The 59,828-nt window shown below is 40.4% G+C and overlaps 6 protein-coding genes across 6 annotated transcripts; all 6 read left to right on the forward strand.

The window, feature by feature from the left end:
• Positions 1–5,739: 5,739 nt before the first annotated feature.
• Positions 5,740–9,533, forward strand: LOC131352219 (extracellular calcium-sensing receptor-like). The gene is made up of 6 exons (XM_058388172.1): positions 5,740–5,876; positions 6,020–6,308; positions 7,010–7,756; positions 7,843–8,070; positions 8,331–8,454; positions 8,620–9,533. Exons 1-6 carry the CDS (start codon positions 5,740–5,742, stop codon positions 9,531–9,533), a joined length of 2,439 nt encoding a protein of 812 aa, XP_058244155.1.
• A 4,044-nt stretch (positions 9,534–13,577) lies between these two features.
• Positions 13,578–17,389, forward strand: LOC131352203 (extracellular calcium-sensing receptor-like). Its single transcript, XM_058388147.1, has 6 exons — positions 13,578–13,714; positions 13,864–14,152; positions 14,883–15,632; positions 15,719–15,946; positions 16,186–16,309; positions 16,476–17,389. The coding sequence occupies exons 1-6, from the start codon at positions 13,581–13,583 to the stop codon at positions 17,387–17,389; spliced, it is 2,439 nt and encodes an 812-aa protein (XP_058244130.1). The 5' UTR covers positions 13,578–13,580.
• A 3,026-nt stretch (positions 17,390–20,415) lies between these two features.
• Positions 20,416–24,211, forward strand: LOC131352213 (extracellular calcium-sensing receptor-like). The gene is made up of 6 exons (XM_058388160.1): positions 20,416–20,552; positions 20,700–20,988; positions 21,703–22,449; positions 22,536–22,763; positions 23,008–23,131; positions 23,298–24,211. Exons 1-6 carry the CDS (start codon positions 20,419–20,421, stop codon positions 24,209–24,211), a joined length of 2,436 nt encoding a protein of 811 aa, XP_058244143.1. The 5' UTR covers positions 20,416–20,418.
• A 7,854-nt stretch (positions 24,212–32,065) lies between these two features.
• Positions 32,066–35,846, forward strand: LOC131352204 (extracellular calcium-sensing receptor-like). The gene is made up of 6 exons (XM_058388148.1): positions 32,066–32,202; positions 32,352–32,640; positions 33,351–34,100; positions 34,187–34,414; positions 34,644–34,767; positions 34,933–35,846. Exons 1-6 carry the CDS (start codon positions 32,069–32,071, stop codon positions 35,844–35,846), a joined length of 2,439 nt encoding a protein of 812 aa, XP_058244131.1. The 5' UTR covers positions 32,066–32,068.
• A 4,815-nt stretch (positions 35,847–40,661) lies between these two features.
• On the forward strand, positions 40,662–44,430 carry LOC131352202 (extracellular calcium-sensing receptor-like). Its single transcript, XM_058388146.1, has 6 exons — positions 40,662–40,798; positions 40,948–41,236; positions 41,925–42,674; positions 42,761–42,988; positions 43,223–43,346; positions 43,517–44,430. The coding sequence occupies exons 1-6, from the start codon at positions 40,665–40,667 to the stop codon at positions 44,428–44,430; spliced, it is 2,439 nt and encodes an 812-aa protein (XP_058244129.1). The 5' UTR covers positions 40,662–40,664.
• An 11,139-nt stretch (positions 44,431–55,569) lies between these two features.
• LOC131352225 (extracellular calcium-sensing receptor-like) lies at positions 55,570–58,859 on the forward strand. The gene is made up of 6 exons (XM_058388181.1): positions 55,570–55,703; positions 55,858–56,146; positions 56,346–57,095; positions 57,182–57,409; positions 57,657–57,780; positions 57,946–58,859. The coding sequence occupies exons 1-6, from the start codon at positions 55,570–55,572 to the stop codon at positions 58,857–58,859; spliced, it is 2,439 nt and encodes an 812-aa protein (XP_058244164.1).
• The last annotated feature ends 969 nt before the right edge of the window (positions 58,860–59,828 follow it).

The raw sequence follows: 59,828 nt of genomic DNA on the forward strand, positions 1-59,828 counted from the left end.
TGCTGGGGCAAGTTGGTCCTCTCCGCACAACCTTATCACAACCTCCTGGACAGACATCTCCCTGCATGTGGCAGCATTGGTATTAGTGTTCCCATAGCACGTCAGCCATGAAGCAGCATCGAGTTCCCTCAGAAGGGAACTACACTAGCTTACATATGTAACCTGGACAATTGGAATGGGGTGGCGCAAAATACACATAATAAAGCAGGCTTCCAAGGTTGACCTGCCAGTGCCCTCTCCAGGTCTGGCAGGGAACTGTCCAGCTGTTCCTGACATAACACCCCCTCTAATGCGCGGCTCCTGAGCACCCACATTAAAACTGGAAGGTGCCCCAGGGGTAAGCAGGAGATGTAGTCCAAGATAGAGGAGAGATGCAAGGTGCAATGTATTTCATGAATGCAGTCTATGGTGATGCCCCAGGTCCCAGGGGCAAGTTGACATCCGGCCCTGGCAAGAGACCTGAGGGAAGCGTCTTTCACCCGTTGTGCCGAGTGACCTCTTCAATGGAAACTCCATCATGGGGCGGTGTCCCCGGCTGGCAAGGTGGTGGACCACGTTTCCATTGGGTCCGATAAAAAGGGGGTGCCCCCAAGACATGGGATCGAGTGGCGTCCTCCACGGAACTCCATCGCGAAGCGGCATCCTCGACCTAAACAAGGATGGAGGCATCTCCCTCTGGAATCAGGGAAAGGAATCCGCCGGATGGCTCTAGCCAGCAGACTGCAAATCCTTGCCGGAGACAGGAACTAGCTGGGAATCCCTCTGGGTCTTAGAACACAGCCGATCATTCTGTGTCGTCCGGATGCCCCTGCCCCCAGGGCGTCAACCCGGACCTCCGTGGTGGTGTGTGCGCCTGCACACAATAGAGACAGACCCATTTCCGGTATTCAGACAAGCGCTGCTTTATTAACATAAACACAAGACATGGGGAAGACGAACCTAATAAATAAGACATGCAAACAGAACTCTGACCTGAACATAGAACAATGACTGGCAAAGACAGGTACAAAAGGATCCCTATTCATAGGGCACATTATTAGGACTAATGGGGAACAGGTGACACGGCAGGAACGAGATCAATAGGAAAGGCATGGCACAAAATACACACAATAAAGCAGGCTTCCAAGGTTCACCTGCCAGCACCCTCTCTGGGCCTGGCAGTGAACTGTCCAGCTGTTCCTGACAGTAGAAATATAAAGAAACAAGAGCAGAGTTTGTGCTTTGGGTGAGGACTTACGGTGGAGGTTATTAATGACCTTAAATGAAGCATTTCTGATGGGACAAAGAAATAGGACCCACTGATTGAACAAATAATAAGGGTGTGAAAGGTGTGGCCCTGAAATGGCTTAGAAACTTACTAATGGCAAAGGCAAGCACTTATGATTACAGTACCCCATCCATCATGCACCCCACCCAAAGTAAACATACATATGCATGAGGATTACTGACAAGGTCACGACAGGCCAGGTCCTTATCATAAAATATGCCAGAAATCAAGGTGTCAAATCAAATTCAAATTCAAATTTTTATTGGTCACATATGAAATCATACACAGTACAACATGTAGTGAAATGCTTTTTATGATTGTTTGACATAAAAAAGAAAGAGTAAAAAAGAAAAATTTAAAGTATGGACATGAAAAATAGGGGATATAGTTAAGAATATATAGGGAAAAGTATATATATATATATATAGCAGTAATATTATAAATAATGAAAAATAAAATAAAAATAGTAACAAAAATAGTAATGTAATATATAATGTATACAAATATAAAACTGCTTTATAAAACTTAATATAAAAAGACAAATATAAAAACAAAAATATAATACACTAATATAATACAGTACAAGATAGTATATATATAGTATATGTAAAAAATTAAACAATATAAATAAATATATATGTATAGACTCTATAATATATAGAAGATACAGTATATGCATATATGTAGATAAAATGGTCAACTTTGAAATGGTGTCGCAAATGAATACAGTATGTACAGTGTGCATATGTAAGATAAATATATAAATATATATGTAGATGTATATATTAGGCAAATATAAATGTCCAATTGAACAGGGAGTAAAGTGTCAGTGCAGTGTGCACACAAGATGTACAAAAAAGATGTACAGTGAGAGTGTTATTGTGTGTACAGAGTAGTGCAGAGTAAAAGTAGTGCAATTGTTGCACGTGCAACAATCAGCTGAGGTAGAATGTCATGTCATGAGGGGGTAAGTCCAGAAAGTCCAGATTCTAGGTGTACTGGTTGAGGGCCCGAATGGCCTACGGGAAGAAGCTCCTCCTCATTCTCTCTGTGTTCGCCTTCAAGGAACTGAAATGTTTCCCTGACCTCAACAGAGAGAAGAGTCCATTGTTGGGACGGCTGAGTTCCTTCATAATCTTCCTGGCTTGGTCCAGCACCACTTGCTGTATATGGTGTCCAGGTCAGGAAGCTTGGTGGAGATGGTATGCTCTGCTGATCGCACCACCTTCTGAAGAGCTTGCCTGTCCTGTTTGGTGCTGTTCCCAAACCAGGCAGTGATACTTCCCATCAGGATGCTCTCAATGGTGCAGGTGTAGAATGTCTTTAGCACCTTTGAGGGCAGTTTAAAGTCCTTCAGGCATCTGAGATGATAAAGACGCTGCCAGGCCTTCTTCACCAGGGTGTTAACGTGACAGGACCATGTCAAGTCCTGCGTGATGTAAACACCTAAGTACTGGAAACTGTCCACTCTCTCCACTGGGGTCCCGTCGATAGTGAGGGGCTGGTAATTCCTCTCCTGCTTTGTGCTAAAGTCCACTATCAGCTGACATTTAGGAGAAGATTGGTGACCTGGCACCATGTCTCCAGGTTTTTAATCTCCTCTAGGTAGGCCGTCTTGTCGTTATTGGAGATCACGCCCACCACCACAGTATCTTCCGCAAACTTCACGATGTTGGTGGAGCTGGAAGTGGCCACACAGTCAAAGGTGTACAGTGATTACAGCAGAGGGCTCAGAACACAACCCTGGGGGGCTCCAGTGCTGAGGGTGAGACATGGTTGCCCACCTGTACTGCCTGTACTGTACTGTACTGAGGTCTGTCTTGCAGGAAGTTGGAGATCCACTGACACAGGGATGGGCTATTCCATAAACATGCTGACATCATCAGAGCTGCATCGGAACATGTCCCAGTCTGCATCCTCCAGAGCGTCCTGCAGAGCGGCCACCGATTGGTCCGTCCAGCGTAAGACCTCCCTCCGAGCCGGAACTTCCTGCTTGAGCCTTTGTTTATATTTTGGCATGAGGAAGATGGCGGCGTGGTTGGATTTCCCAAATAGTGGGCGAGATTGTGCCTTGTAGCCATCTCTGACTGTTGTGTAGCAGTGGTCCAGGGTCCTTTCACCCCTGGTGGGGCAGCTGATGTGCTGGTAAAAGTTCGGCGCTGTGCGTTTGAGGTTGGCACTGTTAAAGTACCCCACCACAATAAGCACAGTGTCCCGGTGTTGAGTCTGTTGTTGCATGAGTGCTTCATGCAGCTTGCATAAAGCAGTGTACGTGTTCGCCTGAGGCGGAATATAAACGACACTGACTATGACTGATGTAAACTCCAGAGGAACATAAAAAGGATGACATTTGGTAGTCAGTAGTTCCTGGTTGGGTGTGTAGGAGCATGTGAGAGGAACAATGCTCGCGCAAAGACAATATTGAAAACGTGCTGAGAGAAAAGGGCAGGAACAAAATTTATTGAAGACAAAAAATATAATGAACATGGCTCAGAACTCACATGAATAGTTTGCAAACTGTGAGGTTTCAGACTGAAGTTTAAATGCTTGTGATTTAATTTGCAAAGATGCAAAACTCAGGTGAGGGCTTCCTCTTGTGTTCTGGAAAGGATATGCCAATGTTAAATGCTACACTATCTTTGGGGGAAAACTGTGTTTCCACCAAGATACACTATATTGCCAAAAGTATTCGCTCACCCATCCAAATAATCAGAATCAGGTGTTCCAATCACTTCCATGGCCACAGGTGTATAAAATCAAGCACCTAGGCATGCAGACTGTTTTTACAAACATTTGTGAAAGAATGGGTCGCTCTCAGGAGCTCAGTGAATTCCAGTGTGGAACTGTGATAGGATGCCACCTGTGCAACAAATCCAGTCGTGAAATTTCCTCGCTCCTAAATATTCCACAGTCAACTATCAGCTGTATTATAAGAACGTGGAAGTGTTTGGGAACGACAGCAACTCAGCCACGAAGTGGTAGGCCACGTAAACTGACGGAGCGGGGTCAGCGGATGCTGAGGCACATAGTGCGAAGAGGTCGCCAACTTTCTGCAGAGTCAATCGCTACAGACCTCCAAACTTCATGTGGCCTTCAGATTAGCTCAAGAACAGTGCGCAGAGAGCTTCATGGAATGGGTTTCCATGGCCGAGCAGCTGCATCCAAGCCATACATCACCAAGTGCAATGCAAAGCGTCGGATGCAGTGGTGTAAAGCACGCCGCCACTGGACTCTAGAGCAGTGGAGACGCGTTCTCTGGAGTGACGAATCGCGCTTCTCCATCTGGCAATATGATGGACGAGTCTGGGTTTGGCGGTTGCCAGGACAACGGTACTTGTCTGACTGCATTGTGCCAAGTGTAAAGTTTGGTGGAGGGGGGATTATGGTGTGGGGTTGTTTTTTCAGGAGCTGGGCTTGGCCCCTTAGTTCCAGTGAAAGGAACTCTGAATGCTTCAGCATACCAAGACATTTTGGACAATTCCATGCTCCCAACTTTGTGGGAACAGTTTGGAGCTGGCCCCTTCCTCTTCCAACATGACTGTGCACCAGTGCACAAAGCAAGGTCCATAAAGACATGGATGACAGAGTCTGGTGTGGAGGAACTTGACTGGCCTGCACAGAGTCCTGACCTCAACCCGATAGAACACCTTTGGGATGAATTAGAGCGGAGACTGAGAGCCAGGCCTTCTCGTCCAACATCAGTGTGTGACCTCACAAATGCGCTTCTGGAAGAATGGTCCAAAATTCCCATAAACACACTCCTAAACCTTGTGGACAGCCTTCCCAGAAGAGTTGAAGCTGTTATAGCTGCAAAGGGTGGACCGACGTCATATTGAACCCTATGGATTAGGAATGGGATGTCACTTAAGTTCATATGAGGGTCAAGGCAGGTGAGCGAATACTTTTGGCAATATAGTGTATATATGTACTACCTGTTGAAGTGTTAAAATGTCTATAGATAGTGTAGTGATAGTGTAGATAGTGTACAGAAGTAAAATCAGATTTTTCTGAAAGTGAATACTTATATATTAATATACAGTATATAGGCTTCTAGATTTTACCAAAGTGGCCTAGGAGCAATATGGCAGGAACTCACCTACAGGTCAGTGAACACACAAATGATTGAATGAACACACAGACTGACCACACTGTTTGACAGCTCATGTAGGCCCAGCATATAAAAACCAACCACTGTGTCTGAATATAATTTGTGGTCTTCACTGAATTAATTACAACAGAAATAAATGAGAGTTGCAGGTAGCATCCTGTCCCTCGATGACATCACAAATCTCACCACCTCTCTGATTTGTCCAAACCAAACTGTCATACCCAGAAGACCCAGAGCATGTCAATAAATATATCATGAAGATATTGTTTTGAAGGTAATGCAGCAAAAGCAGTGGATGCACTTTGTGATGTTATTTCTTGTACTACTCTTTTCTCTTGGCCTGGCAAAGGGAGAATATTGCCATATGATGGAAAACCCAGAAAATCCTCTGCTGTCTAAAGATGGAGATGTAAAAATTGGAGCTATCTTTACAATACATAGTGGTATACAGATTCAGTCGTTGACATATACTGAAAAACCTCCACCTTTAATCTGCATTAGGTCTGTTGTAGTGGATATTTTAACATGATTGTGATTTTTGGGAATCAAAAATTTTCTGCTTCATAATAATTTGCATTTTTATTAACTTCACTTTTTATTTTTATCAAAAAAATTTCATATAATTTTTGTTTGTATATTTGTAGCATTGATCTACGTCAATTACGCCTTGCTCAGACTATGATTTTTGCAATTGATGAAATCAACAGAAGCAATCACTTGCTCCCAAATATCACAATTGGTTACAAGATTTATGACAGCTGTCGCTCAGGTTTGTTATCTATGAAAGCATATATGGCTTTGATGAATGGTCAGGAAACAACAGCAGATGGTGCCTGCTCTGGACAAGCAGAAGTACAAGCCATCATAGGAGAGCAAGAGTCTACTCCTACTATAGCACTCACACAAACTACAGGACCATTCAATATCCCAGTGGTAAGAGGCAATTAATTTAATTATTGTTCAATAACAATGAATTTTATACACTTAAAATATGCATATGAGATCATCTTAATTCACAAAGCAATTTAACAATGAAGTTATTACTATTTATTTTTAATCTATTTGCAACTTAACAATCTGAGGATCATTGAATTAGAATTGAAAAGCAATTCTCACAAGCAGGTAAATTATAGGAATTATGTTCAATATTCTATCATATATGCTAGATATATATTTGTTTTTGAACAATGTACAATATTCTTATACAATTAAAATGGGTGCACCAAAAACACATATTTGTCTCTGTGTAGAGTTTCGATTGTTTTAACCTGTTTTTTTGGGGGTGGGGGGATCTCCTTGGTTCTCTTTTTTTCACCCTCTGTTTATAAACATTCTGAAAGGAAAAATCCCTACATCAAATTGTCCCTATGTGTTAAACATTCAGTACATTGTGTCACATGGTGTTTGCATTATGCCCAGTGTTTCCTGGATTTACTTAAACCAGACCAGGATTGAGTGTAAAGCATAAAGAATAAATGTTATACTTCATACATAAGTTTTTGCCTTATAACATTTGCTTTTGTGTTTTTCTGCTTGCATGTCAGAATTGGCTTGTGAATAATTTTTTCTTGGTAGAGAACTTTCGGTCTAAGATGCACACAAACACAAACAGGCCTTAATCTTTCTATCTTCAGGTAGGCCATTCTGCCAAATGTGAATGTCTGAACAACAAACAGTACCCCTCTTACTTCAGGACCATTCCGAGTGACTACTACCAGGGTAGAGGTCTGGCATCTCTGGTCAAGCACTTTGGCTGGTCTTGGATGGGAACTGTGAACAGTGATAATGACTATGGAAACAGTGTAATCACTTTTTTTCTGAAAGCAGCCAAAGAGGAGGGAATATGTGTAGAGTACTCTGAGAAGTTTGATCCGTCAAATTCTGAGAAAATAATGAAAGTGGTTGATATTATTAAGAAAGGCACAGCCAAAGTAATCATTTTATTTCTTGGCTACTTTGATATGAAAATTCTAGTGGAACAACTTGTTCTAAATAATCTCACTGGCTACCAGATCATCGGTGTTGCTTGGATTTCTAGTAGTGGCCTAGCAACACCAGCAAATTTTAATGTGCTTGCTGGATCTATAGGATTTGATGTGGGAAATTTGAAAATTGATGGGTTTGCTGACTATGCTGCCAATGGATTTTGGCAAAAGGATTTCCCCTGCTTGCCAACAGATGGAAAGATTTCTCAAACTGAAATCGACTGCAGCAAATATGAAGATATGATTCAATTTATAAACTATAGTAAAGATATATCTGAACTGAGATATGCAAATAATGTCTACAATGCAGTTTATGCTGTGGCACATTCTCTACACAGCCTGTTGAGATGCACAGAAATAAGTTGTGAGAAACGTAAAATAATACAATCATGGCAGGTAACACAAAGAAGAAATGCAATGCAAGCATTATCCATGACTCATATTATTCTGAAATTAATACTTGTTTTCTTTTTAATTTAAAGGTTGTTGAATCTCTAAAAAAGTTAAATTTTACCACTAAAATAGGAGACCATATTTTGTTCGACAGCACTGCGGCAACAGCTGCAAAATTTGATCTGGTGAACTGGCAACGAGGGCTCAATGGAGAAGTGGAGTTTAAGGTTATAGGCTATTATGATGCCTCCCTGCCAGCTGGGCAACAGTTTGTCCTAAATACCGAAGATATAGTCTGGGCTGGAGAGAAAAGAGAGGTGAGTGCATTGTTTGCAGTTTTTTTTTTAAATGATATTTTTTAAATATAAACTGTAACTAAATAAATAAATATTTAAGTTAACTTAAATTAACTTACTTATATATTCCATTGATTCTATTTGCAACATCAATATAGTGCTTCCAATAAAAAGTTTAAAGCTGTAAAGCTAAACAGATTTCATTATTACACATGCAGTTATGGCATTACCAGATAAAACCTGAAGAAGTCAAGGCTGTAGCTAAAATATATTGTTTTCAGAAGCCAAGGTCTGTGTGCAGTGAGAGCTGTCCTCCAGGAACCAGGAAAGCTGCAAAGAAAGGAAGGCCTGTCTGCTGCTACGACTGTATACCATGTGCAGATGGAGAGATCAGTAACCAGACAGGTAATTTCAGCATGACCAAGTTTTTTAAAAAAATTGTTAATTGTACATTGTGCATCCTTCTATTATTATTTAGGATACAGTTACACAATAATTGTATCAACAAATAAAAGAATCAGATAAAAAATATTTTACTTCCTAATGATAATAACCATAATTATTTTGCAGATTCAAATAACTGTGAGCTGTGTCCAGGAGAATATTGGTCTAATGCTCTCAAAAATAAGTGTGTTTTAAAGGTTGTAGAGTTTCTGTCATTTACAGAGGATATGGGGATAATACTGGTGTTTTTTTCATTGTTTGGAGCTACATTAACTGTGTTAGTAGCTATTTTATTTCTAATAGAAAAGGACACTCCCATTGTTAAAGCCAATAACTCTGAGCTGAGCTTCCTGCTGCTCTTCTCTTTGACTCTGTGTTTCCTCTGTTCACTTACTTTCATCAGAAGACCATCTGAGTGGTCCTGTATGCTGCGTCACACAGCATTTGGGATCACCTTTGTCCTCTGTATCTCCTGTGTTCTGGGGAAAACAGTAGTGGTGTTAATGGCCTTCAGGGCTACACTTCCAGGAAGTAATGTCATGAAATGGTTTGGGCCTCTACAGCAGAGACTCAGTGTACTTGCCTTCACTCTCATTCAGGTTCTTATCTGTGTGCTTTGGTTAACAGTTTCTCCTCCTTTCCCATACAAAAACATGAACTACTACAAGGAAAAGATCATATTAGAATGTAGTTTGGGCTCAGCTATAGGTTTCTGGGCTGTGTTGGGGTATATAGGAGTTCTTGCTTTCCTATGCTTTGTTTTAGCTTTTCTAGCTAGGAAGCTGCCTGATAATTTTAATGAAGCTAAATTCATCACATTTAGTATACTTATCTTCTGTGCAGTTTGGATAACTTTTATTCCAGCTTATGTCAGCTCTCCTGGAAAATTCACTGTAGCTGTGGAGATATTTGCTATTCTGGCCTCCAGTTTTGCTCTACTAATCTGTATATTTACACCTAAATGTTATATTATTCTGTTTAAACCTGAACTTAACACAAAGAAAAATATGATGGGGAAAACAGCATCTAAATCCCTTTAACAAATTGTTCAAAAATATATACATTCTAATTTTTGCTAATATAATCAACTAAATAATATGTAGAAAATGTCTAATTTCCTTTATTTAATTAAATCTATTATGGATTTGTTTGGGACCTGATTAAACTAATCATACAAAAATCTGAATTGTGTCTTATTTCTGTTCATAGAAATACATTTTGTATTAGGCAACATGCATGTTTGTAATCATGAATGAAATACAATTATTTCATTGGCACAAAGAATTTGTGATATGTTAATGTCCATGAAAAAAAGAGAAGCTAAGAGTGTTATCTTTTCCTGTTAATGGTCCCAGTGCACAATTCCTCCAACCAACCAATCAACAAGCAAATAACTACATATATGATGACAGAATAAAGAATAAACTTCACTTCACTTCAATAAACGTCTCTTACATGAAAAGCTTGGATAACTAATAGACCTGTCCAGGGTACCACATTACATTAACATACATTCTGCCTAATTTGATCTGTTTTGGATTGGTTTACACCTTGTATTAAAATCCATCTCTTATGACCATTTGCATTCCAGTTTCATACATCATTTCTACAGGGGAATGTGAGTCACACATATTTACTACATCAGCCTTTTGCTGCCTTTATTTACGGGCAGAACATCCCACAAATCCTATTTTGCCTACCTATATCGGCTGTTTCAAATGTTTAGCTTGCATTGCTTCTAACAAAACTGGGGGTCAATGGGGTTTGGCACCTCTAGGAATTATGGTGCACTCCCCTACTGTATGTGTATTGCTTTGTCAAGCACTATGTCTAGGGGTGTTCCTATCCAGGTTGCTGGGGCAAGTTGTTCCTCTCCGCACAACCTTACCAGGTTCTATGACCTGGACCTGGACCCCATTCCTGGGTCCTGGGTCTTACAGGGGCAATGGTGCTCTTCACCCGGCTTTTTTACACCCTTTCACAACCTCCAGGACAGACATCTTCCTGCATGTGGCAGCATTGGTATTAGCGTTCCCATAGCGCGTCAGCCATGAAGCAGCATCGAGTTCCCTCAAAAGGGAACTACACCAGCTTACATATTTAACCCGGAAAATTGGAATGGTGTGGCATAAAATACACACAATAAAGCAGGCTTCCAAGGTTCACCTGCCAGCGCCCTCTCCAGATCTGGCAGGGAACTGTCCAGCTGAGTGCCCACATTAAAACTGGATGGTGCCCCAGGGGTAAGCGGGAGATGTAGTCCATGATAGAGGGGAGATGCAAGCGCAATGTATTTCATGAATGCAGTCTATGGCGATGCCCCAGGTCCCAGGGGCAAGTTGACATCTGGCCCTGGCAAGAGACCTGAGGGAAGTGTCTTCCACCCTTGGTGCCGAGCGACCTCCTCAACGGAATCTCCATCATGGGACGGTGTCCCTGGCTGGCAAGGTGGTGGAACCACGCTTCCATGGGGTCCGATAAAAAGGGGGGTGCCCCCCAAGACATGGGATCGAGCGGTGTCCTCCACGGAACTCCATCGCGGAACGGCATCCTTGACCTAAACATGGATGGAGGTATCTCCCTGTGGAAACAGGAAAGGAATCCACCGGATGTCCAGGGCTCTAGCCAGCAGACTGCAAATCCTTGCCAGAGACAGGAACTAGCTGGGAATCCCTCTGGGTCTTAGAATGCAGTCGATCATTCTGTCTCGTCCGGATGCCCCCACCCCCAGGGCGCATACCTGGACCTCCGTGGTGGTCCGTGCTCCTGCACACCATAGAGACAGACCCATTTGCAGGATTCAGACAAGCACTGCTTTATTAACATAAACACAAGAAATGGGGAAAACAAACCTAATTAATAAGACATGGTAACCGAAACCTGACCTGAACATAGAACATTGACCGGCAAAGACAGGTACAAAAGGATCCCTCTTCATAGGGCACATTATTAGGACTAATGGGGAACAGGTGACACGGCAGGAATGGCAGTGTCCTCTCTTTGTCTTTACTGGGAAATGTGCAATCATGTCTTTGTGTACATCCAGTGGGGGTGGTCCAATGACCTCTTGGCTGGGGGACTCACATCTGTTGAGGATGGTCTCTTCTGAGGATCCAAGGGCTCCCTGATGTCACCGTTTGTTTGAATGTGTTCGTCTTCCCTGAAGATGGTCACCCTCTCTTGGGTGTTATATTGTGTGTGTTCACCAGGATGAGAGAGGATGCAAGTTGTGATTGAAACTGTCTCCTGTTTAGTATCTCTTTCTTCATCATCTTCAGAGCTTTACAGTCCCGCTTGTAGAGGAGCCAGGCGTTAATCACAGCAAGGATGATGGTCTGCCAGAAGATGTAAATGTACCAGCGGTGGGATTTCAGGGGGAACTTGTACTTGGCAGCAAATGAGTCCAACAAATCCACACCTCCCATGTATTTGTTGTAGGTACCAACAATGCAAGGCCTCTCAACATCAATGATGGTTTTGGTGGCTTTGTCCCAGCGCTGAATCTTCTGCACAGGTTCTGGTCCAGCAAAGGATGACAAGTGTGACCGCTCTGTTGTCATGCCATTTGACAGTGCAGATGTTGTGGTTCCCCTCCATTCGGACATCAAAGCTTCCTCTCCCCTTTTTCTTCAAGCTCTTCTCATCTTCAAGGTTGCAGTTGGGTAGGCGTATCTGCCTCGCTGTTCCCATATAATGGATTCCACACTGAAGGAGCTTGACTACCAATGGGACACAGGTGAAGTAGTTGTCTGTATAGATCTTGTAGTTTTGACCCTCTGGAAGTGTGGAGGCGAGCTTCATCACAACATCACCTGACAGTCCAAGTTCAGATTTGGCTTGTCATATTCCATCTACACTCCCTTAGTACACATAAAAGTCACAGAGCATGCCAGAGAATCCAGTTCTCACCCACAGTTTGAACCCCCATGGCTGTGGCTTGCTGCGCATCCCCTTGAAAGGAATCATCATTTCATCCACAAAGTTGTGCTCTTCAGGTACCACCTACAGGCATCCATCAAAGTATTATCATTTCAATGCAAATGTTAATCAAAATTCCACTACATTCAAACAATACTGTCTGGCTGGCCTATTATGCTCTCTACTTATCATACTAAAAGGAACACATGCATCCCCCCAGAGCACTTACAGGTTCAAATTCAAGACCATTCACACCTGTCCCTGAACAATGCAACAGGCATCCCCCCAAAAAATCCAGAACATTCAGAACCTGTATTTCTATCTCCTAATGCTACAAACTGCTACTTGGGCCACACTCATAAAAAAAAATCTCAGGATCATTTAGAAGTTAAAAAACTACAAAGATACAGGGAGTTTCAGATACTGGTATGCAGGTAGAGTGTGTTCATGGCCAGATAACCGGACCTATAAAAACTGCTTCTATGCAATAGCATTGTGAGGACAAACAATAGGACCCATTAACTATGTAAATGTGGTATTGAGAAAAAAAAAAAAAAACATTTGCAGGCCTTTTTTTAGAATTGTTAAAAGTGATGTTGTAATTCTACAAAAGTGGGCACTACCTGTTTAAGTGTTAAAATGTCTATAGATAGTGTAGTGATAGTGTAGATAGTGTACAGAAGTGATAAAATCAGATTTTTCTGAAAGTGAATACTTATATATTAATATACAGTATATAGGCTTCTAGATTTTACCAAAGTGGCCTAGGAGCAATATGACAGGAACTCACCTACAGGTCAGTGAACACACAAATGATTGAATGAACTCCCAGACTGACCACACTGTTTGACAGCTCATGTAGGCCCAGCATATAAAAACCAACCACTGTGTCTGAATATAATTTGTGGTCTTCACTGAATTAATTACAACAGAAATAAATGAGAGTTGCAGGTAGCATCCTGTCCCTCGATGACATCACAAATCTCACCACCTCTTTGATTTGTCCAAACCAAACTGTCATACCCAGAAGACCCAGAGCATGTCAATAAATATATCATGAAGATATTGTTTTGAAGGTAATGCAGCAAAAGCAGTGGATGCACTTTGTGATGTTATTTCTTGTACTACTCTTTTCTCTTGGCCTGGCAAAGGGAGAATATTGCCATATTATGGAAAACCCAGAAAATCCTCTGCTGTCTAAAGATGGAGATGTGATAATTGGAGCTATCTTTACAATACATCGTGGTACACAGATTCAGTCGTTGACATATACTGAAAAACCTCCACCTTTAATCTGCATTAGGTCTGTTGTAGTGGACATTTTAACATGATTGTGATTTTTGGGAATCAAAATTTTCTACTTCATAATAATTTGCAGTTTTATTAACTTAACTTTTTATTTTCATCAAAAATAATTTAAAATTTAATATAATTTGTTTTGTAAATTTGTAGCATTGACCTACGTCAAATACGCCTTGCTCAGACTATGATTTTTGCAATTGATGAAATCAACAGAAGCAGTCACTTGCTCCCAAATATCACAGTTGGTTACAAGATTTATGATAGCTGTCGCTCAGGTTTGGTATCTATGAAAGCAGCTATGGCTTTGATGAATGGTCAGGAAACAACAGCAGATGGTGTCTGCTCTGGACAAGCAGTAGTACAAGCCATCATAGGAGAGTCAGAGTCTACTCCTACTATAGCACTCACACAAACTACAGGACCATTCAATATCCCAGTGGTAAGAAGCAATTAATTTAATTATTGTTTAATAACAATGAATTTTATACACTTAAAATATGGATATGAGATCATCTTAATTCACAAAGAAATTTAACAATGAAGTTATTACTATTTATTTTTAATCTATTTGAAAATTAACAATCTGAGGATCTGAAGATCAATGAATTAGAATTAAAAGCAATTCACACGAGCAGGTAAATTATAGTAATTATGTTTAATATTCCATCATATATATATATGAATATGCTAGATATATATTTGTTTTAGAACAATGTAGAGAATTCTTATACAATTAAAATGGGTGCACCAAAAACACATCATTGTCTCTGTGTAGAGTTTCAAATGTTTTAACCTGTTTTTTTTTTGTTTTTGTTTTTTTTTTTTGGGGGGGGGGGTTCTCTATTTCCACCCTCTGTTCATAAACATTCTGAAAGGGAAAATGCCTACATCAAATTGTCCCTATGTGTTAAACATTCAGTACATTGTGTCACATGGTGTTTGCATTATGCCCAGTGTTTCCTGGATTTACTTAAACCAGACCAGGATTGAGTGTAAAGCATAAAGAATGAATGTTATACTTCATACATAAGTTTTTGCCTTATAACATTTGCTTTTGTGTTTTTCTGCTTGCATGTCAGAATTGGCTTGTGAATAATTTTTTCTTGGTAGAGAACTTTCGGTCTAAGATGCACACAAACACAAACAGGCCTTAATCTTTCTTTCTTCAGGTAAGCCATGCTGCCACATGTGAATGTCTGAGCAACAGAAAAGAGTACACTTCTTTCTTCAGGACCATTCCAAGTGACTACTACCAGGGTAGAGCTCTGGCATATCTGGTCAAGCACTTTGGCTGGTCTTGGGTGGGAGCTGTGAACAGTGATAATGACTATGGAAACAGTGGAATGGCCATTTTTCTGAAAGCAGCCAAAGAGGAGGGAATATGTGTTGAGTACTCTGAGAAGATTGATCGGTCAAATTCTGAGAAAATAATGAAAGTCGTTGATATTATTAAGAAAAGCACAGCCAAAGTAATCATTTTATTTCTTGCCTCCTTTGATATGACTATTCTAGTAGAACAGCTTATTCTAAATAATATCACTGGCTACCAGATGATCGGTGTTGCTTGGATTTCTGTTAGCGGCCTAGCAACACCAGCAAATTTTAATGTACTTGCTGGATCTATTGGATTTGATGTGGGAAAATTGAAAATTGATGGGTTTGCTGACTATGCGGTCAATGGATTTTGGCAAAAGGATTTCCCCTGCTTGCCTAAAGATGGAAAGATTTCTCAAACTGAAATCAACTGCAACAAATATGAAGATATGATTCAATTTATAAACTATAGTAAAGATATATCTGAACTGAGATATGCAAATAATGTCTACAATGCAGTTTATGCTGTGGCACATTCTCTACACAGCCTGTTGAGATGCACAGAAATAAGTTGTGAGAAAAGAAAAATAATACAATCATGGCAGGTAACACAAAGAAGAAATGCAAAGCAAGCATTATCCATGACTCATATTATTCTGAAATTAATACTTGTTTTCTTTTTAATTTAAAGGTTGTTGAATCTCTAAAAAAGCTAAATTTTACCACTAAAATAGGAGACCATATTTTGTTCGACAGCACTGCGGCAACAGCTGCAAAATATGATGTGGTGAATTGGCAACGAGGGCTCAATGGAGAAGTGGAGTTTAAGGTTATGGGCTATTATGATGCCTCCCTGCCAGCTGGGCAACAGTTTGTCCTAAATACTAAAGATATAGTCTGGGCTGGAGAAAAAAGAGAGGTGAATATATTGTTTGCAGTTTTTTTTAATGAATTATAAACTGTAACTAAATAAATGAATATTTAACTTAACTTACTTATATATCCCACTGATTCTATATGCAACATCAATATAGTGCTTCAAATAAAAAGTATAAAGCTGTAAAGCTACATAGATTTCATTATTACACATGCAGTTATGGCATTACCAGATAAAACCTGAAGAATCCAAGGCTGTAGCTAAAATATATTGTTTTTCAGAAGCCAAGGTCTGTGTGCAGTGAGAGCTGTCCTCCAGGAACCAGGAAAGCTGCACAGAAAGGAAGGCCTGTCTGCTGCTATGACTGTATACCATGTGCAGATGGAGAGATCAGTAACCAGACAGGTAATTTCAGCATGACCAAGTTTTTAAAAAAAAAATGTTAATTGTACATTGTGCATCCTTATATTATTATTTAGGATACAGTTACACGATAATTGTATTAACAAATAAAACAATTATTTAAAAAATATTTTACTTCATAATGATAATAACCATAATTATTTTGCAGATTCAAATAACTGTGAGCTGTGTCCAGGAGAATATTGGTCTAATGCTCTCAAAAATAAGTGTATTTTAAAGGTTGTAGAGTTTCTGTCATTTACAGAGGATATGGGGATAATACTGGTGTTTTTTTCCTTGCTTGGAGCTGTATTAACTGTGTTAGTAGCTCTTTTATTTCTAATAGAAAAGGACACTCCCATTGTTAAAGCCAATAACTCTGAGCTGAGCTTCCTGCTGCTCTTCTCTCTGACTCTGTGTTTCCTCTGTTCACTTACTTTCATTGGAAGACCATCTGAGTGGTCCTGTATGCTGCGTCACACAGCATTTGGAATCACCTTCGTCCTCTGTATCTCCTGTGTACTGGGGAAAACAGTAGTGGTGTTAATGGCCTTCAGGGCTACACTTCCAGGCAGTAATGTGATGAAATGGTTTGGGCCTCTACAGCAGAGACTCAGTGTACTTGCCTTTACTCTCATACAGGTTCTTATCTGTGTGCTTTGGTTAACAGTTTCTCCTCCTTTCCCATACAAGAACATGAACTACTACAAGGAAAAGATCATATTAGAATGTAGTTTGGGCTCAGCTATAGGTTTCTGGGCTGTTTTGGGGTATATAGGAGTTCTTGCTTTCCTATGCTTTGTTTTAGCTTTTCTAGCTAGGAAGCTGCCTGATAATTTTAATGAAGCTAAATTCATCACATTTAGTATACTTATCTTCTGTGCAGTTTGGATCACTTTTATTCCAGCTTATGTCAGCTCTCCTGGAAAATTCACTGTAGCTGTGGAGATATTTGCTATTCTGGCCTCCAGTTTTGCTCTACTAATCTGTATATTTACACCTAAATGCTATATTATCCTGTTTAAACCTGAACTTAACACAAAGAAAAATATGATGGGTAAAACAGCATCAAAATCCCTTTAACAAATTGTTCAAAAATATATACATTGTAATTTTTGCTAATATAATCAACTAAATAATATGTAGAAAATGTCTAATTTCCTTTATTTAATTAAATCTCTTATGGATATGTTTGAGACCTGATTAAAGTAATCATCCAAAAATCTGAATTGTGTCTTATTTCTGTTCAGAGAAATACATTCTGTATTAGGCAACATGCATGTTTGTAATCATGAATGTAATACAATTATTTCATTGGCACAAAGAATTTGTGATATGTTAATGTCCATGAATAAAGAGAAGTTAAGAGTGTTATCTTCTCCTGTTAATGGTCCGAGTGCACAATTCCTCCAACCAACCAATCGACAAGCAAATAACTACATATATGATGACAGAATAAAGAATAAACTTCATCAACAAAATATTGTTGAACTAGGTGATGGATGGTAATAATCATCTACTTTTAAAAAGCCTCTGCTATATTCTCCATCAGATCAATAGAGGGCACTCAAGTCTGATGGTTAAGACCACAAGCTCAAGCACTAGGCAGAATTTCTCACACAATTTACCCAACATGCTTATTTATTCTGGTTCAGATATGGGAGCTGGAGCATATGGAATGGTGACTGTGGTGGTTTTGTGTTTGGAGGTTCTGTGAAGATTGTACATACAGATTGAGGAAAGTGCAAAAAAGAAAAGGAATCACAGACAACACAGCTGGGTTTGCAGAAGGGGTCTCTTTTATTACATGAAAAGCTTGGATAACTAACAGACCTGTCCAGGGTACCACATTACATTAACATGCATCCTGCCTCATTTGATCTCTTTTGGATTGGTTTACACCTTGTATTAAAATCCATCTCTTATGACCATTTGCATTCCAGTTTCATACATTATTTCTACAGGGGAATGTGAGTCACACATATTTACTACATCAGCCTTTTGCTGCATTTGTTTACAGGCAGAACATCCCACAAATCCTATTTTGCCTAAATAATTGGGCTGTTCAAATGTTTAGCTTGTATTGCTTCTAACAAAACTGTGGGTCAGTGAGGCTTGGCACCTCTAGGAATTATGCTGCACTCCCCTATGTGTATTGCTTTGTCAAGCACTATGTCTAGGGGTGTTCCTATCCAGGATGCTGGGGCAAGTTGGTCCTCTCCGCACAACCTTATCAGGTTCTATGACCTGGACGTGGACCCCATTCCTTGGTCCTGGGTCTTACAGGGCTAATGGTGCTCTGCTCCCGGCTCATTTATGCCCTTTCACAACCTCCAGGACAGACATCTCCCTGCATGTGGCAGCATTGGTATTAGCATTGCCATAGCACATCAGCCATGAAGCAGCATCGAATTCCCTCAAAAGAGATCTACACCAGCTTACATATGTAACCCGGACAATTGGAATGGCGTGGCACAATATACACACAATAAAGCAGGACTCCAAGGTTCACCTGCCAGCGCCCTCTCCAGGTCTGGCAGGGAACTGTCCAGCTGTTCCTGACATAACACCCCCTCTAAGGCGCGGCTCCTGAAGTGCCCACATTAATACTGGAGGGTGCCCCAGGGGTAAACGGGAGATGTAGTCCATGATAGAGAGGAGATGCAAGCGCAATGTATTTCATGAATGCAGTCTATGTCCCAGATCCCAGGGGCAAGTTGACATCCAGCCCTGGCAAGAGACATGAGGGAAGCATCTTCCACCCGTGGTGCTGAGCGACCTCCTAAACGGAAACTCCATCATGGGGCGGTGTCCCAGGCTGGCAAGGTGGTGGAACCACACTTCCATGGGGTGTGATAAAAAGGGGGGTGCCCCCCAAGACATGGGCGTCCTCCACGTAACTCCATCGCGGAGCGGCATCCTCAACCTAAACATGGATGAAGGCATCTCCCTGTGGAAACAGGGAAAGGAATCCGCCGGATGCCATTCAACAGATGTCCAGGGTTCTAGCCAGCAGACTGCAAATCCTTGCTGGAAACCCCTCTGGGTCTTAGAATGCAGCCAATCATTCTGTCTCATCCGGATGCCCCCGCCCCCGGGGCGCGAACCCAGACCTCCGTGGTGGTGCGTGCGCCTGCACACAATAGAGACAGATCCATTTGAGGGATTCAGACAAGCACTGCTTTATTAACATAAACACTAGACATGGGGAAGACGAATTTAACAAATAAGACATGCAAACAGAAACCTGACCTGAAAATAGAACAATGACTGGCAAAGACAGGTACAAAAGGATCCCTATTCATAGGGCACATTATTAGGACTAATGGGGAACAGGTGACACGGCGGGAACGAGAATAATATGAAAGGCATGGCACAAAATACACACAATAAAGCAGGCTTCCAAGGATTACTGACAAGGTCACAACAGGCCAGGCCCTTACTATAAAACATTCCAGAAATCAAAGTGTCAAATCAAAGACAATACTGAAAACATGTTGAGAGAACAGGGCAGGAACAAAATTTATTGAAGACAAAAAATATAATGAACATGGCTCAGAACTCACATGAATAGTTTGCAAACTATGAGGTTTCAGACTGAAGTTTAAATGCATGTGATTTAATTTGCAAAGAAAAAATTTTTTCTGAAAGTGAATACTTATAAATTAATATACAGTATATAGGCTTCTAGATTTTACCAAAGTGGCCTTGAAGCAATATGACAGGAACTCACCTACAGGTCAGTGAACACACAAATGATTGAATGAACACACAGACTGACCACACTGTTTGACAGCTCATGTAGGCCCAGCATATAAAAACCAACCACTGTGTCTGAATATAATTTGTGGTCTTCACTGAATTAATTACAACAGAAATAAATGAGAGTTGCAGGTAGCATCCTGTCCCTCGATGACATCACAAATCTCACCACCTCTCTGATTTGTCCAAACCAAACTGTCATACCCAGAAGACCCAGAGCATGTCAATAAATATATCATGAAGATATCATTTTGAAGGTAATGCAGCAAAAGCAGTGGATGCACTTTGTGATGTTATTTCTTGTACTACTCTTTTCTCTTGGCCTGGCAAAGGGAGAATATTGCCATATTATGGAAAACCCAGAAAATCCTCTGCTGTCTAAAGATGGAGATGTGATAATTGGAGCTATCTTTACAATACATCGTGGTACACAGATTCAGTCGTTGACATATACTGAAAAACCTCCACCTTTAATCTGCATTAGGTCTGTTGTAGTGGACATTTTAACATGATTGTGATTTTTGGGACTCAAAAATTTTCTACTTCATAATAATTTGCATTTTTATTAACTTTTTTTATTTTTATCAAAAATAATTAAAAATTTCATATAATTTTTATTGTATATTTGTAGCATTGATCTACGTCAAATACGCCTTGCTCAGACTATGATTTTTGCAATTGATGAAATCAACGGAAGCAATCATTTGCTCCCAAATATCACAATTGGTTACAAGATTTATGACAGCTGTCGCTCAGGTTTGGTATCTATGAAAGCAGCTATGGCTTTGATGAATGGTCAGGAAACAACAGCAGATGGTGCCTGCTCTGGACAAGCAGAAGTACAAGCCATCATAGGAGAGTCAGAGTCTACTCCTACTATAGCACTCACAAAAATTACAGGACCATTCAATATCCCAGTGGTAAGAAGCAATTAAATTAATTATTGTTTAATAACAATGAATTTTATACACTTAAAATATGGATATGAGATCAACTTAATTCACAAAGAAATTTAACAATGAAGTTATTACTATTTATTTTTAATCTATTTGCAAATTAACAATCTGAGGATCTGAAGATCATTGAATTAGAATTGAAATGCAATTCTCACAAGCAGGTAAATTATAATAATTATGTTTAATATTCCATCATATATATATGACTTTGCTAGATATATATTTGTTTTAGAACAATGTACGGTATTCTTATACAATTAAAATGGGTGCACCAAAAACACAGCATTGTCTCTGTGTAGAGTTTCGCATGTTTTAACCTTTTTTTTTTTGGAGGGGGGGCTTCTTGGTTCTCTATTTCCACCCTCTGTTCATAAACATTCTGAAAGGGAAAATGCCTACATCAAATTGTCCCTATGTGTTAAACATTCAGTACATTGTGTCACATGGTGTTTGCATTATGCCCAGTGTTTCCTGGATTTACTTAAACCAGACCAGGATTGAGTGTAAAGCATAAAGAAGGAATTATACTTCATTCATAAGTTTTTGGCTTGTAACATTTACTTTTGTGTTTTTCTGCTTGCATGTCAGAATTGGCTTGTGAATAATTTTTTCTTGGTAGAAAACTTTCGGTCTAAGATGCACACAAACACAAACAGGCCTTAATCTTTCTTTCTTCAGGTAAGCCATGCTGCCACATGTGAATGTCTGAGCAACAGAAAAGAGTACCTGGCTTTCTTCAGGACCATTCCGAGTGACTACCAGGGTAGAGCTCTGGCATATCTGGTCAAGCATTTTGGCTGGTCCTGGGTGGGGGCTGTGAACAGTGATAATGACTATGGAAACAATGGAATGGCTATTTTTCTGAAAGCAGCCAAAGAGGAGGGAATATGTGTTGAGTACTCTGAGAAGTTTGATCCGTCAAATTCTGAGAAAATAATGAAAGTGGTCGATATTATTAAGAAAAGCACAGCCAAAGTAATCATTTTATTTCTTGCCTTCTTTGATATGACCATTCTAGTAGAACAGCTTATTTTAAATAATATCACTGGCTACCAGATAATCGGTGTTGCTTGGATTTCTGGTAGTGGCCTAGCAACACCAGCAAATTTTAATGTACTTGCTGGATCTATAGGATTTGATGTGGGAAAATTGAAAATTGATGGGTTTGCTGACTATGCTGCCAATAGATTTTGGCAAAAATATTTCCCCTGCTTGCCAACAGATGGAAAGATTTCTCAAACTGAAATCGACTGCAGCAAATATGAAGATATGATTCAATTTATGAACTATAGTAAAGATATATCAGAACTGAGATATGCAAATAATGTCTACAATGCAGTTTATGCTGTGGCACATTCTCTACACAGCCTGTTGAGATGCACAGAAATAAGTTGTGAGAAAAGAAAAATAATACAATCATGGCAGGTAACACAAAGAAGAAACGCAAAGCAAGCATTATCCATGACTCATATTAATCTGAAATTAATACTTTTTTTCTTTTTAATTTAAAGGTTGTTGAATCTCTAAAAAAGTTAAATTTTACCACTAAAATAGGAGACCATATTTTGTTCGACAGCCCTGCGGCAACAGCTGCAAAATATGATCTGGTGAACTGGCAACGAGGGCTCAATGGAGAAGTGGAGTTTAAGGTTATAGGCTATTATGATGCCTCCCTGCCAGCTGGGCAACAGTTTGTCCTAAATACTAAAGATATAGTCTGGGCTGGAGAGAAAAGAGAGGTGAATACATTGTTTGCAGTTTTTTTTAAATGAAATATAAAGGTAACTAAATAAATAAATATTTAAGTTAACTTAACTTACTTATATATCCCACTGATTCTATATGCAACATCAATATAGTGCTTCAAATAAAAAGTATAAAGCTGTAAAGCTACATAGATTTCATTATTACACATGCAGTTATGGCATTACCAGATAAAACCTGAAGAATCCAAGGCTGTAGCTAAAATATATTGTTTTTCAGAAGCCAAGGTCTGTGTGCAGTGAGAGCTGTCCTCCAGGAACCAGGAAAGCTGCACAGAAAGGAAGGCCTGTCTGCTGCTATGACTGTATACCATGTGCAGATGGAGAGATCAGTAACCAGACAGGTAATTTCAGCATGACCAAGTTTTTAAAAAAAATGGTTAATTGTACATTGTGCATCCTTATATTATTATTTAGGATACAGTTACGCAATAATTGTATTAACAAATAAAACAATCTGATAAAAAAACATTTTACTTCCTAATGATAATAACCATAATTATTTTCCAGATTCAAATAACTGTGAGCTGTGTCCAGGAGAATATTGGTCTAATGCTCTCAAAAATAAGTGTGTTTTAAAGGTTGTAGAGTTTCTGTCATTTACAGAGGATATGGGGATAATACTGGTGTTTTTTTCATTGTTTGGGGCTATATTAACTGTGTTAGTAGCTATTTTATTTCTAATAGAAAAGGACACTCCCATTGTTAAAGCCAATAACTCTGAGCTGAGCTTCCTGCTGCTCTTCTCTCTGACTCTGTGTTTCCTCTGTTCACTCACTTTCATTGGAAGGCCATCTGAGTGGTCTTGTATGCTGCGTCACACAGCCTTTGGGATCACCTTCGTCCTCTGTATCTCCTGTGTACTGGGGAAAACAGTAGTTGTGTTAATGGCCTTCAGGGCTACACTCCCAGGCAGTAATGTCATGAAATGGTTTGGGCCTCTACAGCAGAGATTCAGTGTACTTGCCTTCACTCTCATTCAGGTTCTTATCTGTGTGCTTTGGTTAACAGTTTCTCCTCCTTTCCCATACAAAAACATGAACTACTACAAGGAAAAGATCATATTAGAATGTAGCTTGGGCTCAGCTATAGGTTTCTGGGCTGTGTTGGGGTATATAGGAGTTCTTGCTTTCCTATGCTTTGTTTTAGCTTTTCTAGCTAGGAAGCTGCCTGATAATTTTAATGAAGCTAAATTCATCACATTTAGTATACTTATCTTCTGTGCAGTTTGGATCACTTTTATTCCAGCTTATGTCAGCTCTCCTGGAAAATTCACTGTAGCTGTGGAGATATTTGCTATTCTGGCCTCCAGTTTTGCTCTACTAATCTGTATATTTACACCTAAATGCTATATTATTCTGTTTAAACCTGAACTTAACACAAAGAAAAATATGATGGGGAAAACAGCATCAAAATCCCTTTAACATATTGTTCAAAAATATATACATTGTAATTTATGCTAATATAATCAACTACATAATATGTAGAAAATGTCTAATTTCCATTCTTTAATTAAATCTCTTATGGATATGTTTGAGACCTGATTAAAGTAATCATCCAAAAATCTGAATTGTGTCTTATTTCTGTTAATGTCCATGAAAAAAGAGAAGTTAAGAGTGTTATCTTCTCCTATTAATGGTCCCAGTGCACAATTCCTCCAACCAACCAATCGACAAGCAAATAACTACATATTTGATGACAGAATAAAGAATAAATTTCACCAACAAAATATTGTTGAACTAGGTGATGGATGGTAATAATTGTAACAGGGGAACTCAGGAGGCATAGAGAGAATGCAAAAGTAATTTATTAACTCAGGCAGGTAGAATGCAAAGCTTAACTCAGGAAAAGGCTAATGGCCAGGCAGGCAAAACGTAACTCAGGTAATCAGGAAAAGCAGGCGAGCAGACAAACAGAACATTCACTTATGGCACATGCACTTTAACTCTTAATACTCGCCGCTGCCCTCGGCGAGTAAGCACTTTAAATAGCACCGTGAAATTGAGTGCCGGTGGTGATGATTAAAAGTCCGGTGATTGGGAGCGTGGGGGCGCTGTTGAAGTTGGCGAGCCCATGACAGTACCACCTGTCTCCAGACGTCTGAGAGCGACGACGGGGGAGACTGCGGCCTCTGGTAGAGGGTCAGTCTGGGCGGTGTTGATGGAACTCGGCGACCAGCGCTGGGTCGAGGATGACATCCCGGTCCACCCATGATCCATGGACCATACCCCTCCTAGTCAACCAGATATTGCAGATGGCCGCGTCGTCGTCTGGAGTTCACAATCTCTCAGACCTGGTAAATGGAGTTGTCTGTGTCGACCTTGGGCGGCAATGAGACCTCGGGCTCTGTGGAAGGAGAGAGAACAGGGTTAGTATACGGCTTAAGGAGAGACACATGGAAAGTCGGTGAGATCTGGTAGCATGCAGGGAGGACGAGTTCATAAGAGACGTCATTAATGTGTGGCCGGACGTCGAAGGGACTGATGTAGTGAGGACTAAGCTTCCTACAGGGGAGTTTGAGGTGGAGGTCCCATGTGGAAAGCCAGGCTCGATCACCCGGACGGTAGCTCAGACCCTCTCACTCTCTCGGAACCAGTGGTCGATGGATGGTACTTCAGACGGCTCGCCGGACCATGGGAACAGAGGTGGTTGGTAACCGAGTATGGATTGAAAGGGAGTGAGCCTGGTGGTCTCTTGACGTAGTGAGTTTTGCACATACTCAGGCCCAGGGCAGGTATTGGTTCCAATCATGCTGGCGTTTGCGGCAGTACGCTCTGAGATAGAAGCATGGTTGGTGGGGAATCAGGAGTGGCATGAGCTTTCCCTCTGTCAAAAGGAGAGGCATGGAGATGACGGCACAAACGGAGCACCCCTTCATGAACCGATTAATATCTCTGATCATACCTGCTTCAGATGAGTGAGAGGGTGTGCTGTCTGCCCGGATAGCCAGAGCCTGGTGAAGAGTGTACAGAGTCCAAGAGGGCAGTGCGGAGGGATGTTGGGACATACATTTTGCCCTCTGGACCTCCCGGCGGAGCAGGTTCATCCACGGCTTTCTTTGTCCAGCACCCAGAGGATGGGACATACGAAAAGGTCTGGAGGGAGTACTGGTTCACTTTCTTCTGGTTGGGGGTCTGATGCGTACATCCAGGAAAGCGCGTTGGCTTTGGTGCTCTTACTGCCAGGGTGATAGGAGACCGTGAATCTGAACCTGGTAAAGAAGAGCGCCCAGCGCACTTGCCGCAGATTAAGGCGTTTGGCCTCTTTGAGGTATTGGAGATTTTTGTGGTCCGTGATTACCTCAAAGGGATGGATAGCCCCCTCCAACCAGTGCCGTCATTCCTCCAGTGCCAACTTAATCACTAACAGCTTGCGATACCCAATGTCAATTTCGCTCTGCTGCGGTTAGTTCTTTGGAACAGAAGGTGCATGGACGGAGTACCAAGGGTTTACCTCCTCGTTGGGACAGCACCGCTCCTACCCCCAAAGCCGAGGCATCTACTTCTACGATGAAGGGTTTATTGGGATCGGGGTGTAGTAGAGTAGGAGCGGAGCAGAAGGCGGCTTTCAGCAGTTGGAAGGGTTCAACCGTGGCGCTTGTCCATTTGAGAGTCTCAGGTTGTCCACATAATAATGCAGTTTGGGCTTCAGTGTGCATACTGTAATTTTGGATGAATCGACGGTAGAAATTCGCAAACCCTAGGAAGTGCTGTAGCTCCTTAAATGGTCTGTGGCTGTGGCCAATCCTTCACCACCGCTACTTTTGACTGGTCCATCCTGATACCTGTCAAGGAGATGATGTATCCCAGGAACTGAATGACAGTCTGGTGAAACTCGCACTTCTCTAGCTTGAGGAAGAGGTGGTGACGGCGGAGGCACTCGAGTACCTGCTGGACGTGGTGGATATGCTCCAACCAGTTTGGGGAGTAAATCAGGATATCATCGATATACACGATGACAAACCGGTGGAGCACATCACGGAAGAATTAATTCATAAAGTTTTGAAATACTGCTGGTGCACTGGTGAGTCCGTAGGGCATAACCAGCCCTGATACTCCAAGTGCCCTGATGGTGTAATAAACACCGTCTTCCACTCATCTCCACGTCGAATTCGGATGAGATTGTATGCGCTCCTTAGATCCAACTTTGAGAAGACACGAGCTCCACGTAGCTCTTCAAAGGTGGCTGGGACCAGAGGCAAGGGATAAGTGAATTTCACCATCTGTGCGTTCAGGTTCTGATAATCAATACACGGTCGAAGCCCACCATCCTTTTTTGCCACAAAGAAGAAGCTGGACGCTTCCGGGAAGGTAGAAGGATGGATGAACCCCTGGTGAAGCACTCTTTGATGTACTTGTCCATGGCCTTATGTTCCGGGACAGACAGAGGGTAAATGTGCCCCTTGGGCATCTTGGTGTCAGACAGAAGATCGATTGCACAATCCCAGGACCGATGTGGTGGGAGCTTAGTGGCTGCGGCTTTGCTGAAAACATCAGCATAATCCCGATACTCAGCTGGGAGGTCCATCTTGGTGCATGTTGGAGGGCTCTCGATGTTCGTCGATCACAGGAATACAGATTTAGGTGTTGGGGTCGGAAGCACGCGGAGGCAAGAGGTGAGACAGTATTCGCTCCACTGCTCAATATGCCCATTACTCCAGTGGATGGTGGGTTGATGTTGCGCTAGCCATGGGCGTCCTAGGACAATGTCCACTCTAGCCTCCTCCAACACCAACAGGGATGGCGTCTCCTCATGCATGCAGCCGATGCGCAGCCTTAGCTCCGGAGTTATCCACTGTACCAATCCACAACCCAGCAGTTTTCCCTGGAGGGTTGTGATCTGATTCGAGTCAAATAATATGCTGACGGAATAAGTATGGGAGTCAACAATTAATATGGCATCATGGTAACGTGGATTATGGAGGACAGAGCTGAGGTGGATGGTACTCACCACCAGGTGCAGAGGACCAACTGGACAGGTGGAGATGGAATGATTGGATTCTCCGCAGTACAGGCAGAGGCCCCGCTGGAGTCGGTGCTGACGTTCCCTCATGGACAGATGGTACTCGTACGTCTGCATTGGCTCAGGAGTGGAGAAATCCTCGTGGGGTGAGGCATCGGAGTAGGTGTTCCCTGTAATGGCGACCGCGACAAGATGTTGGGACACAGTTTGCGCTTTCAACAGGAGTGCTTCCAGGCTGGCCGTGTCATCGTAGACTGCCATCTGCCATCGGATCTCAGGCTGTAAACCCTGCTGGTATGCCGGCGAGCAGCACTGACTCATTCCATCCACTAGATGCCGCCAGCATGCGGAAGTGCAGTGTGTACTCGCAGATGGTGTTCTTTCCTTGCCGCAGAGTAAACAGCTCATCGTGCACCGAAAGGGTGGATGGTGTTCTTTCCTTGCCGCAGAGTAAACAGCTCATCGTGCACCGAAAACCACCTTAAAATGAGCCAGGAAGTCAGCCAGGGAGGCGAATACTGGGTTCTTGGATGTCCATAACACCTCCGCCCAGCGTCGGGCCTCACCGGACAGCAGAGATAGGATGAAGGTGATCTTTGAGCGGTCCTCGGGAAACTGCTGGGGAACCACATCGAAATAGAGTTGGTATTGCATTATAAATCCGGCACATTATAATACCTCACCTGAGAACTGTGCAGGTTTGGCCACGGGGCAGGCTGGCGGAACCATCATAAACAATATGGCTCGCTCTAGCAAGGCCGCCAGTGCAGCCACCGGATCAGGTGTAGGAGGCAGTCCAGGTTGCGGCCGCTGCTGATCAGGACTGGGCGTGGTGCCATCATGCTGGCCTTCCATCTCACAGGTAGGACCATGGTAATTCGTTGTCTTGGGCAAGCATTCTGTAACAGGGGAACTCAGGAGGCAGAGAGAAAATCCAAATGTAATTTATTAACTCAGGCAGGTAGAAGGCAAAGCGTAACTCAGGAAAAGGCAAATGGGCAGGCAGGCAAAATGTAACACAGATAATCAGGAAAAGCAGGCAAGCAGACAAACAGAACATGCACTTATGGCACATACACTTCAACTGTCTTAATACTCGCCACTGCCCTCAGCAAGTGAGCACTTTAAATAGCACCGTGAAATTGAGTGCAGGTGGTGATGATTAAAAGAGCCTGTGACATCATCTACTTTCAAAAAGCCTCTGCTATATTCTCCATCAGATCAATAGAGGGCACTCAAGTCTGATAGTTAAGACCACAAGCTCAAGCACTAGGCAGAATTTCTCACACAATTTACCCAACATGCTTATTTATTCTGGTTCAGATATGGGAGCTGGAGCATATGGAATGGTGACTGTGGTGGTTTTGTGTTTGGAGGTTCTGTGAAGATTGTACATACAGATTGAGGAAAGTGCAAAAAAGGAAAGGAATCACAGAAAACACAGCTGGGTTTGCAGAAGGGGTCTCTTTTAATACATGAAAAGCTTGGATAACTAACAGACCTGTCCAGGGCACCATTCATACATTACATTAACATGCATCCTGCCTCATTTGATCTGTTTTGGATCGGTTAACACCTTGTATTAAAATCCATCTCTTATGACCATTTGCATTCCAGTTTCATACATCATTTCTACAGGGGAATGTGAGTCAGACATATTTACTACATCAGCCTTTTGCTGGCTTTATTTACAGGCAGAACATCCCACAAATCCTATTTTGCCTACCTACATGGGCTGTTTCAAATGTTTAGCTTGCATTGCTTCTAACAAAACTGGGGGTCAGTGGGGCTTGGCACCTCTTGGAATTATGGTGCACTCCCCTATGTGTATTGCTTTGTCGAGCACTATGTCTAGGGTTGTTCCTATCCAGGATGCTGGGGCAAGTTGTTCCTCTCTGCACAACCTTATCAGGTTCTATGACCTGGACCTGGACCCCATTCCTGGGTCTTACAGGGCTAATGGTGCTCTTGTCCCAGCTTGTTTATGACCTTTCACAACCTCCAGGACAGACATCTCCCTGCATGTGGCAGCATTGGTATTAGCGTTTCCATAGCCTGTCAGCCATGATGCCACATCGAGTTCCCTCAAAACGGAACTACACCAGCTTACATATTTAACCCGGACAATTGGAATGGCGTGGCACAAAATACACACAATAAAGCAGGCTTCCAAGGTTCACCTGCCAGCACCCTCTCCAGGTCTGGCAGGGAACTGTCCAGCTGTTCCTGACATAACACCCCCTCTAAGGCGCGGCTCCTGAAGCGCCCACATTAAAACTGGAGGGTGCCCCAGGGGTAAGCGGGAGATGTAGTCCAAGATAGAGGAGAGATGCAAGGTGCAATGTATTTCATGAATGCAGTTTATGGCGATGCACCAGGTCTCAGGGGCAAGTTGACATCTGGCCCTGGCAAGAGACGTGAGGGAAGCGTCTTGCACCCGTGGTGCCGAGTGACCTCCTCAACGGAAACTCCATCATGGGGCGGTGTCCCTGGCTAGCAAGGTGGTGGAACCACGCTTCCATGGGGTCCGATAAAAAGGGGGGTGCCCCCCAAGACATGGGATCGAGTGGCGTCCTCCACAGAACTCCATCGCAGAGCGGCGTCCTCGACCTAAAAAAGGATGGAGGCATCTCCGTGTGGAAACAGGGAAGGGAATCCGCCGGATGTCATCCACCAGATGTCCAGGGGTCTAGCCAGCAGACTGCAAATCCTTGCCAGAGACAGGAACTAGCTGGGAATCCCTCTGGGTCGTAGAACGCAGCCGATCATTCTGTCTCGTCCAGACACCCCGGCCCCCGGGGCACAAACCCGGACCTCCGTGGTGGTGTGTGTGCCTGCACACCATAGAGACAGACCCATTTGCGGGGTTCAGACAAGTGCTGCTTTATTAACATAAACACAAGACATGGGGAAGACGAACCTAATAAATAAGACATGCAAACAGAAACCTGACCTGAACATAGAACAGTGACGGGCAAAGACAGGTACAAAAGGATCCCTATTCATAGGGCACATTATTAGGACTAATGGGGAACAGGTGACATGGCGGGAACGAGAACAATATGAAAGGCATGGCACAAAATAAACACAATAAAGCAGGTTTCCAAGGTTCACCTGCCAGCACCCTCTCCGGGCCTGGCAGTGAACTGTCCAGCTGTTCCTGACAGTAGAAATATAAAGAAACAAGAGCAGAGTTTGTGCTTTGGGTGAGGACTTAGGGTGGAGTATATTAATGACCTTAAATGAAGCAGTTCTGATGGGACAAAGAAATAGGACCCATTGATTGAACAAATAGTAAGGGTGTGAAAGGTGTGGCCCTTAAATGGCTTAGAAACTTACTAATGGCAAAGGCAAGCACATATGATTACAGTACCCCATCCATCATGCACCCCACCCAAAGTAAACATACATATGCATGAGGATTACTGTTAAGGTCACAACAGGCCAGGTCCTTACCATAAAACATGCCAGAAATCAAAGTGTCAAATCGAAGACAATATTGAAAACATGCTGAGAGAACAGGGCAGAAACAAAATACCAGATATCACAAAATTTATTGAAGACAAAAAATATAATAAACATGGCTCAGAACTCAAACAAATAGTTTGCAAACTGTGAGGTTTCAGACTGAAGTTTAAATGCATGTGATTTAATTTGCAAAGATGCAAAACTCAGTTGAGGGCTTCCTCTTGTGTTCTGGAAAGGATATGCCAATGTTAAAGTTAAAAAGTTTGCGAGAAAACTTTGTTTCCACCAAGAAATATATGTACTACCTGTTTAAGTGTTAAAATGTCTATAGATAGTGTAGTGATAGTGTAGATAGTGTACAGAAGTGATAAAATCTGAATTTTCTGAAAGTGAATACTTATATATTAATATACAGTATATAGGCTTCTAGATTTTACCAAAGTGGCCTAGGAGCAATATGACAGGAACTCACCTACAGGTCAGTGAACACACAAATGATTGAATGAACACACAGACTGACCACACTGTTTGACAGCTCATGTAGGCCCAGCATATAAAAACCAACCACTGTGTCTGAATATAATTTGTGGTCTTCACTGAATTAATTACAACAGAAATAAATGCGAGTTGCAGGTAGCATCCTGTCCCTCGATGACATCACAAATCTCACCACCTCTTTGATTTGTCCAAACCAAACTGTCATACCCAGAAGACCCAGAGCATGTCAATAAATATATCATGAAGATATCATTTTGAAGGTAATGCAGCAAAAGCAGTGGATGCACTTTGTGATGTTATTTCTTGTACTACTCTTTTCTCTTGGCCTGGCAAAGGGAGAATATTGCCATATTATGGAAAACCCAGAAAATCCTCTGCTGTCTAAAGATGGAGATGTGATAATTGGAGCTATCTTTACAATACATCGTGGTACACAGATTCAGTCGTTGACATATACTGAAAAACCTCCACCTTTAATCTGCATTAGGTCTGTTGTAGTGGACATTTTAACATGGTTGTGATTTTTGGGAATCAAAAATTTTCTGCTTCATAATAATTTACATTTCTATTAATTTTACTTTTTATTTTTATCAAAAATAATTTAAAATTTCATATGATTTTTTTGTATATTTGTAGCATTGACCTACGTGAAATACGCCTTGCTCAGACTATGATTTTTGCAATTGATGAAATCAACAGAAGCAATCGCTTGCTCCCAAATATCACAATTGGTTACAAGATTTATGACAGCTGTCGCTCAGGATTGGTATCTATGAAAGCAGCTATGGCTTTGATGAATGGTCAGGAAACAACAGCAGATGGTGTCTGCTCTGGACAAGCAGAAGTACAAGCCATCATAGGAGAGTCAGAGTCTACTCCTACTATAGCACTCACAAAAACTACAGGACCATTCAATATCCCAGTGGTAAGAAGCAATTAATTTAATTATTGTTTAATAACAATGAATATTATACACTTAAAATATGTATATGAGATCATCTTAATTCACAAAGAAATTTAACAATGAAGTTATTACTATTTATTTTTAATCTATTTGCAAATTAACAATCTGAGGATCTGAAGATCAATGAATTAGAATTGAAAAGCAATTCTCACAAGCAGGTAAATTATAGTAATTATGTTTAATATTCCATCATATATATATGTCTATGCTAGATATATATTTGTTTTTGAACAGTGTACGGTATTCTTATACAGTTAAAATGGGTGCACCAAAAACACATCATTGTCTCTGTGTAGAGTTTCACATATTTTAACCGTTTTTCTGGAGAATCTTCTCGGTTCTCTATTTCCACCCTCTGTTTATAAACATTCTGAAAGGAAAAATCCCTACATCAGATTGTCCCTATGTGTTAAACATTCAGTACATTGTGTCACATGGTGTTTGCATTATGTCCAATGTTTCCTGGATTTACTTAAACCAGACCAGGATTGAATGTAAAGCATAAAGAATGAATGTTATACTTCATACATAAGTTTTTGCCTTATAACATTTGCTTTTGTGTTTTTCTGCTTGCATGTCAGAATTGGCTTGTGAATAATTTTTTCTTGGTAGAGAACTTTCGGTCTAAGATGCACACAAACACAAACAGGCCTTAATCTTTCTTTCTTCAGGTAAGCCATGCTGCCACATGTGAATGTCTGAGCAACAGAAAAGAGTACACTTCTTTCTTCAGGACCATTCCGAGTGACTACTACCAGGGTAGAGCTCTGGCATATCTGGTCAAGCACTTTGGCTGGTCTTGGGTGGGAGCTGTGAACAGTGATAATGACTATGGAAACAATGGAATGGCTATTTTTCTGAAAGCAGCCAAAGAGGAGGGAATATGTGTTGAGTACTCTGAGAAGTTTGATCGGTCAAATTCTGAGAAAATGATGAAAGTGGTCGATATTATTAAGAAAAGCACAGCCAAAGTAATCATTTTATTTCTTGCCTACTTTGATATGAACCTTCTAGTAGAACAGCTTATTCTAAAAAATCTCACTGGCTACCAGATGATCGGTGTTGCTTGGATTTCTGCTGGTGGCCTAGCAACACCAGCAGGTTTTAATGTACTTGCTGGATCTATTGGATTTGATGTGGGAAAATTGAAAATTGATGGGTTTGCTGACTATGCGGTCAATGGATTTTGGCAAAAGGATTTCCCCTGCTTGCCAACAGATGGAAAGATTTCTCAAACTGAAATCAACTGCAACAAATATGAAGATATGATTCAATTCATAAACTATAGTAAAGATATATCAGAACTGAGATATGCAAATAATGTCTACAATGCAGTTTATGCTGTGGCACATTCTCTACACAGCCTGTTGAGATGCACAGAAATAAGTTGTGAGAAAAGTAAAACAATACAATCATGGCAGGTAACACAAAGAAGAAACGCAAATCAGGCATTATCCATGACTGATACTATACTAAAATTAATACTTGTTTTCTTTTTAATTTAAAGGTTGTTGAATCTCTAAAAAAGTTAAATTTTACCACTAAAATAGGAGACCATATTTTGTTTGACAGCACTGGGTCAACGGCTGCAAAATATGATGTGGTGAATTGGCAACGAGGGCTCAATGGAGAAGTGGAGTTTAAGGTTATGGGCTATTATGATGCCTCCCTGCCAGCTGGGCAACAGTTTGTCCTAAATACTAAAGATATAGTCTGGGCTGGAGAGAAAAGAGAGGTGAATACATTGTGTTTTTCAAATGAAATATAAACTCTAATTAAATAAATATTTAACTTAACTTACTTATATATCCCACTGATTCTATATGCAACATCAATATAGTGCTTCAAATAAAATGTATAAAGCTGTAAACCTGCATAGATTTCATTATTACACATGCAGTTATGGCATTACCAGATAAAACCTGAAGAATCCAAGGCGGTAGCTAAAATATATTGTTTTTCAGAAGCCAAGGTCTGTGTGCAGTGAGAGCTGTCCTCCAGGAACCAGGAAAGCTGCACAGAAAGGAAGGCCTGTCTGCTGCTATGACTGTATACCATGTGCAGATGGAGAGATCAGTAACCAGACAGGTAATTTCAGCATGACCAAGTTTTTTAAAAAAATTGTTAATTGTACATTGTGCATCCTTCTATTATTATTTAGGATACAGTTACACAATAATTGTATTAACAAATAAAAGAATCAGACAAAAAATATTTTTCTTCCTAATGATAATAACCATAATTATTTTGCAGATTCAAATAACTGTGAGCAGTGTCCAGGAGAATATTGGTCTAATGCTCTCAAAAATAAGTGCATTTTAAAGGTTGTAGAGTTTCTGTCATTTACAGAGGTTATGGGGATAATACTGGTGTTTTTTTCCTTGCTTGGAGCTGTATTAACTGTCTTAGTAGCTATTTTATTTCTAATAGAAAAGGACACTCCCATTGTTAAAGCCAATAACTCTGAGCTGAGCTTCCTGCTGCTCTTCTCTTTGACTCTGTGTTTCCTCTGTTCACTCACTTTCATTGGAAGACCATCTGAGTGGTCCTGTATGCTGCGTCACACAGCGTTTGGGATCACCTTCGTCCTCTGTATCTCCTGTGTTCTGGGGAAAACAGTAGTTGTGTTAGTGGCCTTCAGGGCTACACTTCCAGGCAGTAATGTCATGAAATGGTTTGGGCCTCTACAGCAGAGACTCAGTGTACTTGCCTTCACTCTCATACAGGTTCTTATCTGTGTGCTTTGGTTAACAGTTTCTCCTCCTTTCCCATACAAAAACATGAACTACTACAAGGAAAAGATCATATTAGAATGTAGTTTGGGCTCAGCTATAGGTTTCTGGGCTGTTTTGGGGTATATAGGAGTTCTTGCTTTCCTATGCTTTATTTTAGCTTTTCTAGCTAGGAAGCTGCCTGATAATTTTAATGAAGCTAAATTTATCACATTTAGTATACTTATCTTCTGTGCAGTTTGGATCACTTTTATTCCAGCTTATGTCAGCTCTCCTGGAAAATTCACTGTAGCCGTGGAGATATTTGCTATTCTGGCCTCCAGTTTTGCTCTATTATTCTGTATATTTACACCTAAATGTTACATTATTCTGTTTAAACCTGAACTGAACACAAAGAAAAATATGATGGGGAAAACAGCATCAAAATCCCTTTAATACATTGTTCAAACATATACACTGTAATATTTGCTAATATAATCAAATAAATAATATGTAGAAAATGTCTAATTTACTTTATTTAATTAAATCTATTATGGATGTGTTTGGGACCTGATTAAAGTAATCATACAAAAATCTGAATTGTGTCTTATTTCTGTTCAGAGAAATACATTCTGTATTAGGCAACATGCATGTTTGTAATCATGAATGTAATACAATTATTTCATTGGCACAAAGAATTTGTGATATGTTAATGTCCATGAAAAAAGAGAAGTTAAGAGTGTTATCTTCTCCTATTAATGGTCCCAGACCACAATTCCTCCAACCAACCAATCAACAAGCAAATAACTACATATATGATGACAGAATAAAGAATAAACTTCACCAAAATAATATTGTTGAACTAGGTGATGGATGGTAATAATCATCTACTTTTAAAAAGCCTCTGCTATATTCTCCATCAGATCAATAGAGGGCACTCAAGTCTGATGGTTAAGACCACAAGCTCAAGAACTAGGCAGAATTTCTCACACAATTTACCCAACATGCTTATTTATTCTGGTTCAGATATGGGAGCTGGAGCATATGGAATGGTGACTGTGGTGGTTTTGTGTTTGGAGGTTCTGTGAAGATTGTACATACAGATTGAGGAAAGTGCAAAAAAGGAAAGGAATCACAGAAAACACAGCTGGTTTTGCAGAAGGGGTCTCTTACATGAAAAGCTTGGATAACTAATAGACCTGTCCAGGGTACCACATTACATTAACATGCATCCTGCCTCATTTGATCTGTTTTGGATTGGTTTACACCTTGTATTAAAATCCATCTCTTATGACCATTTGCATTCCAGTTTCATACATCATTTCTACAGGGGAATGTGAGTCAGACATATTTACTACATCAGCCTTTTGCTGCATTTGTTTACAGGCAGAACATCCCACAAATCCTATTTTGCCTACCTATATCGGCTGTTTCACATGTTTAGCTTGCATTGCTTCTAACAAAACTGGGGGTCAGTGTGGCTTGGCACCTCTTGGAATTATGGTGCACTCCCCTATGTGTATTGCTTTGTCGAGCACTATGTCTAGGGTTGTTCCTATCCAGGATGCTGGGGCAAGTTGTCCCTCTCTGCACAACCTAATAAGGTTCTATAACCTGGACCTGGACCCCATTCCTGGGTCTTCCAGGGCTAATGGTGCTCTTCTCCTGGCTCTTTTACGCCCTTCCACAACCTCTAGGACAGACATCTCCCTGCATGTGGCAGCATTGTTTTATCGTTCCCATAGCCCGTCAGCCATGACACAGCATCGAGTTCCCTCCAAAGGGAACTACACCAGTTTACATATGTAACCCAGTTTCCTGAGAATGAAATGAGATGCTGTGTCCCCGGCTGCAAAATATGATGCGATGAACAAGGGTTCAATGGAAATGTGGAGTTTAAGTTCATGGGCTATTATTTTTCCTCTCTGCCAGCTGGGCCTCCAGGAACCAGGAAAGTTGCACAGAAAGGTGACTGCTGCTACGACTGTATACCATGTGCAGATAGAGAGATCAGTAACCGGACAGGTAATTTCAGCATGACCAAGTTTCAAAGAAAATTTGTTAACTGTGCATTGTGCATCCTTGTTTTATTATTTCAGATACAGTTTTTGAACAATGGTATACATAAATAAAGAGAAAGATAAAGTATACTTATTCCTATTGATAACAACCATGATTATTTTGTAGATATAGATAACTGTGAGCAGTGTCCAAGAAAACGGTCTAATTCTGATAGAGATAAATCTGTGTTAAATGTCATAGACGTTATGGGGATAATACTCATACTTTGTTCTGTATTTAAATCTGCATTAATCTGCATCCCATCAGAACTGCTTCATTTAAGGTCATTAATATCCTCCACCTTAAGTCCTCACCCAAAGCACATACTCTGCTCTTGTTTCTTTATATTTCTACTGTCAGGAACAGCTGGACAGTTGAACCTTGAAAGCAGGCTATTGTGTGTATTTTGTGCCAGTAAATATTTCATTTATAGTAGAAAAAACATTCCCACTGTTAAAGCCAATATTTCTGAACTGAGCTTTCTGCTGCGCTTCTCTCTGACTCTGTGTTTCCTAGGTTCACCTACTTCAACTGGACACCCCTCTCAATGGTCCTGTATGCTGTGTCACACAGAATTTGGGATCACTTTTATATACTGTGTCTCTGTATCTGTACTAATATAACCAATAGTTGTGCTAATGATCTTGAGCGCTACACTTCCAGGCAGTAATAGAAATGATTCTAAGAACCATTTGCATGCATGTTTGAATATGATGGATATAGAACCATTTTCAAATTGGCATAAAATTGTCCTATTGGAATTTGTGGCACATCCGTTTTCATCAAGAAAGGGAAAATAATCTTAATATTATCTCATTTTTACATTTACATGTATGGCATTTGACAGGTGCCCTTATCCAGAGTGACTAAGCAGTTGCAGGTGAAAGGCCTTGTTCTGAACAGCTGTTCTGAACAACATTGAAGACTGTAATTTAAGACCACATGCTTCTGCACATGGCAAAAAATATCTACCACAATTTACACAATATGCTTATGACATATACATTGCATGCTGAAAACCACTATTTTGGTACCAGAAAGCTGACTTGAACATAGAACAATGACCAGCAAAGACAGGTACAAAAGGATCCTTATTTATAGGGCACATTATTAGGACTAATGGGGAACAGGTGACAAAGCGGGAACGAGAAAAATTGGAATGGCATGGCACAAAATACATACAATAAAGCAGGCTTCCAAGGTTCACCTGCCAGCGCCCTCTCCAGGTCTGGCAGGGAACTGTCCAGCTGTTCATGGCATAATCCCTCTCCTCTAAGGCGCGGCTCCTAGAGTGCCCAAATTAAAACTGAACGGTGCCCCAGGGAGATGTAGTCCATGATAGAGGGGAGATGCAAGGCGCAATGTATTTCATGAATGCAGTCTATGGCGATGCCCCAGGTCCCAGGGGCAAGTGGACATCCGGCCCTGGCAAGAGACAGGAGGGAAGCGTCTTCTACCCTTGGTGCCGAGCTACGTCCTCCACAGAAACTCCATCATGAGGTGGCATCCCTGGCTGGCAAGGTGGTAGAACCACGCTTACATGGGGTCCGATAAAAAGGGGGGTGCCCCCTGAGATATGGGATCGAGCGGCGTCCTCCACAGAACTCCATTGTGGAGCGGCGTCCTCGAACTTAACAAAGATGGAGGCATCTCCCTGTGGAAACAGGGAAAGGAATCTGCAGGATGTCATTCACCGGATGTCCAGGGCTCTAGCCAGCAGACTGCAAATCCTTGCCAGAGACAGGAGCTAGCTGGGAATCCCTCTCTTTCTTAGAATGCAGCCAATCATTTTGTCTCCTCTGGATGCCCCTGCCACCGGGGCGTTAACCCGGACCTCTGTAGTGGTGCGTGCGCCTGCACACCATGGAGACTGACCCATTCGTGAGATTCAGACAAGTGCTGCTTGATTAACATAAACACAAGACATGGGGAAGACAAAACTAATAAATAAGACATAGGGCACATTATTAGGGAACGAGAACAATAGGAAAGGCATAGCACAAAATACACACAATAAAGCAGGCTTTCAAGGTTCAACTGTCCAGCTGTTCCTGACAGTAGAAATATAAAGAAACAAGAGCAGAGTTTGTGCTTTGGGTGAGGACTTAAGGTGGAGGATATTAATGACCTTAAATGAAGCAGTTCTGATGGGACAAAGAAATAGGATCCATTGATTGAATAAATAGTAAGAGTGTGAAAGGTGTGGCCCTTAAATGGCTTAGAAACTTACTAATGGCAAAGGCAAGTGCTTATGATTACAGCACACCATCCATCATGCACCCCACCCAAAGTAATCATACATATGCATGAGGATTACTGTTAAGGTCACAACAGGCCAGGTCCTTATCATAAAACATGCCAGAAATCAAAGTGTCAAATCGAAGACAGTATTGAAAACGTGCTGAGAGAACAGGGCAGAAACAAAATACCAGATATCACAAAATTTATTGAAGACAAAAAATATAATAAACATGGCTCAGAACTCAAACAAATAGTTTGCAAACTGTGAGGTTTCAGACTGAAGTTTAAATGCATGTGATTTAATTTGCAAAGATGCAAAACTCAGGTGAGGGCTTCCTCTTGTGTTCTGGAAAGGATATGCCAATGTTAAATGCTACACTATCTTTGTGAGAAAACTTTCTTTCCACCAAGATATATATGTACTACCTGTTTAAGTGTTAAAATGTCTATAGATAGTGTAGTGATAGTGGAGATAGTGTACAGAAGTGATAAAATCAGATTTTTCTGAAAGTGAATACTTATAAATTAATATACAGTATATAGGCTTCTAGATTTTACCAAAGTGGCCTAGGAGCAATATGACAGGAACTCACCTACAGGTCAGTGAACACACAAATGATTGAATGAACACACAGACTGACCACACTGTTTGACAGCTCATGTAGGCCCAGCATATAAAAACCAACCACTGTGTCTGAATATAATTTGTGGTCTTCACTGAATTAATTACAACAGAAATAAATGAGAGTTGCAGGTAGCATCCTGTCCCTCGATGACATCACAAATCTCACCACCTCTTTGATTTGTCCAAACCAAACTGTCATACCCAGAAGACCCAGAGCATGTCAATAAATATATCATGAAGATATCATTTTGAAGGTAATGCAGCAAAAGCAGTGGATGCACTTTGTGATGTTATTTCTTGTACTACTCTTTTCTCTTGGCCTGGCAAAGGGAGAATATTGCCATATTATGGAAAACCCAGAAAATCCTCTGCTGTCTAAAGATGGAGATGTGATAATTGGAGCTATCTTTACAATACATCGTGGTACACAGATTCAGTCGTTGACATATACTGAAAAACCTCCACCTTTAATCTGCATTAGGTCTGTTGTAGTGGACATTTTAACATGATTGTGAATTTTGGAAATAAAAAAATTTCTGCTTCATAATAATTTGCATTTTAATTAACATTACTTTTTATTTATATCAAAAGTAATTTAAAATTTCACATGATTTTTTTGTATATTTGTAGCATTGACCTACGTCAAATACGCCTTGCTCAGACTATGATTTTTGCAATTGATGAAATCAACAGAAGCAGTCACTTGCTCCCAAATATCACAATTGGTTACAAGATTTATGACAGCTGTCGCTCAGGTTTGGTATCTATGAAAGCAGCTATGGCTTTGATGAATGGTCAGGAAACAACAGCAGATGGTGCCTGCTCTGGACAAGCAGAAGTACAAGCCATCATAGGAGAGTCAGAGTCTACTCCTACTATAGCACTCACACAAACTACAGGACCATTCAATATCCCAGTGGTAAGAGGCAATTAATTTAATTATTGTTTAATAACAATGAATTTTATACACTTAAAATATGCATATGAGATCATCTTAATTCACAAAGCAATTTAACAATGAAGTTATTACTATTTATTTTTAATCTATTTGCAAATTAACAATCTGAGGATCTGAAGATCATTGAATTAGAATTGTAAAGCAATTCTCACAAGCAGGTAAAATGTAGTAATTATGTTAAATATTCCATCATATATATATGACTATGCTAGATATATATTTGTTTTTGAACAATTTAAAGGGGTGCACCAAAAACACATCATTGACTCTTTGCAGAGTTTGTTTTAACCTTTTTTGAGGGGGGGATTCTTCTCGGTTCTCTATTTCCACCCTCTGTTCATAAACATTCTGAAAGGAAAAATCCCTACATCAAATTGTCCCTATGTGTTAAACATTCAGTACATTGTGTCACATGGTGTTTGCATTATGCCCAGTGTTTCCTGGATTTACTTAAACCAGACCAGGATTGAATGTAAAGCATAAAGAATGAATGTTATACTTCATACATAAGTTTTTGCCTTATAACATTTGCTTTTGTGTTTTTCTGCTTGCATGTCAGAATTGGCTTGTGAATAATTTTTTCTTGGTAGAGAACTTTCGGTCTAAGATGCACACAAACACAAACAGGCCTTAATCTTTCTTTCTTCAGGTAAGCCATGCTGCCACATGTGAATGTCTGAGCAACAGAAAAGAGTACACTTCTTTCTTCAGGACCATTCCGAGTGACTACTACCAGGGTAGAGCTCTGGCATATCTGGTCAAGCACTTTGGCTGGTCTTGGGTGGGAACTGTGAACAGTGATAATGACTTTGGAAACAGTGGAATGGCCATTTTTCTGAATGCAGCCAAAAAGGAGGGAATATGTGTTGAGTACTCTGAGAAGTTTGACCAGACAAATTCTGAGAAAATGAGGAAAGTGGTTGATATTATTAAGAAAAACACAGCCAAAGTAATCATTTTATTTCTTGCCTCCTTTGATATGAACCTTCTAGTAGAACAGCTTATTCTAAATAATATCACTGGCTACCAGATGATCGGTGCTACCTGGATTTCTGCTGGTGGCCTAGCAACACCAGCAAATTTTAATGTACTTGCTGGATCTATAGGATTTGATGTGGGAAAATTGAAAATTGATGGGTTTGCTGACTATGCGGTCAATGGATTTTGGCAAAAGGATTTCCCCTGCTTGCCTAAAGACGGAAAGATTTCTCAAACTGAAATCAACTGCAACAAATATGAAGATATGATTCAATTCATAAACTATAGTAAAGATATATCAGAACTGAGATATGCAAATAATGTCTACAATGCAGTTTATGCTGTGGCACATTCTCTACACAACCTGTTGAGATGCACAGAAATAAGTTGTGAGAAAAGAAAAATAATACAATCATGGCAGGTAACACAAAGAAGAAATGCAATGCAAGCATTATCCATGACTCATATTATTCTGAAATTAATACTTGTTTTCTTTTTAATTTAAAGGTTGTTGAATCTCTAAAAAAGTTAAATTTTACCACTAAAATAGGAGACCATATTTTGTTTGACAGCACTGGGTCAACGGCTGCAAAATATGATGTGGTGAATTGGCAACGAGGGCTCAATGGAGAAGTGGAGTTTAAGGTTATGGGCTATTATGATGCCTCCCTGCCAGTTGGGCAACAGTTTGTCCTAAATACTAAAGATATAGTCTGGGCTGGAGAGAAAAGAGAGGTGAATACATTGTGTTTTTTAAATGAAATATAAACTGTAAATAAATAAATATTTAAGTTAAGTTAACTTACTTATATATCCCACTGATTCTATATGCAACATCACTATAGTGCTTCCAATAAAAAGTATAAAGCTGTAAAGCTACATAGATTTCATTATTACACATGCAGTTATGGCATTAACAGATTAAAGCTGAAGAATCCAAGGCGGTAGCTAAAATATATTGTTTTTCAGAAGCCAAGGTCTGTGTGCAGTGAGAGCTGTCCTCCAGGAACCAGGAAAGCTGCACAGAAAGGAAGGCCTGTCTGCTGCTATGACTGTATACCATGTGCAGATGGAGAGATCAGTAACCAGACAGGTAATTTAAGCATGACTAAGTTACAAAAAAAGATTGTTAATTGTAGATTGTGTATCCTAATTTTGTTATTCAGGATACAGTTACACAATAACTGTATTAACAAATTAAACAATCAAATAAAATATATTTTACTTCTACTAATACTAATGATAACCATAATTATTTTGCAGATTCAAATAACTGTGAGCTGTGTCCAGGAGAATATTGGTCTAATGCTCTCAAAAATAAGTGTATTTTAAAGGTTGTAGAGTTTCTGTCATTTACAGAGGTTATGGGGATAATACTGGTATTTTTTTCATTGTTTGGAGCTACATTAACCGTGTTAGTAGCTATTTTATTTCTAATAGAAAAGGACACTCCAATTGTTAAAGCCAATAACTCTGAGCTGAGCTTCCTGCTGCTCTTCTCTCTGACTCTGTGTTTCCTCTGTTCACTGACTTTCATTGGAAGGCCATCTGAGTGGTCCTGTATGCTGCGTCACACAGCATTTGGGATCACCTTCGTCCTCTGTATCTCCTGTGTTCTGGGGAAAACAGTAGTGGTGTTAGTGGCCTTTAGGGCTACACTTCCAGGCAGTAATGTCATGAAATGGTTTGGGCCTCTACAGCAGAGACTCAGTGTACTTGCCTTCACTCTCATACAGGTTCTTATCTGTGTGCTTTGGTTAACAGTTTCTCCTCCTTTCCCATACAAAAACATGAACTACTACAAGGAAAAGATCATATTAGAATGTAGTTTGGGCTCAGCTATAGGTTTCTGGGCTGTTTTGGGGTATATAGGAGTTCTTGCTTTCCTATGCTTTGTTTTAGCTTTTCTAGCTAGGAAGCTGCCTGATAATTTTAATGAAGCTAAATTTATCACATTTAGTATACTTATATTCTGTGCAGTTTGGATCACTTTTATTCCAGCTTATGTCAGCTCTCCTGGAAAATTCACTGTAGCCGTGGAGATATTTGCTATTCTGTCCTCTAGTTTTGCTCTACTATTCTGTATATTTACACCTAAATGTTATATTATTCTGTTTAAACCTGAACTGAACACAAAGAAAAATATGATGGGGAAAACAGCATCAAAATCCCTTTAACAAATTGTTCAAACATATACACTGTAATATTTGCTAATATAATCAACTAAATAATATGTAGAAAATGTCTAATTTCCATTATTTAATTAAATCTATTATGGATATGTTTGGGACCTGATTAAAGTAATCATACAAAAATCTGAATTTTGTCTTTTTTCTGTTCATAGAAATACATTTTGTATTAGGCAACATGCATGTTTGTAATCATGAATGTAATACAATTATCTCATTGGCACAAAGAATTTGTGATATGTTAATGTCCATGAATAAAGAGAAGTTAAGAGTGTTATCTTCTCCTGTTAATGGTCCCAGTGCACAATTCCTCCAACCAACCAATCGACAAGCAAATAACTACATATATGATGACAGAATAAAGAATAAACTTCACCAACAAAATATGGTTGAACTAGGTGATGATAATAATCATCTACTTTTAAAAAGCCTCTGCTATATTCTCCATCAGATCAATAGAGGGCACTCAAGTCTGATGGTTAAGACCACAAGCTCAAGCACTAGGCAGAATTTCTCACACAATTTACTCAAAATGCTTATTTATTCTGGTTCAGATATGGGAGCTGGAGCATATGGAATGGTGACTGTGGTGGTTTTGTGTTTGGAGGTTCTGTGAAGATTGTACATACAGATTGAGGAAAGTGCAAAAAAGGAAAGGAATCACAGAAAACACAGCTGGGTTTGCAGAAGGGGTCTCTTTTATTACATGAAAAGCTTGGATAACTAACAGACCTGTCCAGGGTACCACATTACATTAACATGCATCCTGCCTCATTTGATCTGTTTTGGATTGGTTTACACCTTGTATTAAAATCCATCTCTTATGACCATTTGCATTCCAGTTTCATACATCATTTCTACAGGGGAATGTGAGTCAGACATATTTACTACATCAGCCTTTTGCTGCATTTATTTACAGGCAGAACATCCCACAAATCCTATTTTGCCTACCTATATGGGGTGTTTCAAATGTTTAGCTTGCATTGCTTCTAACAAACCTGGGGGTCAGTGTGGCTTGGCACCTCTAGGAATTATGGTGCACTCCCCTATGTGTATTGCTTTGTCGAGCACTATGTCTAGGATTGTTCCTATCCAGGATGCTGGGGCAAGTTGTTCCTCTCTGCACAACCTAATAAGGTTCTATGACCTGGACCTGGACCCCATTCCTGGGTCTTCCAGGGCTAATGGTGCTCTTCTCCTGGCTCGTTTACACCCTTTCTCAACCTCCAGGACAGACATCTCCCTGCATGTGGCAGCATTGGTATTAGCGTTCCCATAGCCCGTCAGCCATGACACAGCATCGAGTTCCCTAAAAAGGGAACTACACCAGCTTATATATGTAACCCGGTTTCCTGAGAATGGAACAAGATGCTTTGTCGCCGGCTGCAAAATATGATGCGATGAACAAGGGTTCAATGGAAATGTGGAATTTAAGTGTATGGCCAATTATTTTGCTTCTCTGCCATCTGGGCCTCCAGGAACCAGGAAAGTTGCACAGAAAGGTGACTGCTGCTACGACTGTATACCATGTGCAGAAGGAGAGATCAGTAACCGGACAGGTAATTTCAGCATGACCAAGTTTTAGAAAAAGATTGTTAATTGTACATTGTGTATCCTTATTTTATTATTTAGGATACAGTTACACAATAATTCTATTAACAAATAAAACAATCAGATAAACTATATTTTTCTTCCTAATGATAATAACCATAATTATTTTGCAGATTCAAATAACTGTGAGCTGTGTCCAGGAGAATATTGGTCTAATGCTCTCAAAAATAAGTGTGTTTTAAAGGTTGTAGAGTTTCTGTCATTTACAGAGGATATGGGGATAATACTGGTGTTTTTTTCATTGTTTGGAGCTGTATTAACTGTGTTAGTAGCTATTTTATTTCTAATAGAAAAGGACACTCCAATTGTTAAAGCCAATAACTCTGAGCTGAGCTTCCTGCTGCTCTTCTCTCTGACTCTGTGTTTCCTCTGTTCACTTACTTTCATCGGAAGGCCATCTGAGTGGTCTTGTATGCTGCGTCACACAGCCTTTGGGATCACCTTCGTCCTCTGTATCTCCTGTGTACTGGGGAAAACAGTAGTCGTTTTAGTGGCCTTCAGGGCTACACTTCCAGGCAGCAATGTAATGAAATATTTTGGGCCTCTACAGCAGAGACTCAGTGTACTTACCTTCACTCTCATACAGGTCATTTTCTGTGTGCTTTGGTTAACAGTTTCTCCTCCTTTCCCATACAAAAACATGAACTACTACAAGGAAAAGATCATATTAGAATGTAACTTGGGCTCAGCTATAGGTTTCTGGGCTGTTTTGGGGTATATAGGTGTTCTTGCTTTCTTGTGCTTTGTTTTAGCTTTTCTAGCTAGGAAGCTGCCTGATTATTTTAATGAAGCTAAATTCATCACATTCAGCATACTTATATTCTGTGCAGTTTGGATCACTTTTACTCCAGTTTATGTCAGCTCTCCTGGAAAATTCACTGTAGCTGTGGAGATATTTGCTATTCTGGCCTCCAGTTTTGCTCTACTATTCTGTATATTTACACCTAAATGTTATATTATTCTGTTTAAACGTGAACTTAACACAAAGAAAAATATGATGGGGAAAACTGCATCTAAATCCCTATAAGAAGCAAATTGTTCAAACATATATCTTGCCATTTTTGCTGAGGAATGTTGAACCTGGCCACATAATGTCAAATGTAATCATGGAAATAATATTTAGTAAATATTCCTTTCCTTTACTTAATTAAATCTAATATGGATATACTTGGGACCTGATTAAACTAATCATACACAAATTTGAATTGTGTCTTATTTCTGTCCATATTTTAATATTCTTTATTCAGCAACATGCATGTTTGTAATCATGAATGTAATACATTTATCTCAATAGCACAATGAATTTGTGATATGTTTAAAAAAAAGAGATGTTGAAAAGTGCTATCTTCTCATATAAACGGTCCCAGTGCACCTTAGCATAAACCAGCAATTCAAATATGATGACAGAATAAATAATAAACTTCACAAACAATATATTACTGTACTATTTGATGGATGGAAAATAATCGTCTACTTTTAAAAAGCCTCTGCTATGCTTTTCATCAGATCACTGGAGGGCAGTGAAGACACACATTTACTGCATTAGCCTTCTGCTGCCTTTGTTTTTAGGCAGAACATCTGCAAATCATTTTTTATAGCTATATAGACTGTTTCAAATGTTTTGCTTGCATTGCTGCTAAGAAAATTTGGGGTCAGTGGGGTTGTGACATATTTTATGGGGTGGTGGAAAATGCAGACATGAGCACAGACTCATCCCACAAACCTGTCATGGATTCCCCCCAACCACCGCCACTCTTCTTTTTTACTGGAGGCTACCAATTGTATGGTGCTCAAGACTAATGCATTGTCGCTGGTTTCCCAATACCCTGACAGACTCGGATGGACACCTTGCTACAAAGTGCTAAGAGGTGACTTCATCCTGAAAAGCACATCGCTAAGGAGCTCTACAGCTGGCTGACTACAAGCACATTGAGATATGAGATCCCAGTACCCCGAGAGAGAAGCTGGAGTCCTGCAAGTATGCGATGGCTACCCTGGAGATTGGCAGGAGAGAGTGACAAGAGACATCCAGGCCCACACTGGCCTGCCCCAAATTGGACAACCATGGGTAGAGCAGGTACAACACTATCCCCATCCAGGACAAGCCCATGCTGACTGAGCCAGACTCTAGCCCCACAATGAGCTGACACGCCCTAGTTAACCATCTGTCCCCCACCCAATGCAACCACCATCTTGGTCAAGGTCAGCCCCTTAATATACACACAGGCAAAGCCCAGCCTCAACCATCAGCAGCCACTGATGGTAACACTTTCTCCTGTTTGCCCTACATGAAACCCCAGCAACATTCCAATGCCTGACAAACATCATCCTGAGACCCCATAGACAGTTTGTAGCTTTGTACCTGGACATCATCCACTCCCCCACCTGGTCAGCCCAGTAGAGCTCTAGAAGGTTCAATTGATGATAGGGTAGTGGTAACTTAAACAGTTAAGGCTCAGGGTGGTGGAGAGCAAAGCCCTAAACCCCTTCTGCTCCAGGGATACTTTATCATGTATCCAACCTCTGAATTTGGGATATCCAAAGAAAGAATTTCACTGTGTATATGTGACAATCTTCCTCTGATTTCCAAGCTATGCAAGTCCAATGGGACCTCACACTGTCCTGCCCTTTGAAGGGGAGAAGCACTCAGTCCAGTACATAAGTCAAAAGTTAAACACCACTGAGGAAGAATACACACTACAGTATAGGGAGTGGCAGCTGTAACATGAAAACCTTGAACATAGACACACAAAAATATACAAAGCAAACAGTTCCATATAACAGCAGTGAGTGCACCACGGATATGGTGCCCACACTATTACTGTTTCAAACTTCTTCTGGATGCTCTTTCAGGGAGGCATCTGTGTGACATGGCTCCTCCCCTCAGTGGCTGGGACTGGGCAAGTGGCCAACTACATCACGTTCCCCCAGCCAATCATGCTGTAATAACAAGGGCATCACAACAACAGTAACTCAAATATGTGCTGTGCCATGTAACAATGCCTCTCTGCCAGCTGGGCAACAATTTGTATGAAATCCAGAAGATATAATCTGGGCTGGAGAGAAAAGGAAGGTACATACATTATTTGCATTTACAGTGTCCATCATCACTGTGCATAGTTCATAGTTCAAAGTCTTTGGTCATGCGGTAGAGTAACAAACAGTAATCCAGTAAACATGGTGAGCAATAGTAAGATAAGTTGTCTTTATTTGTCACATACGTACATTACTGCACATCGAAAGCCTTGATGCAGCAGCCCAGGAGCAGGGTGGGTTGGGTGCCTTGCTCAAGGGCACAACAGTGGCTGCTTGGCGATGCTGGGGCTTGAACCCTAATCTTCCAGTCAACAACCCAAAGCCTTAACCACTTGAACTACCACCGCCCGTAAGGAGAGTAAACACAGAGTAATCTACTGAGTGGAGGCACACAATAACAGAATTCACTCACAGTAATCCACTGGACAGGAGAAATACAATATCCAAGGGGCAATCCAAAATCCAAACACAGTCCAGGTAATCCAATACAGGCAGCGGTAGCAGAGAGCAGGCAGAGAGGAGAGTGGAAACAGGCTGGGCCAAATGTAGGAAAAAACTAATGCAAAGGGGCTGAAGACAAGGTTGGCAAACAGGAACAGGTGAAGGTCAAAACCTGAGAAAAATGTAAGCAAAAATAGTGGTCCCAGCAAACAGGCTTGTACTGGATTGAGGTGGGAAACATGGAATGTAGGGTCAATCCTGTGGGCCCTGGGAATCCGGAGACAAACTGCCATGAAATTGAGGATCTTGAAGATGGGAAATGGCCCAATGAAGTAAGGAGCCAACTTTCTGCAGGCAACCTTGAGGGGTAGGATCTGCCGATACATCTGTCAGCTTGTGACAGCAAAGAATTGTCCATAATGACCTCAGAAACTTCACTGAAGTAATAGTTCCCCATAAGCCCTTGGTTGCTGTTGTAGAAAGGACATTATTTAATTACATTTACATTATTTACTGTCCAGTGTCACCCAAATGAGAATGGGTTTCCGTCTGAGCCTGGTTCCTCTCAAGGTTTCTTCTTCATATCATCACAGGGAGGCAGGCTTGCTCATTAGGGATAAAATAGGGATAAAACATAAGCCATAAGCCATAGCCATAAGCAACTTGGAATGGGGACAGACCAGTGGCAGCATATGAAAGTTGTGGGCATAATCAACCCAGCCAAGTTGGAAGACCAGGATGAGGGGTCTTCAGCACACAGGATTCAAGGTCCAGTTTCGAGCTCCTGATTGATCCACAATATCTGGCCATTGGTCTGGGTGTGGAAACCTACGGAAAGGCTTATTATTCTCTCTAAAAGCCAAAAGAATTCCATCCAACAGTTGGAAATGAAATGGGGCCCCTGGTCTGAGATAATGTTGTGAGGTAGGCCATGCAGGCAGAAGATATGCTGGAGCAGGAGATGCATGACCTTCTTGGGAGAAGGGAGCTTGGGTAATGGAACTTGGGCCATCTTAAAAAAATGGTCAACCATGGTCAGGATGGTAGTATTACCAGATGACAGTGGGAGACTAATAAAGTCCATCAAGATGTGGGACCACAGTTGCTTAGGAATTGGAAGCAGGCAGAAAAAAATCAGCCAGGGGGTCCTTAGGAATCATATGCTGAGCACAGAGGGTGCATGCAGCCATGAACTAGTGGACATCCTATCTAGCAAATGGCCACCTGAAGCATTGCAGCAGTAGAGCCAAGGTACAGGTGGCATGTGTGTGGCAACATATGTAGGAGTTGTGGCACCATTTGAGGAGCTGAGACCAAAGGGGTTTAGGGATGAAAAGGTTTCCCTCTGGGCAGCTTTTGGGAGTTGCCTGTTGGACCTTTCTTTTGATGTCCAGGTGCAGGGATGACGATAGAGGAAGGGAGGAGGCATTCTTTGGCCAGTTCCTTTTCTGCCAGGGTGGAATGACAAGAGTGGGCATCAGGTTTGCCATTCTTAGACCCTGGATGGTAGAAGAGGGTGAAGTGAAACCTTCCAAAGAGGAGTGTCCGTTGGGCCTGATGAAAATGAGTATGAGATGAGTATGTTGTCAAGGTGAACAAAGAAAAACATGGTTAAGCATGTCACCGATTATGTCATTGACCAGGGCTTGGAAGAGAGTGGGGGCACTGGCCAGGCCAAGCAGAATTACTAAGTATTCATAGAGACCTGTGGGTGTGTTAAATGCTGTCTTCCATTTGTCACCCTCCTGAATTTAGACCAGGTGGTAGGCATGGCAGACATCTAGTTTACTGAAGATGGTAGCCCCCTGGAGGGGTTTGAAGGCAGACGAGATTAAGCGCAAGGTGTAACAATTCTAAATGGTGATCTCATTAAGTCCCCAATAGTCAATGCACAGCCGTAAGGACTTATCCTTCTTCTCTATGACGAAGAACCCTGCCCCAGCAGGTGACGTGGAGGGGCAAATAATGCTTGACACTGGGGAATCTTGAATTTAAGTGTTCATGGCCTCCCACTCTGGTATTGAAAGGTGGTAAAAGCGTCCTATGGGGGCCATGGTGCCTAGTAGGAAGTGAACGGCACACATGGTGAAGTCCACCCCTGAGTCCAGGAAGACCACCAGGTAGTGTTCCTGAGAGTCTACCATGATGCAGGCCTTAGGCAGGGGCTTGGAAGAGGCTGAAAATGGTGAGCTCACCACTGGCTCCACTTTCATGGAAGAGCCCTCCCTTTTGGACAGGAGATTGCAAAGTGTCCTGGGTTGTCTCTCCTTTTTAGCATCAGATAGATGCCAGTGCCCAATCTCCATGGGCTTAGGTGAGGCTGGCTGAGGAGTTGAAGATTTCACTACTGTAGTTAATGCGGAGGCTGGGACACTTGGGAGACCCCATGATAAGGTAGGCCTCGCTCTGACTGGAAACAGGATGGCTGCAGCTATAAAATAAAGATAGATTTATTTTATAGCTGATTTAAAAAGATTTATTCTAATAGAATAAAAGAACACATTGCATGAGCAATGCCCAGCAGAGACCTGGTTCCCCGGAATAACATTCTGGATGGGGCAGGTTAGGTTCACGCATCGTGGCTGGTGGAACTAGAGATGCCAGAGCTGGAGGTGCTGTAGAGCTGGTTTACTCAGCAGTTGAGGTCCTGCATATCCCCTGGTAACTCCTGCAGGTAGCACTCAGGGGTAGCAAAGGTTTGAGTCAAGGTTTTCAGTTGAGTCTGGAAACTTGGGGTGCCTGCTGGTTCCATGTCTGGCCAGATGGTGCTGTCAAAAAGTGACTTTACTCACAGGGCACAAAGCGAACTGAAGAGACCATTTGGCAAAGGGTAAGATTTGGGGTCACTTAAAATGGCAGCCGACCTGGATGTGCTCGACCCAAGATGGCTGTCAACCTGAAAGTGCTTGCTGCAATGGAAAAGGAGATAGAAGCGTAGCACTCATATTTTGTTCTGTCTTAGAATCTGCATTAAGTGTGTCAGTAACTATTTTATTTATAGTAGAAAAAAGACAGTTCCACTATTGGAATCACTGTTGTCCTCTAGATCTCTGCTGGGGAAAACAATATCTGTGCTGATTACCTTCAGGGCTACACTTCCATGCAGTAATAGAAATCATTCTAAGAACCAACTTTACAAATTTACAAACATACAAATTATCATTTTTGCTGAAGAATGTCAAACTTGATGAGACACTGGCACTGTTCACCAAGGACGAAGACCAGGTAGAAACAGGTAAGCAGGTAAAATAAAGTGCTCTTTATTAAATGCATGATAGTGAGATAACGAGGATGTAAATGTAACTGGAATGCGGCAAACAGAGAAGTAAACCAAAACAGTCTTAAGCCTAGTTCACACTACAGGATTTTAAGCCCGATTTAAGCCCATTTTGCAAATTAACGAGCTCGCCGACAGATCGGTCTGTGATCATGGGAAAATCAGCAGGTGATCAACGCTCGGCAATCTTTATGTGTGAACTACTCAACGACACATCAAAGAGGCTCACTGATGTGTCGCTGACACCTCGCAGACAAAATCCAGATATCTGGCATGTTAAATATCTGGGATGGTCGGCTGACTTGACATCACGTGGTGTCAATTGTAGCTACGACCTCCAGCCAATGAGAGCAAGTCAACAGGTTGAGGTCACCGGAAGAAAAGCAGCAGCAGCAACATGGCTTCAAAAATAGTGTGGACACAACATTTATTTTAATAAATTAACATTTAGAGCGAGACACCTGCCGAAGTCCATTTTCAAAACAAACCTCTACCAAAAGTCTCACGTCATTTCTGGATCCACCTGTCGCGTGTGTTTTTGTGACAAAACGTGGTTTGGGGACGGCGTTGAGTGACAAGAGTTGTTATCAGATCGTGTGGTGTGCGACCCCCTCTTGTGGATCATTTACGAAGCATCGTGTAGTGTGAACACCACGAGGACAAAAAGACATACAGTGAAGTCATGTAGTCTGAACAGCAAAGCGATCTGCCGACGGTTAAAGTCTTGTAGTGTGACCAGGCCTTTATCTGACGTTCCTGATGTAAGCAAACAGTCCAAAGATCCACAAGAGATGAATGAGGTATCCACGCAAGGTATAGAATCCACGGGCAGGAAAATAAGTCACAAAGTTTTTAGCCTAAATACCAGTCAATGACTCAGTGGAGTGAGTGTGCTTATATAGTGCACCGGTGATTGGGTGCAGGCGCAAGTACTCAGTACTCTGGTGATTGGGGGCATGGTTGAGTGGTTGGTACTGTGATTGATGCATCTGTGACAGACATACACAATGTTGAATATAATCAAGTAAATATGATAATCACATCATCTCAATTAATACTAAATAATTACACTTAATCTGGATATGGATAAGAACAGTTTAAACTTATCATTAAAAAATCACAACTGTGTCTGATTTCTGTTCATAGGAACATGCATATAATCAAAAAATTAATATAAAGAATTTTGAATATAAAAAATATAGAATAATTATGTAAATTGTATAAAATTGTCTTATTGGAATTTGTGGCATGTCAGTTTTCATCACAAAGGGGATGTTTACATTTATATGTATGGCAATTGACAGATGTTCTTATCTAGAGCAAACTGCATTTATCTAATTTATACAACTAAGTAGTTGCAGGTTAAGGGCCTTGCTCAAGGGCCCAGAACTGATGGCTTGGTGGTATTGGATATTCACAATGTACTGATCAGAAGTCCAATGCAATATTAATAGGCCACAGTGTATATAATAAAAAACAAACAAAAAACAAACAAGCAAAAAACAAACAAATAAAGATTTGTCATAACAGAATAAGGAATAATATTCAGAAAAAAATATAAAAATGCTTGTGCTAGATGATGAATAGATTTAAAGAACCAAAACAAACAAAAACAAAAAAACATCTGTTATGGATTCGTTCTAAACAGCAGAGGACACTGAAGACTAATTTAAGACCACATACTTTAACACTTTTACTTTGAAAATATCTACTGCAATTTACACAATACGCTTATTTGGAAAACATCATGAGCACCGTACTGCAAGATTATACTGTAGTAATGTTTATAGCATTTAACATATTAAACATTTAATGCTGAAAACCACGATTTCCAATTTGTTAACTGTGTAGAAATATATAGAAACAAGAGCAGAGTTTGTGCTTTGGGTGAGGACTTTTGGGTGAAGGATACTGATGACCTTAAGTGAATCAATTTAGATGGGACAAAGCAATAGTACCCACTGATTGAACAAATATGGAGGGTGTGGCCCCTAAATGGTTTAGAAACTTACTAACAGCAAAGACAAATGATTCTGATTAGTGCACCCCATCCACCATGCAGAAAGGATACATGAATAGCTTGTAAACTGCAAGGTTTCATATTGAAGTTTAAATGCATGTGCTTAAAATAGCAAAGAATCAAAACTCAGATGAGGGCTTCCTCTGGTGGTTTGGAAAGTTTATGTCCATGTTGGATGCTACACTATCCTTATGAGGCAACTCTGTCTCTACCAAGACGTACATTTTAGTTGATTTAGTACTAAAATGTGTACATAAATGACCAAATCTCATTTTTTAAAAGTGAATTCTAATATACTTCTAATGTAGGCTGTTACCAAAGCGGCCTAGGAGCAATATAACAGGAACACACTTAAAGGTCAGTGAACACAGAAATGTTTGAATAAACACACAGATTGGCCACACTGTTTGACAGCTCATGCAGGCCCAGCATATACCAACCAACAATAGTGGCTGAAAATCATTTGTGTGGTCTTCATTTAATTAATTACAACAGAAATAACATGAATAAAATGAGAGTTGCAGGCTGCATCCTGTCCCTCAGTGACATCACAAATCTCACCACCTCTATAATTTATCCAAACCAAACTGTTATACCCAGAAGACCCAGAGCATGTCAATAAATATATCATGAAGATATTGTTTTGAAGGTAATGCAGCAAAAGCAGTGGATGCACTTTGTGATGTTATTTCTTGTACTACTATTTTCTCTTGGCCTGGCAAAGGGAGAATACTGCCATATTATGGAAAACCCAGAAAATCCTCTGCTGTCTAAAGATGGAGATGTGATAATTGGAGCTATCTTTACAATACATCGTGGTACACAGATTCAGTCACTGACATATACTGAAAAACCTCCACCATTAATCTGCTTTAGGTTTGTTGTAGTGGACACTTTAACATGATTGTGATTTTTTTAAATATAGAATTTTCTGCTTCATAATAATTTGCATTTCTCAATTATATTACTTTACTTTTCATTTTATCAAAAATAATTTAAAATTTCATATGATTTTTTTGTATATTTGTAGTATTGACCTAGGTGAATTACGTCTTGCTCAGACTGTGACTTTTGCAATTGATGAAATCAATAGAAGCAAACACTTGCTCCCAAATATCACAATTGGATACAGGATTTATGACAACTGTCTCTCAGGTCTGTTATCTATGAAAGCAGCTATGGCTTTGATGAATGGCCAGGACATAACAGCAGATGATGCCTGCTCTGGACAAGCAGTAGTACAAGCGATCATAGGAGAGTCAGAGTCTACTCCTACTATAGCACTCACACAAACTACAGGACCATTTCAGATCCCAGTGGTGAGAAGCAATTAATATAATTATTGTTTAATAACAATTAATTTTATTTTCAATATTTTATTAATTTGCTTTTGTGTTCTTCTGTTTGCCTGTCAGAAAAGACTTGTGTATAATTTTTACTTGATAGAGAACTTTTGTTCTAAGATGCACACAAACACAAACAGGCCTTAATTATTTTTACCTGTCTTTCTTTCTTCAGGTAAGCCCTTCTGCCACATGTGAATGTCTGAGCAACAGAAAAGAGTACCCATCTTTCTTCAGGACCATTCCAAGTGACTACTACCAGGGTAGAGCTCTGGCATATATGGTCAAGCACTTTGGCTGGTCTTGGGTGGGAACTGTGAACAGTGATAATGACTATGGCAACAATGGAATTGCTATTTTTCTGAAAGCAGCCAAAGAGGAGGGAATATGTGTGGAGTACTCTGAGAAGGTTGATCGGTCAGATCCTTCTAAAATGATAAAAGTGGCTGATATTATTAAGAAAAGCACAGCCAAAGTAATTGTTTTATTTCTTGCCTACTTTGATATGAACCTTCTAATAGAACAGCTTAATTTGAATAATCTCACTGGCTATCAGATGATTGGTGTTGCATGGATTTCTGCTGTTGGCCTAGCAACACCAGCAAGTTTTAATGTACTTGCTGGATCTATTGGATTTGATGTGGGGAATTTGAAAATTGATGGGTTTGCTGACTATGCTCTCAGTGGATTTTGGCAAAAGGATTTCCCCTGCTTGCATAAAGATGGAAAGGTTTCTCAGACTGCAAGCTACTGCAGCAAATATGAAGATATAATTTACTTTCAAAACTATAGTAAAGATTTATCAGAACTGAGATATGCAAATAATGTTTACAATGGGGTTTATGCTGTGGCACATTCTCTACACAGCCTGTTGAGATGCACAGAAATAAGTTGTGATAAAAACAAAACAATACAATCACGGCAGGTAACACAAAGAAGAAACGCAAAGCAAGCATTATCCATGACTCATATTATTCTGAAATTAATACTTGTTTTATTTTCAATTTGAAGGTTGTTGAATCTATAAAAAAGTTAAATGTTACCACTAAAATAGGAGACCATATTTTGTTTGACAGCACTGGGTCAACGGCTGCAAAATATGATGTGGTGAACTGGAAACGAGGGCTCAATGGAGAAGTGGAGTTTAAGATTGTGGGCTATTATGATGCCTCTCTGCCAAATGGACAACAGTTTGTGTTAAATACTGAAGATATAGTCTGGGCTGGAGAGAAAAGAGAGGTGAATACATTATTTTAATGAAAATTTAAATATATAAATAAATCAATAAATAATACATTTAAAAAATAAAACAAACAAACAAATAAATAAATAAAGCCCTTTTTCTTTTGTTCTATATCGCACTCTACATTACATATCTATATAGTGCTTCAAATAAGAAAAATATAAAGCTGTAAAGCTGCATAAAGTTCATTATTCAAACATGCATTTACGGCATTACCAAGGCTAGAAATATATTGTTTTTCAGAAGCCAAGGTCTGTGTGCAGTGAGAGCTGTCCTCCAGGAACCAGGAAAGCTGCACAGAAAGGAAGGCCTGTCTGCTGCTATGACTGTATACCATGTGCAGATGGAGAGATCAGTAACCAGACAGGTAATTTCAGCATGACCAAGTTTCAAAGAAAGTTTGTTAATTGTACATTGTGTATCCTTATTTTATTATTTAGGATACAGTTCCTCAGTAATGGTATTAACAAATAAAACTATAAGATAAAATATATTTTACTTCCTAATGATAATAACCATAATTATTTTGCAGATTCAAATAACTGTGAGCTGTGTCCAGGAGAATATTGGTCTAATGCTCTCAACAATAAGTGTGTTTTAAAGGTTGTAGAGTTTCTTTCATTTACAGAGGATATGGGGATAATACTGGTGTTTTTTTCCTTGTTTGGGGCTACATTAAGTGTGTTAGTAGCTATTTTATTTCTAATAGAAAAAGATACTCCCATTGTTAAAGCCAATAACTCTGAGCTGAGCTTCCTGCTGCTCTTCTCTTTGACTCTGTGTTTCCTCTGTTCACTTACTTTCATTGGAAGGCCATCTGAGTGGTCCTGTATGCTGCGTCACACAGCGTTTGGGATCACTTTTGTCCTCTGTATCTCCTGTGTACTGGGGAAAACAATAGTCGTTTTAGTGGCCTTCAGGGCTACACTTCCAGGAAGTAATATAATGAAATGGTTTGGGCCTCTACAGCAGAGACTCAGCGTACTTGCCTTTACTCTCATTCAGGTTCTTATCTGTGTGCTTTGGTTAACAGTTTCTCCTCCTTTCCCATACAAAAACATGAACTACTACAAGGAAAAGATCATATTAGAATGTAGTTTGGGCTCAGCTATAGGTTTCTGGGCTGTGTTGGGGTATATAGGAGTTCTTGCTTTCCTATGCTTTTTTTTAGCTTTTCTAGCTAGGAAGCTGCCTGATAATTTCAATGAAGCTAAATTCATCACATTCAGCATATTTATATTTTGTGCAGTCTGGCTCACTTTTATTCCAGCTTATGTCAGCTCTCCTGGAAAATTCACTGTAGCTGTGGAGATATTTGCTATTCTGGCCTCCAGTTTTGCTCTACTATTCTGTATATTTACACCTAAATGTTATATTATTCTGTTTAAACCTGAACTTAACACAAAGAAAAACATGATGGGGAAAACAGTATCTAAATCCCTTTAAGAAACAAATTGTTCAGACATATTTATTGCCATTTTTATTGAAGAATGTTCAACTTGGACACCTAATGTCAAATATAATAAACTAAACAATATTTAGAAATGTCTAATTTCCATTATTGGAATAAATCTTATATGGAAATGCTTGGGACCTGATTAAACTAATGATACAAAAATCTGAATTGTCTTATTTCTGTCCATATATATATATATATATATATATATATATATATATATATATATATATATATATATATATATATATATAGTCTGTATTCAGCAACATACATGTTTGTAATCATAAATATAATACAATTATCTTTTTGGAACAAAAAACAATCTGTGATATGTTAATGTCCATGAACAAAGAGAATTTAATGCTGCTATCTTCTCATATTAATGATCCCAGCATACATTAGCATGAACCAGCAATACCTCCAATCAACCGATAAACAAGCAAACAAATACATAAATATTGACAGAATAAAAAATAACTTCACAAACATAATATGGTGATGGACGGTAAGTAACCCTCTACTTTTAAAATGCATCTGCTATGGTCACCATCAGATCACTAGAGGGCCCTGAAGACTGATAGTTAAAACCACAAGCACTATGCAAAACTTCTAACACAATTTACCCAATGTGCTTATTTAGTCTGGTTCACATATAGGAGCTGGAGCATGTGCAATGGTGGCTGAGGATGTTTAGTGTTTGGAGGTTCTGTGAAAATTATCCATACAGATTGAAGAAAAAGTGCAAAAAAGAACGGAATCACAGAAATCACATCTGGTTTTGCAGAAGAGGTCACTTTACTCATATGAAAAGCATGGATGATTAACAGACCTGTCTGGTGTCCCATTTACACATGGCCTTAACATGCTTGATCGGATCAGAAATGGAAAGCTGAGATAGTTGTTCACATCTGGTATTATAATCCATCTCCTATGATTATTTGCATTCAGGTTTCATA

Source organism: Hemibagrus wyckioides, linkage group LG04 (assembly GCF_019097595.1).
Source record: "Hemibagrus wyckioides isolate EC202008001 linkage group LG04, SWU_Hwy_1.0, whole genome shotgun sequence".
NCBI classification, from domain to species: Eukaryota; Metazoa; Chordata; class Actinopteri; order Siluriformes; family Bagridae; genus Hemibagrus; species Hemibagrus wyckioides.

Bases quoted from the DNA above. Each gene is read 5' to 3' on its own strand.
- LOC131352219 (XM_058388172.1), top strand. From the start codon at position 5,740: ATGATGGAAAACCCAGAAAATCCTCTGCTGTCTAAAGATGGAGATGTA. The intron at 6,309-7,009 runs GTAAGAGGCAAT...TTCTATCTTCAG, and splicing joins GACCATTCAATATCCCAGTG to GTAGGCCATTCTGCCAAATG. The intron at 8,455-8,619 runs GTAATTTCAGCA...ATTATTTTGCAG, and splicing joins AGAGATCAGTAACCAGACAG to ATTCAAATAACTGTGAGCTG.
- LOC131352203 (XM_058388147.1), top strand. From the start codon at position 13,581: ATGGAAAACCCAGAAAATCCTCTGCTGTCTAAAGATGGAGATGTGATA. The intron at 15,947-16,185 runs GTGAATATATTG...ATTGTTTTTCAG, and splicing joins GGGCTGGAGAAAAAAGAGAG to AAGCCAAGGTCTGTGTGCAG. The intron at 16,310-16,475 runs GTAATTTCAGCA...ATTATTTTGCAG, and splicing joins AGAGATCAGTAACCAGACAG to ATTCAAATAACTGTGAGCTG.
- LOC131352213 (XM_058388160.1), top strand. From the start codon at position 20,419: ATGGAAAACCCAGAAAATCCTCTGCTGTCTAAAGATGGAGATGTGATA. The intron at 20,553-20,699 runs GTCTGTTGTAGT...GTATATTTGTAG, and splicing joins CCACCTTTAATCTGCATTAG to CATTGATCTACGTCAAATAC. The intron at 20,989-21,702 runs GTAAGAAGCAAT...TTCTTTCTTCAG, and splicing joins GACCATTCAATATCCCAGTG to GTAAGCCATGCTGCCACATG.
- LOC131352204 (XM_058388148.1), top strand. From the start codon at position 32,069: ATGGAAAACCCAGAAAATCCTCTGCTGTCTAAAGATGGAGATGTGATA. The intron at 32,641-33,350 runs GTAAGAAGCAAT...TTCTTTCTTCAG, and splicing joins GACCATTCAATATCCCAGTG to GTAAGCCATGCTGCCACATG. The intron at 34,415-34,643 runs GTGAATACATTG...ATTGTTTTTCAG, and splicing joins GGGCTGGAGAGAAAAGAGAG to AAGCCAAGGTCTGTGTGCAG.
- LOC131352202 (XM_058388146.1), top strand. From the start codon at position 40,665: ATGGAAAACCCAGAAAATCCTCTGCTGTCTAAAGATGGAGATGTGATA. The intron at 41,237-41,924 runs GTAAGAGGCAAT...TTCTTTCTTCAG, and splicing joins GACCATTCAATATCCCAGTG to GTAAGCCATGCTGCCACATG. The intron at 43,347-43,516 runs GTAATTTAAGCA...ATTATTTTGCAG, and splicing joins AGAGATCAGTAACCAGACAG to ATTCAAATAACTGTGAGCTG.
- LOC131352225 (XM_058388181.1), top strand. From the start codon at position 55,570: ATGGAAAACCCAGAAAATCCTCTGCTGTCTAAAGATGGAGATGTGATA. The intron at 57,410-57,656 runs GTGAATACATTA...ATTGTTTTTCAG, and splicing joins GGGCTGGAGAGAAAAGAGAG to AAGCCAAGGTCTGTGTGCAG. The intron at 57,781-57,945 runs GTAATTTCAGCA...ATTATTTTGCAG, and splicing joins AGAGATCAGTAACCAGACAG to ATTCAAATAACTGTGAGCTG.